General features: G+C 49.3%; 3 protein-coding genes and 2 pseudogenes across 3 annotated transcripts; all 5 read left to right on the forward strand.

Moving 5' to 3' along the window:
* Positions 1 to 10,668: 10,668 nt before the first annotated feature.
* On the forward strand, positions 10,669 to 11,936 carry LOC149343636 (uncharacterized; annotated as a pseudogene).
* Positions 11,937 to 12,665: 729 nt separating this feature from the next.
* Positions 12,666 to 13,590, forward strand: LOC149343637 (uncharacterized; annotated as a pseudogene).
* A 1,089-nt stretch (positions 13,591 to 14,679) lies between these two features.
* Positions 14,680 to 15,780, forward strand: LOC149343638 (uncharacterized). Its single transcript, XM_089547036.1, has 3 exons — positions 14,680 to 14,705; positions 14,778 to 14,926; positions 15,599 to 15,780. The coding sequence occupies exons 1-3, from the start codon at positions 14,695 to 14,697 to the stop codon at positions 15,778 to 15,780; spliced, it is 342 nt and encodes a 113-aa protein (XP_089403162.1). The 5' UTR covers positions 14,680 to 14,694.
* A 1,291-nt stretch (positions 15,781 to 17,071) lies between these two features.
* On the forward strand, positions 17,072 to 20,496 carry LOC149343639 (uncharacterized). Its single transcript, XM_089545983.1, has 2 exons — positions 17,072 to 17,180; positions 17,252 to 20,496. Exon 2 carries the CDS (start codon positions 17,674 to 17,676, stop codon positions 18,892 to 18,894), a length of 1,221 nt encoding a protein of 406 aa, XP_089402109.1. The 5' UTR covers positions 17,072 to 17,180; positions 17,252 to 17,673; the 3' UTR covers positions 18,895 to 20,496.
* Positions 20,497 to 25,500: 5,004 nt separating this feature from the next.
* On the forward strand, positions 25,501 to 33,046 carry LOC149343640 (uncharacterized). Its single transcript, XM_089547037.1, has 4 exons — positions 25,501 to 25,708; positions 30,703 to 30,722; positions 32,100 to 32,748; positions 32,976 to 33,046. The coding sequence occupies exons 1-4, from the start codon at positions 25,501 to 25,503 to the stop codon at positions 33,044 to 33,046; spliced, it is 948 nt and encodes a 315-aa protein (XP_089403163.1).
* The last annotated feature ends 38,660 nt before the right edge of the window (positions 33,047 to 71,706 follow it).

Raw genomic sequence — 71,706 nt, forward strand, 5'->3', positions numbered from 1 at the left:
TCAATTAGGCGATACGGTCGTGACGTAGAGTGCGCGAATTTCAAACGGGGCCAATGATACGTTGGCTAGTAACCATGCAACCAATTAAAGGGATCGTATAGTGATGCTCCAAGTAAGTGGGAATGAGCTTACTTAATTGCTATAATCACCCAATTGGCCTAATTAACCTTTCTAATCAGGCCAGATAAATAAATAAAACCGAGTAGAAAATTGGCCGAGTTCGGGAATCGAACCCCGGTCTCCGGAGTGCGAGACGAGCATGCTACCCACTCCGCCACGCCAGCTTTTTTTCTTCTGTTTTTCTTTATTGCCTTCAAAGGCGTGGGAATACAGTGCATTACAACATATGTGACTATTTACATGGCTATTTACATGGCTACAGCACTCCTCGCTTCCAGCGACCATTCCAACTTCTTCAGTTGGGATAGATTCTGGAAAAGGGATACAATTTCTTCGTGAAAACCTCGGTCTTTTAACACATCGTGAATTTTCAGGACACTCTCAACAAAATATTGATACACAGATCTGGCTCCAGGATCGCAGTGGCGATATGCCATGGCACTACGCCACACTGCATGCAAGCCAAGCAGAAAAATGGTGTCATATGGAGCTGCACTGTCTTCGACAGGCAGAAACCGAATGCCGTGCGGAGTGAGCGGCAAATCTTTCTTTATGGTTCGCTGCAACACGTCCAAAAAGAAGATTGCATTATTACAGTCGACAACAACATGGTCAGTTGTTTCCTCCTTCCTACACAGAAGACAATGGGTGCCCCACGGGACGTATATGTCTCTTTCATGTAACGAGCTTTTAACAGGTAAGTTACCGGTGTGCAGCTGAAAGAAGAAAGTTTTCGCTGCAGGCGTTACCCACATTCTTCTTACCCTCTTTAACACATTTTGTCCCGGTGAGGCCCCAAAGGCCGACCGATACAAGGGGGTGGGAAAAAGGACGTGTAATAAGTCTTTCTTAACTTGCCTTTTCTTCACAGTTGCCAAATATTCTCTGAAAAAACGGGTGACAAGGAATCGATAAGATGCGACAACCTCACGGAGGTAACGGGACACACTGTAGCGACCACCTCCGGCAGAGGAGATTACAAAGTCTGGGAGTGGATTTGACAACATAAACTGAACAAAACACTGGAGGAAAGGGTTTCTTCTTTCGCGGAGAAACATGAAGCGCAGGACCACTTGGCTTAAAAACAAGTGAGAGAGCGACAGATCTCCCTCGGTGACTCGCCGAAAAAGATTCGTTCGGGAGCTTCTCTCCCAACTGGACTGCCATATAAATGTCGCAAAGATGCGATGGAACTTCTGTATATTCACCCGTGTACAGTACAAAGCCTGCAAGATGTACATTATCTTTGCTGCTAGAAAAACATTGCATACCGTGGCACGCGCGAACACTGAAAGGCCGCGCCCACGCCATTTAGATGTCATCTCTCTCATTTCATCGGCCTTCTTGCTCCAGACCGAATCGCTTTCACGATAGCAATCAAGAGGCACCCCAAGATATGTGCTCGGTGTAGTGGACCAGTGAACATTTTCAAATACATCTGGCGTCATGTCCCATGCGCCATGCCACAAACCAAATGCACTTATCTATGCTTAACATGCTCTCACTCTGGGCACAATAATCCTGTGTTGTTTTCAGTACAGCACTAATGCTTTCCCTGTCCGATGCAAAAAAGGCAACTTCATCCGCGTAAGCAAGCACACGAACTTCACACGTGTGGAAGCCAAAACCGCGTATTTCTTCATTCTGCAAAATTTTCTGGCAGAGTGGTTCAAAGAACAGTGAGAACAACAGCGGCGACAATGGACAACCTTGGCGTACAGATGAGCATACATCTATACGGCGCGACAGTTCACCATTAATGACAAGATTTGTGGTGCTGTCTCTGTACGCCATTTTTACACCATCGCGTATAACTTTACCAACACCAACATAGTCCAACAAATCAAAGAGGATGTCATGTGGCACTCTGTCAAATGCCTTAGCGAGATCGATCTGCAGCATGGCTACCTGCAGGGATTCGCTATGCAAAGTTCTAAAACACTCCTGGCCACATGGATATTCGTGTGTATCGTCCTGTTTTTATACCACATGTTTGATGGGGGCCGATTAAATCCTGGATTACAGCCTGGAGTCGTCTCGCCAACACCTTCATCAGCACCTTGTAGTCTACGTTTGTTAGTGTGATTGGTCTGTATCCGGTGACCGTGCGAAGTTTGACTTCCTCTTTGCTTTTCGGAATCAAAACTGTGTGAGCGCGCGTAAAAGAGGGCGGCAGTAATCCGCACTCGAATCCACGAATACCCCATGCAAGGCCACAGCGACACCAGGTTTAAACTCTTTGTAAAAAGTGGCAGTCCATCTGTACCTGGCGATTTTCCAAGGTTCAGTTCGTCGATGGCTCTTTCGACTTCACCAACGGTGATATCTCTTTCGAGTGCCATTGTAGTATCAAGGTCCAGTCTAGGCATTACTGTGAAAAATCCTTCTTCAATCCCCGGTTAATCCAGTAATCTGTGGCCGAACAGTTCCGTGTAGTAATCTTCAAAGGTGTTCTTAATACCAGCTTGGTCGTGCGTCGTCTTCCCCTTGTAATCTATCTCTAATATCTCTTTAGCTCTAGCGTATGCTTTTTCGTCTGATAAGGCACGCTTAGTTGGAGCCTCACCCGCCAGTAGCTTTTCTCCTCGTGCACGTATTATTGCTCCTCTATACTTATTTTCGTCTAGTTTCTCAAGCTTTCTTTTTATCGCTAGTATTTACTGTCCGAACCCGCCGGGGAGTTGGGCTTCTATTCGAACCAGCGCTTCTAGCTCCTGTCTGAGGCTTTTCTCTTCCTTCTGCGCATTAATCTTCAACTCGCCCCCTCTTTCTATTGCTTTCATTTTAACCTTTTGTTCAAAGGTTTCCCATCGTTCAGTTATGGACCTTCCGTCTGATGTTAAAAGCGCGTGTAATTCTTTCTTCGTTCCCAAAACAAACGCGTCATCATTCAACAAATCCGCGTTGAGTTTCCACAAGCCCCATTCAACCTCCTTCCTTTTCATCCTACCTAGTGATACCATAACCAAACTGTGGTCACTAAAGAAACTGGCTCCACCACATAGCCCTCACAGTTAGGAGCAAGTGGTGACGATATGTAAAAACGATCAAATCTAGCATGGCTATATTCTTGATAATGAGTGAAATGTTGACGCTTGCCACCTCTTGCCAAATAGGCCCCATCCAGCAAGTCTACCTCATTTATAAGGTCTGTCAGATATACCGCACTTACATGTCTGCAGGTGTTGGCTGGCGTTCTGTCCTCCATTTCGCATACACAGTTGAAGTCGCCCATAAGAAGGTTTGGTTTGGTTTGGTTTGGTTTATTGGGGTTGAACGTCCCAAAGCGACTGAGGCTATGAGAGACGCCGTAGTGGAGGGCTCCGGAAATTTCGACCACCTGGGGTTCTTTAACGTGGAGATGCCTACTGCATTTAAACAAGTCAGCAACGTTTTCAAAAAAACCCAGTCTCTCTTTAGCTTTTGTCGGCGCATAGATGCACAAAGCCTACTGCATTTAAACAAGTCAGCAACGTTTTCAAAAAAACCCAGTCTCTCTTTAGCTTTTGTCGGCGCATAGATGCACAAAGCACGAACATCTAAATCTCCGTGTTTAAAGTCACACATGACAAAACGTCCCTCTAAACAACTGTGACACTTTCTACCACAAACCCAGCCGATTTCCTCAAAACAAATAGCAACCGGCCGATGTCCCAACAGCGTGGCTGACGCACGCATCATAAAGTCCACGGAACGGGCTCACCATGCAGTCAGTGCGGCCCTCGCTCTCCACTTTTGTCTCCTGTACCGCGAACACATCCAGCTCCCTTTCCACCATTAGCCTTTTTAGTTGGTACTGCCTCCTGAGGCCGCGCACGTTCAGTGTGGCTAGCCGGAGAGGCGCGAGCACAGGAGCCATTGTGAAAGCAGGGGTCACCCAAAGCAAGGCGATTACTCGCCTGCCCAACTCCTGCCCGGTTCCAGGGAAGGGTCGCCGTCGACGCGCGGCAGCGATGACGCACGGGAAGGGCGCACATACTTCCCTTTCTTCCCTGTTGCAACCTTCCATTCCTTCTCGAGCTGGTTGAGCCGCTGCTCCCCCATTGCACCCTCCGCCTTTTCCAGGCGCCTCTTTGTCGACGCTGGCTGGGCGTCCATGGCGTCTGCGGTGTCGGTGTCGTTTTTCCCGGAATCCTGTGCTTTGGCTCCTTGAATTCCGCTGCTCGACGGTTCGTTTCGTGGGGCAGCTGCAGCGCTCCCCGGCTGTTGACCTTTGCTCGCTGCTGGCTCTTTCACCGCAGCCGTGCTTGCATGAATTTTTCCTTCCTTGTTAGGCAAGACTTCGGCTGGCGCTTTATCCTCGCCGGTCGCTGTTTGCTCTGCACTGCCTTTTGCCCTGTCTTCCGAGGAAGCTGCCTTCTCAGCCTCCTCTTCGTCCATCAGGTGGCTGGTCTCCTCAGCCACCCTGGTTGCCCCGGCTACGACGGCGTACGCGCGTACGCAATCCATGCGTTCATGTCCAAACGCGCGACATTTGGTGCACCTCGGTGTCTGACACTCCCGGCGAATGTGGCCCTTGAGTTTGCACCGCAGACAAGTCGGCGCCCGCCCGGGCACGACGACGAGTGCGGCGCCGTCGGCCAGTTTGAAAAGGTCCGCGAGGGAATCCGGGGTGACGCCTTCCTTGAGGACAATGCGAGCAACACGGGTCGTCGATTCCGCAAGCTCGAACCCACTCGCTCGCCATTCGGATGTCAATCACCTCCCCAAACTCGCTCAGGACCTTTCGAAGGGTCTCATCCGGCACGTAGAAAGGAACCCAATGAATCTTCGCGGTTATCTCTCTACGCACCGGATCGATGACGGCGCAGTACCGTCCCTTTACCTCCACTCCACCGGCTTGCACCAGCGCGTCCTTGGCTTCTTGAGTGCGCAGCTTGAGCAGCCACACGTGTCCCATCTGGTATGGGCCGATCCCTGCCACAGCCTTCAAAACACTAATTTCTTCAAGCGGAGTTCGAAAGTCCTCAATCTTGTAAGGCCTGCCATCCACGTCGCAATGTAGCAACAAGGGACCCTGGGGCGTGCCCCGAATTCCTCTGTAAATAAAGTTTTCTCTCTCTCTCTCTCTCTCTCACTCCTTCAGACCGTCGTGCGAAGGCAGCGACGGTAGCACGAGACAGATACATTTCCTTTCCTCAAAAAGCAATTTACCGATGAGCAAGACGTATTTACGGGTGTCCACCGAGATATGCGAGACAGTTACTGCGTAATTTCCTTTCCTCAAATACAAAATACAAATTTTCTTCATTACGGTCCCTCTTTCTTCTGTCACTCACACTTCCTCCCTTCCTCTTCGGTGCGGTTCAGGTGTCCACCGAGATGGCAGAGAATTACTGCTCGACTTCCTTTCCTCAAAAAGCGTTGCGTTCAAAAGGCAAGGCATCGCGCCGAACGGGTGGTGGCGTTCCGTGGACGCCCTGGCAGCGCTACAACACTCTGTCGCCTTCCACTCCTAAAGACGAAGCTTAAGCGTAATTAATTAGCAGGTAATTAGTATTTAGTCATTAATCAGTAATTAACAATGGATCCATTACTCAGTAATTAGCCATTAATTATGTATGACGTCACCAGTGCCACAGAGGCAAAGTAGCGCGGAAAACGCTTTCGCCTCTACGCACTTTAGACAGTCAAAGTTGCCCTTCAATTTTTAATATCTGAATGTAATACCACATTCTCGGTGCAATTCTAAGTCATAACATAAAGGCTGCACAGGAGAAGAAAAGCTGCTCAGTGCATTTGTTGCGCATATCTCACCGCACCCTTCATCAACTCCAGATCAGCCTTCCACGTGCACGCACCGTCACCTTCGCAGCTCCATTTTTTTCTCGCACCACCGCGGACTGGGATGGCCTTCCCGCTGACATTGCAACAATAACCTGTCCCGCGAACTTCGCGCGCAGAGCTAACAACTTTTTGTCATCATAATGCATTATTACTTCGTGTCACCAAACGTTGTACCCACCTCTTATGTAATGCCCCTGAAAAGGTTAAGGAAAAAAATTGATTGATTGATTGAAGACAGCGTTTTTTTGCGTATTTGTAGGTAACATAAAACTTAGCGGAAAGTCCGCCATGGGCATCCTTTGCAATCACGCGCAAAATGTGCACTGCATACCTTGAGCGAGCTCGTCGATAGACTCTTTGCTTTTGGTCCCACTGGGTGCAGAACCTCGACTCGTCGGTGAATGCTACTTGACTTCAGTCGTCCACTGTCCACTGCAGATGCTCTTGCGCAAACCGCAGCCTTCCGCCTTGCTGGCGGCCGAAAGCAATGGTTTTTGGGCCGCACAGCTGTTCCTGAGGCCTGCTTCACGTATCCGTTTTCGCACAAGCTCGTCACTTGTGTTCAAGCCGACAATGCTCTTCACCTGGCGTATAGAAATGCAATAAAATAGAAATGCAAATAGAAATGCAATTTACCGGGCGTATAGAAATGCAATACAAGAAAGACTACCGCAGCAGCTTCCATAAACATGCGGCCATTTTGTTCATCACTTATTCGAGAAAAAAGAACACGTAGACAAGTGCTGCTTTCCTGTCCTTTTTGACACGGAAACACATCTCCTACCGGCGAAATCTGGCCGCCAAACACGGTGCTCTTGGTCCCACTTGCTGCTGAAGGTAGATTCGTCGGTGAACGCTGCATTCATCTATTGTTCAATCGTACACAAAATATGTCTAGTGGCAAATGTCCACTTGAGCGCCTTGTTTTTTCGAATCAAAAGTGGCCTCTTGCGAGACATCCTACTGCGGAACCGGACTGAACGAAGGCATTCTCTTATGGATATCTCAAGGCAAAGTTCCTGTTGTTTCTCCTTGGCTGTTATAAAACGGTCACAATAGACGGCGGCCACAATCAACCTCTCTTCTTCGGTCCTCTGTCTCTGCGCCCATCTCAAGCCGCGTCTCCAATCCTGGCCTCTTGGAGAGAAGCCCGAAAAATGCGCGCAACGCTTCCAAGCGAGCACGCAACCTCGGCAGCAACGCTCCTCCTTGTGCGACCTGCTTGAACAAGGGTCAATGTTTGAACCCATTTAAGAGAATTTATTATTTCGAAAAATTCTACAGTTCAAAGGAGATGTTCAGCAGGTTCTCAAGATTGGACTAGTTTCACAATATCATAATGTTGGTACATATGTGCACTATAACCTAAATATACACGAAATAACATCACAATGTGATCAATCCCATGGTTCGAGATAGCGAAAGCTGGCTTTGTGCAGCTTTATCACGTGCTTACCTACAAAGCTGGAAAAGAAATACAGCACTCGCCAACCTTCCAGTACAGAAGGATGGGCGCGGTCACTCTTATTTGCAACGACAATGAATCTCGTCGACCAGCGAAAGTGGAAGATTTCCTCCCCTAGTACAATAAGTTCCTCGTTCACACGACGGTCCGTTCGCCCGCGGCCCGCGCACTACGTGTTCATGCGTCAGCACATTGAGAGGCGCGCTGGATGGATGGATGGCTGGCGGCCGACAGCGCGCCTCTCAAAGTGCTGACGCATGAACACGTAGTGCGCGGGCCGCGGGCGAACGGACCGTCGTGTGAATCGGCCTTTAAGGAGCACCCCATGTTTGGAGAAACCTTGTCGCCTCGTCGATTCACGGCATCCTTATGTCGCTGTGGCATAGTTGATGCCAACTACACCTGCTTTTAAACTTCTACGGTAGTGTGACGTAGCCACTGCCACGCGTCACTTTTGACGATGTAACGCCGAGCAAATTTTTAACCGAAAGCTACGATAAAGATACCGTTTCTCGTAACGCCAGCGCAAAAAAAATAAATAAAACGAAATTATGTATGTAGCCGCGTCGGCGCATCGTCGGCCGATAAGAAGTGCACAAGCGTCCGTTTAAGATGTTGGATTTCCGACTGACCGACGTCGGGATTCGCTGCTTTCTGCCTGCCACCCCGCTCTTTGGGAAATGGAATGTGCCTAGCACTCTCGCTGTCGGCGTGCTTGGCAAGATTAGCGCCGCGTGTCGCAATTTTTTCGCCACCGTCATTATTAACTTGAACCATTCTTTACCGGTTGCAGCTGTACGTCTTCACTGCTGTGAATTTCATGCTTACGTCCACTATCGAGGACGCGATTGGAGCCCACACTGAAGTTTGCTGCGCGACGACAGCGTCGTGCTCCTCCTCAGATCAGGTGGCTGGCCGGAGGCCTGGCTCCTACATCGGAAAGTTCTGGTGTACAGGCGGTCGACTTTAGCCACTAGGGGAGCTAATTGTAATGGACAGGTATTAGATGACGGTCCATTAGGTCCATTAGATGCGGTTTCGACTTCCGGACGGCCTGTGAACACTCGTTCGTGCGCTTACTGCACGTTGCAAGCTGACAGTGCCGCCTCAAGCAATGTATCTCTCACGCACAGTGGTAGACAGACACATTCAGAACCTCGAGGCGAACGCTGAGTATATGGAGAATGAGACGTCAACGAGTAAAACACCGCCCTGTGCCTTCAGGTTTGATGCGGCACTCTCCAAAGCAGCTGCAGCACCGAACTTTACACCTCCCATGTGTTGGAGGGACTTGATTCCGGCTGAACCGGGGGTGACATCGTGTTTTTATGGCGTTATCGGTGGTGCTGCCCTCGCTGCACTGCAGATGAAGCTGTGAGCCTGTGGCAGAGGGGTAGGAGAAGCGATGAGATGGCAAGAGTGAGTTCTGGCTCGCATGCCGTAACTAAGTGGGGCCCGAGCGGTCGTCTTGAGTGGGTGGAATTTCTGGAGACAGACAGACGTGTGCGGTATCCAGGGGTCTACCTTGAAGCTGGAAGATGCCAGAGTAAAAGCCTCGTTTAATAGAATTCATAGTTCCCATGCGATCGGCAGCACACAAAAGAAGTACTCATTTGGTGCCTGTGACTGCAGATTTCTTTTATATTCATGACAATGCGCACATTCGCACTTTTCATCCAGATATGCGTTCTAGCCTCGGAACAATCTAGTATAATAATATGATCAATGACATTGTTTACATTTGCGGGGGCTCGCCTTGTTCAGGGGCATCACCGTGCATATTTACACTCCACAACAAGATGCAAGCGCTCGCCTACCTTCCTAGAAGGAAAAGATTGGGCTTGGTCACTCCCATTACCAACAAAACAAACTGTGTTTACCAGCGTAGGAGGAAAGATTGGTCCTCAAGTGCCTTTCGTCGTGGTTAGAGAGTAATATTGTTCTTACGTAGGCTGTGCAGTAAAGGAAACATGAATATCCGCGGGCGTCCCTGTAATGGCGCCATTCCCTTCAACCTCGATAACAGATACGCAGTAATACACGTTATCATTTCAACAAAAATGCCCCTGTCACGATTCTGCCACAGCATGCGGACATGAAGCATGCTGTTCTGAAGCTGTGCAGTAGAAGAAATATGGCTTTCCGTGGGCATCCCCGCAAGGGCGCCTATCCCGTCATCTTCCATAACAGATACGCAGCAATACACATTATGATTTCAACAAAAATGTCCCTGTCACGACTCTGCCACTGCAAGCGGACATGAAGCACGCTGTTCTTAAGCTGTGCAATACAGGAAACATGGCTTTCGGCGGTCGTCCCCGCAAGGGCGCCTATCCCGTCATCTTCCATAACAGGTACGCGGCAATAAACAGTATCATTGCAACAAAAATGTCCCTGTCACGACTCTGCCACTGCATGCGGACATGAAACAGGCTGTTCTTAAAGGGGTTGTGAAAAGAAAATGAAGCTGCCCGGTTGTAATTTTCATTGCTTCAATAAACATTGGAGATGCCAATTCCGAAATATTTCGGCGCAATATTGAGTCGGCATTTAATAAAGCCCCTTAGAAATAGTTGCCTTTTCGACCTCATAAAACGACCATGCGGCGCCATCGGCTGACATAAGCACTATTCAACTACGTCATTCTAAGACGCTTAAAAACTTAGATTTATCTGAGTTTCAATTATCCCAAAATAATAGGTTTGTAATAAAGTCAGAAAGTAAAAAAAAGGCGTGGCAATTATTTGCACACGCAGTTGTACTCAGTAAGATACAGCACGTGATCGTCAATAGGTCATTGGCCTGAGATCGGTTTCGGTTGCGCTTCTCCGTCCTGCGTGTGGTCTTTTCGTTTACATGCACCCCACAACGCCAGATTCAGTCAAGGGATCGAGTAGAGCAAGGTCAGCTAAACTCGACGCCTCTTCATATACATGAGCTAGATACGAATGAGTCAACTCTCAAGGCCCGTCCTGCGGGGTGCGCACCTAGTAAACCGGCTCCCGCTTCGGTCCTCCCCTCCAAAAAAAAAATGCTTTGGGAAACCTGTGTGTGAATGTTTATGCGTAATTTACGGAGGGGGCTGCTTTTCTACCCACCCCTTGGGTGGAGTTGAGAGGTAGAGTCTGGTCCGACCCGACTTCCGGCGTTTACATGAACCACAGTAACCGGTTTTCAACCCGACAATGCAATTCAACCCGGACCTCCGGTTGCGCGCAACAGCACGCCGCTCTTTCTTTGTCGTGGGAGCTCTACGCTGTGGTTTTCACCGTGTTCTCCGCGTTTGGGTGCACGCCATGCCAACCGTGTGCGTTGTGCGACAGTGCCGCACGACTTACCGGAGTGGAAATGTTAGATTCCACAAGCTGCCCGGTGACCCGCAGCGAAGAGCCGCGTGGCTTCGAGCAATTAGCCGCGATGGTCCAAGCGGTATGGTCAGTCAGACCGGGTTCGTGTGCTCCGGGCACTTTCTACCGGGCGACTATGAAACGAACCTGGACGTCCTCCGAAGCCTCGGTATGGACATGAAGAGGGCTCGCCTCAAGCGAGACGCCGTACCGACGCAAAACCTCTGTCCCAACGCACCGCCAAGAAAGCGGAGAACGTCCGAGGTAAGTACGCGTGATGAAAATGATCAGTTGTGTTACAGTTTATTGTCATTTCTTTCGGTTGCTAACAGCTTTGCATTTTTTAGGACATACCCGAACCGCAGGATATGGAAGTTGTCATGGCTGCAGAAGACGCGCAAATTTCGCCTCGAATGGTTGACAGCTCCACACAAACATCAAGGAATACCTGCACTATTGCCTGCCAGACCGACGGCGTTGATGTGCAAACACAATGTAAGATTTTCCTCTCAGCAGCGGTGTGTTCGTTTTCTTCCCACATTCCACAAGAATAAAGTGTTGCAATAATTTTGCCGTGTCTTAGGAAGGGGGAAAGGGAATTAAGGAGCACCACTTGGTTCATTATCCAGTGGTATCACTGAATGCTAGAGAAATTCTGGAGGAGGCATTCGTGTTGTGTCAGTTCCAATCTGGGGGTGCTGGGAAGGTGTGTATAAATCACTGTTTGGTCCTCCAAAGAAGGCTATCACGTATTTTACATGCAGGTAGTGATATTATAGCTGATATTGTTTGGTAGTAGCTGGTAATGAGGTGTCCATGACTATGCGATATCAACATTGCATAAACAAAGAGCACTTGGCACAGCATGAGTTTCTTTTTCTTTATTATTTTTCAGGTACACAGGTGAACCTCCACATTTCCCTGAGAAAGGATATGCATGTGCCTTTCAGTCCACCGGCGCATACTGCGAAGCTGGCACCACTACAAGTACTGCTCCAGTCTACACAGGACCACCCCTTTGTTCTCCTCTACCACGTTCTCCCTCCCAAACAGTCCCCTCACTACCAACTGATGGTCGAGCACCGTCTCCCATCCCATTCTCTCCACGACACTCATCCAGCCCAATACAATCTGATGCCTCAGACTGTGAAGAGGAGGATAACACTCGGCAGAGCTCGGAGTTTTTCCCATCACTGAATGAGACCTTCCTTGGGTAATAATTACGACTTTATGTGCACCCCTTTAGCATGTGCATTGCATGTCATTTCATTATGGCGGCATTGCTAAAAATCAGATCAGTCATTTAGGCGATGGAAGAGCACCATAATGATGTCCCCCCCTTTCTTGGGTAGGGGCAGGCAAGAGTATCGTATTGTCTGCACTCGCATAATTGCATTGCGGTGATGCACATGTCCTCTCAGCAGCTGGCCAACCTCACACTGTATGAATATTCATAAATCATATCTTGATCCATCGAAATGTTTTTACAATATTCAGTGGCACAAGGAGCTGCTGATGCAGCATCAATGAGACAAAAAATCTTAGAGCTTTGCAAATCTGAAATTACTTACAAGCAAAAAAATGCACAGCATGCAAAAATGTGCACTAGAACACTCAAGACATAGTGTCAGTGTGGGCTGCCGTTACATTTACTGCTCTTTATTCCTGTTAAATTCTAGCCTCCAGTTATCCCAGCAGCATAAGACATGACAATTTAACCGTTAAAACTCACTTTATATTGTTTCAGACTTGACTCCAGCACTAAAGAAGTCCCCCCTCAGGATGAAAGAAAATTCATAATATTTGAAAGTTGTCTCACCGAACTATTTCAAGTGTGCCGCAAGTGCTTTGCCGCTTGCAAAAGTGCGAGTCGTGTGTCTGGCACCTGGCTTGAAATACAGACACTTTGGGCAAACAACCACACCCTAACATGGACAAGCCAACCCATGATAAACGGCAAAGCAGCAGGCAATGTGCTGATGTCAGCAGCTATGTTGTTTGCTGGCACAAGCCCCACCTCAGTGCTCCGAATGTTCAGCTACGCAAAACGTGCAGGTGTTCACGCCACGAACATTTTATAACTACCAGCGAGGCTACCTACTTCCTGCAATCGACAAGGTAGGAGAAAGGTTGTGCATTGTCAAACGAAGAATCACTGAACCAATATCTCGGGGTCCACATACATAAAAGGTCCATGAAATGATTTTCTGACGACAGCTAGACTGACCTCAAAGTATCTTGAATTTCCATAAGACGCAGCAATCATTTTTAATCCGAAAAGAGGTTCTGAAAAAAAGTTCTCAAAATCGTTTCATGGCACCTGTTAAAGAAAGAAGCAAACGGGCAGTGCATTAGTGTTCTCCGTTTGATATCGTGTTTAAAAGCTGCACCTCTGTTGTACCAGATCTGGCAACAGCAACAGGAAGAGCTGTTTCAGCAGTTGGAGGGCTGCACTGTGGACCTGGCTGGCGATGGACGCTGCGATTCCCCAGGGTTTTCGGCAAAATTTTTGACTTAATCTGTACATGTCACCCAGCTCAACAAAATTCTTCATTTCGAGCAAGTGCAAGTTGGGGAGGTAGGTTAGAGCTTTTTAATAAAGTGGCTTTGTGATGTAACTTAGCTTTTTTTTCTCACAAGTGTGCAGATGTCAAATCGAGCACCTCCATGGAAAAGCATGCATTTATGAAGAGCCTCAAAATGGTGAAGGAGAAATCGGTGAAATCGGTGACAACTGACCGGCACGTCCAAGTCACGAAGTACATGCGGTCACGGGAGCCCACCATCCAGCACTACTTTGATTGTTGGCACATTTCAAAAGGTAGCACTGAATGGAAATATCTGATGCTCATTACCACACTTCACAGATAAGACTGCTTCCTCAATGACGAATGCGGTGAAATTTTAGACTAAATTTCACTGGATCAAGCAGGCTTACTACTAGGGGGCCGGACAGCAAAATTGTAACAAATAGTGAAGCAGTGGGAAAGGTTGCTGAAGTTGAAGCAGCATAAAAATGGGGGAATGTTTTATCTGTTCGCTTTTCTTTCTGGCTGTTTTTGATGTGAATGATGACGAGGGAAGGGACCGCCATGCCTGCAGACATTGCAGATAGGCACTGTGGTTCGAAACCAGATTCCCTGCGTTCTGCAGGTGAGGGGAGAGAAAGCGGGCGTTTCGGGGTGCAAGGTCAAAAGCCAGATTAGCATATTATGAAGGCTTAATTTTCATTAATAAACTATTACACCTCCTTTCCAGGCATCAAGAAGAAGCTGCCTGCGCATACAAAAAGAGCTGGATGTAGTCGGCTATAACTGTGGATCCAGCCAGCCAGCAATCACCTATATTGGTGTGCAGCCCTCAACGGTGGCAACGTCGAGCTCCTAACCGACATGTGGAGGAGAATGGAGCGGCATGCTGCAAATATACACACGGGACACCCGGGGCTCTACACACATTGTGCACATGAAGACCTTGGAGAGAGGCAATGGCTAGTTCCTGGTGAGTAATGTAACTATTTGAAAGCAAGATATGCATTCTGCAGAACCCTCAATTTACTTCCTGCATATTTATTTGCTTTCCAAGTTGGAATCATGTCCTTGTGATGAAGCATGGCTTGCAACATGTTGAAATTGTAAAGCTTTGTCGAAGAGCCAAGCTGCTGGTATCCAGCTAGTTGCCAACCTTTCCCAAGAAACTGTTTGTTGTTGTCAGTGAATATAAGAGTTGCTTACTCACAATTTTAAAAACATATCACAGTACTCATTAATGCCATTTGGAGAAGGCTTTTCTGGGAAATTGCTTTTTCAACGCAGGGACAACTGCACACAAGAAGTTTGTAGAAGTTGTGAAATCACCTCGTCTCCTCAAAGATATCAGGCAACTGGCCCCTTGCACACACACCTCCAGCTTGGAGGCCTTCCACAGCGTGCTCTAGGCTTCGCACCGAAGTCTGTATGCTTCTCACCTGATGGCATGCGTGCAAGGTAAATAGTGAATGAGATCAGGCGAAAATTTATACATGATGAGCTGCTTGAATCGCTTGTCTGGTTTTACAGAACACAACTGGCAATACTGCATTTTAATGAGAATGCTAGCAATGGACAGGCCGCCACAGCTCAAGGACTGTCCCGATGGAAAATAAAGCACCCAAAAGCAAGGAAAGGCACAGCCGTTGCTTGTCCCGTGAAAGCAGAGCCTACATATGGTGAGTAGTTTATTTAGCATTACAAAAACAATGTGTTGTAATCTCTTTAAGGTCAGAGATCTGAGGGATACAAAACACAACTTGGGCTATGAAAAAAAAAATCTGAAATAACTTTAGTATAACTTGTAATATCGGCAACAAATTATTTTGTTTCCTTTATCAGTCTATTGGCTCCAAACCAATGTGAAACTGATGTGAATAAGCACAGTGTGCCTCAGGTTATCCATTATATCTGGGCATGACCGTTCTAAGCCACATGGGTGTGTCAGCGCAATGCAATATTGCAGGTGGATGTAACCTAAGACCAGACAACCCCAATGACACCAAGCGTGAAAATAGCCATTGGCCATGCTACTATATGCGGTACATATCTACATTAGAATTTTACTACAATCTTTCACATGTGCACCAGCACCTCTCAATTTTTGTGTTTAGAAAATTGGTTTCACCAGGATTTTGGTGGCATATTCAACCCAGCTATCAAAATATTCAATTTCGTCTGCAAGTTCTATTGTGGATATTTCCATGGAAACTAAAGCTATAGGTGTGTATGGTCATCAACAAAGGCGTACTTGCTATACCTCTTTAGTATGCTCTGTTCTATGGCTGGTTATTGTCACAAATGTTTGCAATGATAATGCTCATATTATATGCACGCCTATTGTTTTCCAGATTATGTTGGCCTGCTTCTGAAGGAGACAATCCGCTACTGTGAAGAGTGGTCATCCTTCAAGGAAGCTTTTGCGGCAAACCTTTCGACTGCTGCACCCCCCATGAGTCACTCTTTCCCGAGGCCCTCTAAGGATGAACTCGTGGCAGCCCGAAGATTTAGGTTTGCCAACAGCATGGAGTGAGCACCACTGAGGAAGGTGATCCGCATTTATTGAACGAGGCCTGGTAGCCACGGCTGGTGAGCCGGCGGAGCGGGTGGTCGACGCTGCTGTCCAGGCCGGTCGCTGAATGTGTTTTCTGCGCGAGCCAGAGTGAAGTTCGCGGTGCTGTACATTGTTTTCCGCATCCAGTTCGCGTTAGTGGAATGCCCATTACGTTCTTTCTCTTGTGCCCTCCGCACAACTGCAGAGAAGGGGGTGAGTCGCACTCGCTACCCAGCGGGATAAGGGGGCGCCGGATAGCGGAGGATTACGGGAAAGGTCAAACTCCCTCCAGGGACGGAGACATTAGGTCGCATCCTGTTGTGCACATTCTTGCGGCGAGGCAGATACGCGTCACAGTGCGAGGCTTTTGTCCCATGTCTGCAGCAGCGTGCGTTGACAGCTTGCAGTGCGGTCAACAGCATATTGCCACACTAGCTGCAGGCATGAGGAGTGACGATGCGGAAGAGATGGGTTGAAGTGACTTTCCTTGAACTTGGGTTAACCGGACATCAACTGCCAGGTTGCGCTCCAAGCTTCAACTTCATCATCGCCACTGGCGATACCAGTGCTGCTACAGGTGCCCCCCCCCCCCCCCCCCCCCCCCCCCCCCATAGCACGCTGCGCGATAAGGGAAAAAAAATGAAGATAGTTATGTACGCAGCTCGTGGCGGTCCTGGAAATAGTAGAGCACAAAATGTCCAGGGAGAGGCAAAAGTTGGGGATCCAGGTGGGGATGCCGGCGTTGCGTTCAGGCCTCAGGAGGGCGGACAAGGGCAGTGGCCGAGCAATGGCCACGGGGCAGTAGGACGAAATCAGAATGGGGGTGTCCCCGTAGGCAGGGGTGAAGGACTCACTGCTCACGAAGAAAATGGTGCGCTGGGTGTTGACAAAGAATCACTGCTGAAAACCGTAGAGTCTGAGTGGCAGCAGATGCTCGGAGGCTGAAAGTAGACACTGTCGAGCGCGAAAGGTGCAGGTGAAAGTGGCAGCGTTGGGCTGGATGGTGGCACAGAGCATGTTGGTGTGCCTGAGTCCTCATCCCGCTGGCCTGTCTGGGAACCAGAGCCGTGCACCCAACGTGTGGCAAAGCAAGCCCGGACTCGCCGCCATGGCACGGCTTGCAACGAGTCATCCTGGCTCACCGGCGCAGACCCTTCTTCCTCCTCCTCCTCACCAGCGTCGGATCGAGCCAATCCGAGAGGTGGCCTGTGGCGTGACCTTATCGGTGCAGAGGAACGCAACGGTCACCGGCGGCTATAAGAGGAGAGCCGCACTGAGACGCGGTAGCAGACGGGCAGCAGACACGACATCGTGCCAGAGAGACGCTCTCCGCAGGGCCTCGTCCTAGCCCGTTGTGCTCACGGCCCTTGTACATTAATGTAAAAAGCCTTGTAAATATTGTACATAAACGTCAGTTCACTAACCGTCGCATCGACCGTTCCTCACTCAGGTCTGCTCAACAGAGGCAGCAGACAGACGCTCAAGCCCCAACAGTGGTGACTAGGCTGGGACGCACCAAGTCGTAACAGTGGTGGCAGCGGTGGGATGCCTAAGGCGCAACATTGGTGGCAGCTGCGGGATCGACCGGCGTCAGCTACCTCGACGCGGTGAGTGCCTGATGTTTTCCCCTCATGTCGCCAGACTGCTCTAGCACACGTGATTGTAGTCTAGAGTAGGGCTGTGTGTAGCACTGTAGGGAGCTTTGTTGTTTCAAGCCAAGTTGGAGTGCTTTGAAATGAAAGCTAGTGCAGAGGGAGTTAACAAGGCTTTGTTGTAAAGATTTGCTTGCGCGTTTCATACTAGTAGTGCTATAGTAGTGAACGGCAAGGGAATTGTAAGCAAAGGGCGAACAGCAAGAGGCTATTGTGTGCGATGGAGAGCCTTAAAGTGAAGGAACTCATCGAAATTTGCGAAGAGTTGGGCATTGATTTGGGTCCCACGAAACGAAAACATGTGATCCTTGAGATCATGCGGGCACAGGAGGTAACGGCTGAGGAAGCCAGCGAGGCCTGGGATGAGATCAAGGAACGCCGTGAGCGCGAGGACAAAGGACGCGTGGAACGCGAGGCCAAGGGACGCTTTGATCGCGGGGGCAAAGGAAGCTGTTGGCGCGAAGAGGCAGAAAAACGGAAGCAGCTTGAGATAAAACGGCGTGGTCACGTTAGGAAACTTATGGACCTAGAGCTTGAAGCGCATCGGATAAGTTGCGAGAGAATTGAAGTATTGTCCGTTCTGCATGAGTCCAACGGCCGGCAGCCGAGAGACAGGCCACGGCCCTTCGTGATCGCCGAAGATATGGCGAAGTATCTGGCGGAGTTCGAGCGCGTCTGCGAGAGAAAGCGCATTGAGCGGAATGGTTGGGCACAGGAGTTGGTAGCCCTTCTTTCCAGCAAAGCGTATGAAGTTATCAAGCGCCTGTTGGACGGCGGCTTGGCAGACTACGATGGGCTCAAAGACTTTTTACTGATGAGATATGACCTGTCACCGGCGGACCTTCGCCAAAGGTACCAGCGAGAGGAAAATAGTAACAAATCCTTTTACGATTTTTTCTACCAGCTAAAAGCCGACAGTTTAGAATGGCTGGAAAATACGGAAGGTTCGGACGATCGTGACACAGAGGTAGAGTGCATAGCTGTGGAGCAGCCCTGCCAGTGCGCTACAGAGGAAGGTACTCCGTACATGGCAGATGTGACTGTTGCTATAACAGTGGAAGATGCCCCGCAGTCGCGAACTGAGGAAACCTCTCTATCCTGGGATAAGGTAGCCACAGCATCGGACGATGTGGTTACAGAGGTCTCGCCTATTGTGATCGGAGCGGAGTTGAAGGAAATTGGATCTCCTAGCGTGTCAAAAGCAGGAGTTGTAGAGACTGGCAGAGAGGATGTTCGGCTGGACATTAATGAAAAGGCCCGTGCCAGTTCTATCGAAGTCAAAGAGGATGAAACACTGTGTTGTGCATCGCGTTCGGCAGAAACGCAGGCCAGTGCCAGTTCTAGCGAAGTCAAACAGGATGACACACTATGTTGTGCATCGCGTTCGGCAGAAACGCAGAAACGTGACACTTTCGGTCAACGGATTCGGACGCATATATAGAGTTTGCGGACGCTAAGTTGGACGCTAGTGTTTACGGCGATCAATGTAAAACAAGTCTCGTGCATTCGCAGCGCTGTGAGCTTAATCACACTCCGGAAAGCAGCCGCAGTAGCGGAAACGCCGCATCTGATTGCAAGGCAGACCGTCATCTGCAATCGGCTGGAACGCGCCAGGAGCGTGGCGAGAGCTGCGTGCTAGAGCACTGCACGGGCCTCAATCTGAGGCCCGAGCCCGGCCCGGGCCCGCTAAATTGTCGCTCTAGCGAGCCCGGCCCGGCCCGTGAATCCTCGAGGGAAGCCCAGCCCGGGCCCGGCCCGGCCCGTTTCACAGTTACGCTTGAGATATAATGCTCACTGTGAGCAAGTAGACTGCTACTAGACCGATAAGAAACTGGCCGACAAAGGTTCTGAAAACAGTTTGGCTTGCAGAAAGTTGGTTCTTTTTAACCCAGAAGGAAGTGATTAAGAGTAGTGCTCGCCAGGCCCGTCTTTTGGACAGTGATGTCGTGTTGGTGCGCAAAGATAAACTAGGAAGTTCCGAGAGCCAAATAAAAAGGGCTGCATACGCGCGTAATAAACTACTTTGCATTCCCCCATGATTTTAATCAGTTATATTTTGCCGCCCGGAAGTATAAACATTAAATCTGCCTAGCAAGCAGTGGGATGACAATTTTAATGAACGCGATCTCACAGGTTGAACTCATAGCCGAACTGGTCGCCTTTCAGCAGAAACGAAAAGCTAAAAGGCTTGAGTATTTCACGATATGTGTTTTGAAGACTATAAGCGTCGTAAACCAATATGTTCTTCCCGAATGCATTTCTAATAGTGTATAGGTATGTTTTGGGAAGACGAACGATCAATGGCTAATTATAAGACCGGTTGAATTTTACTCTTACTGCTGGAGCAGAAGATAACGCGTGAACCGCGTGATAACTTATAGGGCAAAACACTTGTCCTGACAACCAGGCTCAAGAAGCGAGGAGGGATAGATGTGGTTATGAGATGAGATTTACAAACTGTCGCGAGCTTTTGTGGCTGTTTCATTGACGAGACGTTCCGGTCAGCTGATCAAAATGAAAACCAAATGCGCTTTACTTTGTGAATTTTCTCACATGAGAAAAATATAGCTATAACATAAACCCTATGTTTTTGGGGCTTAAGGGCCCAAGGGGAGTCAGGCTGTGAGAGACACCGAAGCAGAGGGCTCCGGATCATTTCGACCACCTGGATTTCTTCAACGAGAAATGATACTGCAAAGTACGTGGCTGTCATGCTGGCCGCCTAGACAGAAATGCGGCCGCCGAGGCTAGGAGCAAGCCCTGGTTCCCCGGCTCAGTAATCAACCGCCTTGACCACTAAGCCACCGCGGCGTGGAAATAAGAAAATGAAGTCAAGTTGTAAAGCTTAGTTTTTTTTCTCTCAGCGCCTACTATAACCCATAGCTCATCCGTGTTGCTGCTCCAATGCCGCAGTTGTGTACTTCACTCTGCAATAGTGAATGAATAGTCGGACACCAGCCGTTTCTGTACGGACCCAAGCCCGACTCGGGTCCACCGCTTTAAGCCTGAGCCCGGCCCGGGCCCGCAACTTCAGGCCCGGCAAAACAAATCATGTCCCGGCCCGGCCCGCGGGCCGGGCCGGGCCGGGCCGGGCTCGGGCTTTCGGGCCGGCCCGAGCCCGTGCAGTGCACTACTGCGTGCCAGCACTCATCTCAGGAGAGAACGCTGGTTCGTGTGTGCCTGAAGACGCTAAGGTGCTGGGCGGCAGTGGACGTCAGAACGATCCAGACGATATGGGGGTTGTAGATGCCATTCTACCCAAGGAAGATGAGGACGTATGTGTACTCAGGGACGCTGAGGCGGAAGAGCGCAGGTTTGAGGAATTTAGTAAAGGCGCCAAAGACAGACGTGAGCCAGGTAGCGCACGTGAATCGGCTCTCAATCAGAGGGATATTATCAGAGAGCAGCAATCTAGGGACAGAAGCAGCATGAGCTTCTACAAGAGAAAATTAAAGGAAAGCTCAAAATAGAAAGCTGCAACCTGGAGGAAAGGAACCGCCAGTTAAGGAAAGTGAACTATCAGCACAAGGTGATGAACAAACAGGAGAAACGGTGGTGCTGCCGAAAGCAGAGGAAAGGAAAGCACAAGAAAGAGAGTTGCCACCGAAAGATGAAAGGCAGGCATAAGAAAGAGTGGTACCTCGGAAAAGAGAGAAAGGGCACGCGCGCAGAAACGCGTTACCGCCATCGGAAGCACCAGCGTCTCCGGCAAAATGTCTGCAGCAAAGTCCGTCACTTTGTCATCCCCGAAACTAGGGTTAGAATCGGAGCTAAAGAAATGTGCGAGGGCACAGGCTGTCATGCAAGCTATCATTTTCCGCTGCCGTCACGGAGAAACCACGGTCCCACAGAACACGGCACGCGCGCGCAGTGAACACGCGTGTGTGGCTCATGAAGCGAAAGATTGTACGGGGCCGTAGTGACGGAGGTAACAAGCTAACTGGCCAGAAGGAAGCGTCTAAGCGCTCCGCCAAGCATAGTTATCGCGATGGACAGGCGCGAATTGAGACGACGCCATTTAGTAGGCGTAAAATCAAAAGGCCGGGTAGATGCGGACCTTGCATCGAGCGAAAAGGACGCGTGCGCTTGAAATTGAAGATTCGTGAAGGGTCTCACTTGACACCACGAGCAAAGAAAAAGAAAGGACGGTCCAACCGGAAGCGTTGCGCAGTCGAAATTGAACGCCGCGACTGGCGTGAGAAGCGTAAGGAAAGGGACAAGTTGTCAGTGAGGGAAAATAACTTGTCTTGTTCTTCCCGTAGAAATTGGAAGGACAAGTACGGAGAGAGAGGAAAGCGCAGCTACAGCGAAAGAGGCAGGGACATTAGCTTGCACGGTAGTGAGTATTGTCTGACGTCCGTTAGAAGCGAGTTAAACCAATACCTCCTAGAAAAACTTCTTTCTAGGAGGTATTGGTTAAACGCTAACGTAGACGCACTAAGCCGTGCGTTCTGAGCAAGGCTGCCTTCGATCTCCTCGTGACTTATATTTTTTCACTTTCCGAAAAGCTGTCATGTTCGCTCTTAGATCGGGTCAAAATTGATGTCCTCGCTTGTGGCCTCAGCTGAGAGTTTTCTGAACCAAGTGATCTCAAGGGACCAAATTTATTTTGCATACATTTCATTCAGTGTGGTACGTTTATTTCACACTTGTTTGAGTTATGACTTTAGAGTTCTGGTATCCCACATGTGCCTTTTGTTGAAGAGGGAGCAAAAGGGGGACAGAAATATATATACAGTTGAACCCCTCAATAACGAAAGCCCTCAAGAACGAAATTCTCGCGGCAATGAAAAATTCTGGCGCCCCCGGCGAACTCCCATAGGGTTCAATGCATTTGTCCCCTCTCAACAGCGAAGGGTTTTTAAAAAGCAGTCCCGCATTAACGAAAGTTTGAGGTAGTGATCTGCAACATTTTTTCGGCACATCAGCCAGTCGGGAACATAGAATGGGCAAAACTGCAGCAGCACACTCATCCGACAAGTCGGACCCATTCATTTCACCTGCCAACAAGCACCGGCGCAGCCATTTTTGTTTTGTTTCGGTTGGTTCGGTAATGATGATAGCAAAGCAATTTCTTTTTTTGCCCGCTGAAAGCGGGTTTTTGCTAACCCGTCTGTTGGCGACTACGCACGCACGTGACGTATCACGTGACTACACCGCCGGCCAACCGGGGAAGAGCAAGAAACCCTTTTTTTTTTCTTTTCTCTAGTGCGCCGACCACGCTATCTCGCCGATCTCGCCGTCCGCCTTGTGCAAGCCGAATTCGCCCGCGACTTGCTTGTGTACAGTGTTTTTTGTTATTTTTCGACTGTCGGAAACATGCTACCTCCTGTAAAGAAGCGCAAGTTTTTGACGCTGCAGGAAAAGGCTGCTATCTTCGCCCAAGCTGAAAAAGGCAGAAAGAAGACGGTCATTGCGGAGGAGTTCAGTATCCCGTGCAGCTCACTTTCTACGATTCTGAAATCAAAGAATGGCATCATGGCGGCACTCCAGAACGGCGCGCGCGCTCTGAACAAGACTTTGGCAACGCCGGTCTACGAAGGCGTGGACAAAGCCGTATTTCAGTGGTTCCTGAACAAGAGAGCGAACAAGGTGCCTTTGTCTGGAAGCCTTCTGCAGCAAAAGGCGATTGACTTCGCGTGCATTCTGGGGCACGACAACTTTAAGGCGATCGCCGGATGGCTAAGTCGATTTAAAGCGCGGCACTGCATCGTCGCCAAAGTGTTGTCAGGGGAGTGTGCGCGCGTCGACGCTGAAGCAGCATCGTCCTGGATGCAGGAAAGTTACGCAAGTAAGCTCGCGTGATGTGCTTGATGCTTTCGATGTTATCCGGACTTTTCTCGGCGACCACGACGACGACGAAGCTATGCATAGCTTATCAAGCTGCGAAGCCAGAGTTGTCAAGCTCCTGCACAGCAATGTCAAGCAGAGCAAAATAAGCGACTTTTTTCATTAAATTTTGGTTCTGGAAGGTAATGGGTGTGCTGGTTTGTCCATTTTCGCGACAGCGAAATTCTCACGACAACGAAAAGGTTTTCCTTCCCCGGTGGTTTCGTTATTGCGGGGTTCGACTGTAGTAGAGTTTTTTTTTGTGGCATTGAAGTCTGGCGTTTTGACGGGTGGCAGAGGGTACTTGCTTGTGTTGGGTTTGTCTGTTGCCGGTTGGTTCTCGGCAATGTGCAGAATCATGAACGACCGATTCTGAGAGAAAAGCTCTTCAGAAGGAAAGAGCGAAGCTGGTCCAGACACCTGGGCGAGAGGGCGGAGGAACAGTGATCCTGTCCTGTCGAGCGGAACCTGTTCAAGGAAAGGAGCACGGAGCCACCTGCGGCTGAACGCCGGACGGGAACGTGGAGCGGCCTGGTGTTCGAGCGCGCCTCGCATCCGAGCCACGCGGAAGCAGCTCGTCTTCGTGGCGCATTGTCTGGCGGGGGGGTGCTGTTGTGCCCGAGTCCTCGTTCCGCTGGCCTGTCTGGGAACCAGAGCCGTGCACCCAACGTGTGGCAAAGCAAGCCCGGACTCGCCGCCATGGCACGGCTTGCAACGAGTCATCCTGGCTCACCGGCGCAGACCCTTCTTCCTCCTCCTCACTAGCGTCGGATCGAGCCAATCCGAGAGGTGGCCTGTGGCGTGACCTTATCGGTGCAGAGGAACGCAACGGTCACCGGCGGCTATAAGAGGAGAGCCGCACTGACACGCGGTAGCAGACGGGCAGCAGACACGACATCGTGCTAGAGAGACGCTCTCCGCAGGGCCTCGTCCTAGCCCGTTGTGCTCACGGCCCTTGTACATTAATGTAAAAAGCCTTGTAAATATTGTACATAAACGTCAGTTCACTAACCGTCGCATCGACCGTTCCTCACTCAGGTCTGCTCAACAGAGGCAGCAGACTGATACGCTCAAGCCCCAACAGTGGTGTCTAGGGTGGGACGCACCAAGTCGTAACAGTGGTGGCAGCGGTGGGATGCCAAAGGTACCAGCGAGAGGAAAAGAGTACGAAATCGTTTTACGATTTTCCTTACCAGCTAAAAGCCGACATTTTAGAATGGCTGGAAAATGCGGAAGGTTCGGACGATCGTGACACAGAGGTGGAGTGCATAGCTGTGGAGCAGCCCTGCCAGTGCGGCACAGAGGAAGGTAGTCCGTGCGTGGCAGATGTGACTGCTGCTATAACAGTGGAAGATGCCCCGCATTCGCGAACTGAGGAAACCTCTCTATCTTCGGATAAGGTAGCCAATGCACTGGACGACGCAGTTACAGAAGTCTCGCCCATTGAGAGTGGAGCAGAGTTGATGGAAATTGGATCTCCTAGCGTGTAAAAAGCAGGAGTTGTAGGGAATGGCAGAGAGGATGTTCGGCTGGACATTAATGAAAAGGCCCGTGCCAGTTCTAGCGAAGACAAAGAGGATGAAACACTGTGTTGTGCATCGCGTTCGGCAGAAACGCAGGCCAGTGCCAGTTCTAGCGAAGTCAAAGAGGATGAAACACTGTATTGTGCGTCGCGTTCGGCAGAAACGCAGGCCAGTGCCAGTTCTAGCGAAGTCAAAGAGGATGAAACACTGTGTTGTGCATCGCGTTCGGCAGAAACGCAGGCCAGTGCCAGTTCTAGCGAAGTCAGGATGAAACACTGTGTTTTGCATCGCGTTCGGCAGAAACGCAGGCCAGTGCCAGTTCTAGCGAAGTTAAACAGGATGAAACACTGTGTTCTGCATCACGTTCGGCAGAAACGGAGGCCAGTGCCAGTTCTAGCGAAGTCAAAGAGGATGACACACCGTGTCGTGCATCGCGTTCAGCAGAAACGCAGAAACCTGACACTTTCGGTCAGCGTATGCGGACGCATATAGAGTTTGCGGACGCTAAGTTGGACGCTAGTGTTTGCGGCGACCGATGCAAAACGAGTCTCGTGCTTTCGCAGCGCTGTGGGCTTAGTCACATTACAAAAAGCGGCTGCAGTAGCGTTAACGCCACTACTGAGTGCAAAGCAGTACGTCACCCGCAATCGGCTGGAACGCGTCAGGAGCATGGCGAGAGCTGCGTGCCAGCACTCATGTCGGGAGAGAACGCTGGTTCATCTGCGCCTGAAGACGCTAAGGTGCTGGATGGTAGTGGACTTCAGAACCATCCAGACGACATGGGGGTTGTAGACGTCATTCTACCCGATGAAAATGATAACGGATGTGCACTCAGGGATGCTCAGGAGGAAGAGCGCAGGTTTGAGGAATTTATTAAAGGCGCCGAAGACAGACGTGAGCCAGGTAGGTGGTGGTGGTGAAAAACATTTATGGGCAATTAAATATTTTACAGAAAGGTGATTGGGGTAGGACCCTATTGGCCCTTTCCCCTCACAGTACTAGGTGGAGCCCATATTCCGGGGCCCCATTGGCAAGCAACGCCGCCCGCGTGCGTTCAACCAAGGCCTTTTGGCTCTTTAGATCTTGACAGCCGAGCAGGGCCGCCTCCCTGTCCTCTCTGGTGGGGTTGGGGGGATAGATGGGTTAGATTGACACGCCCAAACCATGTGGAAGGTGTCAGACACCTCCCCACAGAACTGGCACGTGCCATCAAAGGATGTATTTAAATCTTTAAGCACCGCCGGGCACAGTACAGTGTTAGTGAGAATTTTGATGAGGAGGCGCTCGTCAGCGCGATCCAGACCCTTACAAGGGGCCGGGTAGCGCCGGTGCTCCTCCTTGTAGTAATCGGTGATTTGTTTGAATGTAATGGCCAGATTGTCTGATTGGGAGTACCCTTCCAAGGACAGGGAGATAGCCCGGGGAGAGAGTGCGCGGGCGGCCTGATCGGCCTGTTCGTTTCCCTGGAGTCCCTGGTGACCGGGGGCCCATCAGGTTGTGTGGAGTTGGATCTTCAGATCGACAGCTATATTCCAGTATGCGCCAGGCAAGCGGCGGAGCCCAGCCCAACTCGTAGTTCCGACAGGCCCCTCGCGAGTCGGTGATGATGTGTTTTGACTTGGGATTCGTGAGAGCGAGAGCAATGGCAATCTCCTCCGCGTGTGTTGCGCTGTAGGCTTTGAAAGTGAGCCAGCCCACCTGAATCGGCTGACGATCAGAGTGGTATTATCAGAGAAAAGCGACCTAGGCGACACAAGCAGCATGTGCTTCCACAGGACAAAATTAAAGGAAAGGTCAAGATAGAGAGCTGCAACTGCAAGGAAAGGAACCGCCAGTTAAAGAAAGTGTACTATCACCACAAGGTGATAGACAAACAGGAGAACCAGTGGTGCTGCCGAAAGGAGAGGAAAGGCAAGCGCAAGAAACAGAGTTGCCACCGAAAGATGGAAGGCAGGCATAAGAAAGAATGGTGCCTCTGAAAAGAGAGAAAGGGCACGTGCACAGAAACGCGTTCCCACCATCTGAAGCACCAGCGTCACCGGCCAAGTGGTTAGTTGGCAAAAAAAGGTAGTGAAGAGGGCAGTGCTGGGATGGTGGTTGTTCTGGCAGTTAGTGTGGATAGGTTACTTTGCTATATGAAATTGTACAGCCTGCTGCGACATAAAGGAAGGTTTGTTTTGGACCAACCAATTTTACTGCAATTCTCACGATCCTTTCCATTGCAATCCTCTTCTTAAGTGCTGCGCATGTTGAAGCTACATACCCAGCCGATAACACACAAATATGTCACAACTATGTGCATGATCTTCAACCCTATTTTCCAAGTTCACACATCCCAGAAGACACGTCTCATCTGCCTTTCTCGTTCACTCGAGAATATTTCTACCACCTGGGTAGTAAAACATCGTGCTCGTCTGCGCTTATGAAAAAAGAAAAAAAATAATACCACTGATGTTGCGTTTGCGCTAGCGTGCTGCGATGTATACTTACACTCTGTGACACTTCGTGCAAACACAACTTTGGCACTTTTACGCATTTTCCTAGAGCATGATGTAATTTCAGAAGTTACCGCTGAAGTTGAAGCCTTTATTGAGCACTGCCTCCCTCGATAGTAGTTTTGACTACAGCGCTTCGCATGTCCGAAAAGAGCAAAAACAGGCGGTCGCTTGTTCAAGCTGTGTCGCGCCCTTTGAGCATGGTTCTTACCTTGTGTTCTCTACGTGTAGCCCATGGTCTAGAAGCATGTGCAGTGCTACAGTGAGCACCACCTCGTCGAGGGACAGAGTGTGAAAATGCGGGTGCTGCGCACCTATTCGAATGCTTCGGTTAGCGATTGCACTCTCTCGCAAACTGCTCAAGGTAAGCTACAAGACTCGGACATACCAGTGCGCATTCCCGACACGACCGGGTTCGGGAGGCTCACGGTCGGGGCTTCCGCAAGCAGAGGTTGTGTCGCGGGCTACAACTGCTGGTTGCCGGGCGCACGCTCCGTCTCCGCAGTCGCTGTCACCGCCGCCGCTGTCGTCCTCCGAAGACAGCTGATCTCGAACTGGACGACTTTCCGCACCTCTCTACCCATAGTAGACCCCCTCCAGTCGGGATACGACGCATGGTCCAAATCGCTCACGTCGGCCTTAAGCAAGATGAAGCGGGGCACTGCACCCGGGCGCGACAAGGTTACGGTCAAGCTCTCGGCCAACCTTCCCGACGCAGCCTACGCGACGCTCCTCAAATACATCAATAGCATTTGGGACGCAGAGACTCCTCTCCCTCTCGATTGGAAATCGGCCCTCGTGACCATCATTCCGAAGGCCGGCAAACCTATTGATGTTGAGAACCTTCGCCCCATCTCCCTCACGTCTTGTGTCGGCAAGCTGATGGAGACGAGGTGGGGACAGACTCTCCGATTATCTCGAAACACAGCACATTTTCGCGGACACTATGTTCGGTTTTCATCCTCACAAGTCAGCACAGGATATACTTCTGCAGCTCCACCACGACATTTTAGATCCTGTAGAATGTCCCCACAACGACAAGGTGGTCCTAGCCTTGGATCTTAAAGGCGCATTCGACAACGTCAAACATGAGGTAATCCTGGACCACCTCAGTAACACCAACTGTGGCCACAAAATATTCCATTACATAAGACAATTTCTTACAGACCGTCAAGTCTATATACGCATACAAGATGCGGAACACGGGCCATACACCATCGGCTCGAGGGGAACACCTCAAGGCGCGGTCCTGTCTCCCCTGCTCTTCAATTTGGCAATGCTTCGTCTTCCCTCCAAATTGTCTTCTCTACCCGGGATACAAAACGCTCTTCATGCGGATGACATTACAATCTGGGCCACGCAAGGTAACCTGGGCCACATGGAGTCCTGCCTGCAACCAGCGGCGACCTTAGTCGACGACTACGCGACCGACCTACTGCGGACTCCAGTGCGCCCCAGCTAAATCAGAATTTGTGCACTTACGTCCCTCTCCTCGGGACACAACACCGCTTCGCATCAGTCTCCCCTCGGGTCCGATAAGGGAGGCGAAGGAGATCCGCGTCCTTGGCCTCTTCATACACCACGAACGCAGAGTCGACACCACCCTAGCCAAACTTCGCACGGTGGGAGAGCAGGTAGGCCGCATGGTCCGCCGGGTCTCCAACAAGCGGGGCGGATTACGAAGCAAGGATGCACTGCGGCTTGCCCATGCTTTCGTAACGAGTAGAATCCTCTACTCAACTCCCTACTTGCACCTGCGCAAACACGATGATGACCAACTGGATGTCATCCTGCGGAAAGTCATCAAGCGGGCTCTCGATCTCCCGGTCACCACTTCCAACCAGAGGCTTCTGGCCTTGGGCGTGATGAACACATTTCGGGAGCTTCGAGAAGCCCACTTAGTCAACCAATACACGCGTCTTGCACAGACCACGTCCGGTCGCCGCCTCTTGGACCGGCTACACATCAAACATAACTACCACATTGAGGAAAGGGAGAGAGTGCCAGAACCCTGGAGACGCCCTCCGGGTCCGACCCCTTCCCCGCAACATGTCCAGAGAAGACCATAGCGGTCGTCGCCAGGCGCACGCGGAAGCGTTGGCGCGATACTATGGTAACCAAGAACACGTGTATTACGTAGACGTTGCCGGCCCACACTACGGGAGGTGGTACACGGCCGCAGTCGTACACAACACAAACACAGTTAACGGGCTCACTTTCAAAGCCTACAACGCAACACACGCGGAGGAGATTGCCATTGCTCTGGCTCTCACGAATCCCAAGTGAAAACACATCATCACCGACTCGCGAGGGGCCTGTCGGAACTACGAGTTCGGCTGGTCTCCCCCGCTTGCCTGGCGCATACTGGAATATAGCTGTCGATGCGAAGATCCAACTCCACGCAACCTGATTTGGGCCCCCGGTCACCAGGGACTCCAGGGAAACGAACAGGCCGATCAGGCTGCCCGCGCACTCTCTCCCCGGGCTATCTCCCTGTCCTTGGAAGGGTACTCCCAATCAGACAATCTGGCCCTTACATTCAAACAAATCACCGATTACTACAAGGAGGAGCACCGGCGCTACCCGGCCCCTTGTAAGGGTCTGGATCGCGCTGACGAGCGCCTCCTCATCAAAATTCTCACTAACACTGTGCTGTGCCCGGCGGTGCTTAAACATTTCAATACATCATTTGATGGCGCGTGCCAGTTCTGTGGGGAGGTAGCTGACACCTTCCACATGGTTTGGGCGTGTCAATCAAACCCATCTATCCCCCCCAACCCCAACCCCACCAGAAAGGACTGGGAGGCGGCCCTGCTCGGCTGTCAAGACCTAAAGAGCCAAAAGGCTTTGGTTCAACGGACGCGGGCAGCGCTGCTTGCCAATGGGGCACCGGAATAGGGGCTCCACCCAGTATTGTACGGGGAAAGGGCCAATAGGGTCCTACCCCAATCACCTTTCTGTAAAGAACTTAATTTCCCATAAATGTTTTTCACCACCACCACCACCCTCAGAGGTGTGTCGCCGTACGGCTCAAAGCCCAACAGGCGACTCTCTTCCAGCAAGCGACGCTGCAGCTCGGGAAGATCGGCCATTTGTAAATTACCTAGCTTGTGTGCGTGACGTCATTTTGACGTCACTTTTTAGTCCATATTGGCGCGTGCTCATGGGAGCACGCCGACGATGAAGACGAAGTGTGCGTGTGCCGGTGGACAAAGACGAAGTGTGTGTGTGGTTCGGACAGCCATCTTGTGAGCTCTCTGCTGTGCGCTGAACTTCGCTGAAACTGTGATCTGTGCCGGTCCTGTCTTCGTTACATTTTTGGTGGAGGTGCTGGGCACTTTCCAACATCTACGTGCCCCGAAGGCTCTCTATGAACACGGATTTGACTCCGATTCATCGCAGTACGAGCCGCCGAATCCAAGGTCAGTCACCAGAGTACGGTCCGTTATCCCCTAGGACCAGGGCTCCAGCCGCGACGCGCAGGACTGACGTGACACCTATGGCTACACTGTTAGCAAAAAAACACCCAAAAGGGAGTAAATGGCTTGTCCTCTAACGCACACCCAAAAGGAGGTTTTTTTTACTCCATATGTGTGGTGTTTTTTATTTACTCCCTTATATAAGGGAATTATTTAGGAGTATACAGGGAGTTATTTTGGAGTGAAAAGGGGGTACATGTTTTACTACCCACAGAGATGGAGCCCAAAAATGGCGTCGATTTGTTTATCCTCATTCAGGCTCATTCTTACAGCAGTGACAGCGGCGGAAACGGGCTGTAGCTCTGCGGGCCGCCAGCAATCCAACTTGGGAAACTGCGCTGCCCTTATGTGACCCCGCGTCACGCATTCTTTCCGCCGTCTGCTAGCCCAGCGGCGGCGTACGCGGCAGGAGTCGTCTGCTTGTCGTCTCCTTTTGCTGTACGAGCTCGTTTCGTTGGAGATGTTCGTAGAAAGAGGGATGTAACATTATAATCAGTAGTTCAAAACTGAAAAGGAGACGCTGGGTAGTTTTCACGGTCATGCACCACGCTATATTTGACTCAGAACCAGAGCAGAAAAGATGAAAATACACCTGATGGTAGTTTGGAATGGCAGTGTTTGCTTTCATATTCACTTCATTAATGCTTGATTTTAAACATGGCTGAGGAAAAAATGTGGCCTCATGAGCTCAATCAAGAGCTCAGCGTTGACACTATGTTCCATCACATTTCCATGTTCATGCAACACATAATGTGCTGCAACACACTGCGCGAACCACACCGAAAAAATCCTGTGAGAATTAGGCCTAAGCGGGGAGTGTAACGGGGTGGAGACACAAACAAAGGAAAGTCAAGTATCGTTAGAGCACTGGAGGCTTCACAGGAGCAATTCAATTATTTAACGTACTGTAGCGGAAAACGGCGACAAGTTGATATCTTGTACCGCGGCAGGCGCCCGTGAAGGAGCAGAAGTCAGCAGAGATCCAGCGACGATGGTAACCAAGCGGCCGTCACTCACCGCCATTATCAGACGACTGACCAGAAGCAGACGAGACGCTAGGTGGCGGGGCGGATTGCACAAAATGGTGTTTTTTTACTCCATTTCGGCACTGGTGGAGTATTTGGCGCAATTAACTCCCTTTCTAGACTGGAGTAAATTCTGGTAAATCCTCCTTTTTACTCCATTATTCCCTCATGGGAGTAAAATGGTGGACAGTTCACCTTTTTACTCCATACGCATGGAGTAAATGTTTTCACAAATGGAATAAAAAGGGTGGCCGCCACCCTTTTTACTCCCTTTTGGGAGTATTTTTGTTTACAGTGTAGCAACGGAGACGCGGCAGCTATGGCTGACAACGGGAACTCAGCTGCTCATTTCCTGGTCCTCCAGCCGCGAACGCCGCCGACCTTCCATGGCGAAGTGTTTGAGGACGCGGAGGACTGGCTTGACCAGTTCGAGCGCGTTGCCAGGTACAACGGCTGGGATGCGGAGCGGAAGCTGCACAATGTTTACTTCGCTCTTGACGACTCGGCGCGGACGTGGTACGAGAACCACGAGACAACGTTTCGTTCTTGGGAATGGTTCCGTAGCCAGTTGCTGGCGACCTACGTCAACACCGCTCGTCGGGAACGAGCTGAGTCGGCGCTGCAGTCAAGGAACCAGCGACCCAATGAGAGCGTCGCAATGTATTATGAGGACATGACACGACTGTTCAGAAGGGCGGATCCAAACATGGCCGAGGACAAGAAAGTGCGCCACCTGATGCGCGGGATAAAAGAAGAACTGTTTGCTGGGCTTGTGCGAAACCCGCTTAACACCACTTCGGAGTTTCTATCAGAGGCCACTACCGTCGAAAAGACCCTGCAACAACGCGCCCGCTATTACAATCGCGCCGTGAACACCGTATCAACTGCCGACTTTGCGCCAGCCTCCAGCGACTCCGTTGACACCCTTCGGGAGCTGGTTCGATGTATCGTCAAAGAAGAGCTGCACAAAATGCGCCTCTCTGCCCAGTCGCAGCCGCAGTGTCCGTCGTTAGCACAAATTATCCGAGAGGAAGTGCAGCAGGTGGTTCCTGAACCTGTTGCCCCTGCTGCCCTCACATCGACGCCCCCGCGCCAGACGTACGCGTCGGTACTCCGACAGAACTGTGACCTCGCCCCTTGGAGCACAAGCCCATCTGCATCTGCTTTCCAGCCGCGGCCCCCGCCTGTCCCTGTGTTGCCCGAAGCCAGGCTGCGGAAGACGGACGTGTGGCGGGCACCTGACCAGCGGCCCCTTTGCTACCACTGCGGTGAGGCTGGCCATATCTTGCGGTGGTGCCCTTATCGTCGAGCTGGAATTCGCGGATTTCATCCGCGAGTTCCCTGTCCGCCCAATGGCGAACGGCCCCGCGAAATTGAGGAGCACCTGTCAACCCGCCGGGATCACACTCACACTGATTTCCCTCGCCCTGACTACCGCCCACCAACCTCTACCCGCTATCGTTCGCTGAGTCCCCGTCCTTCGACAAGCCGTTTCAGCCGCTCACCGAGTCCTCGCCGGGGAAACTAGACCCAGCGGCCTGCGGAGGTAAGGCCGCTGACGAGCGAACAGCCGAACATCCTCCATCGCGTTCCCGACCAGACGACGGCTATCAAACGAGGACACGTGACGATCACAAAGGATGTGCAGCTTCGGACTTACCGGTCGATATCGACGATTTAGCAGTTACGGCATTGGTTGATACGGGAGCGGACTATTCGGTTATGAGCAACGAGCCAGCAAAAGAACTGAGGAAAGTTTTAACCGCGTGGACTGGGCCTCAGATTCGCACAGCCGGTGGGCACCTAATTACCCCTGTTGGCCGGTGTACGGGGAGAGTTACAATCGACGGATTTGTTTACGTTTGTGACTTTGTTGTCCTACCTCACTGTTCGCGCGATGTCATTCTCGGCCTGGACTTTTTACAAGCTAACGGCGCCGTTATCAATTTACAAGAGCCGCGCGTGACGTTTTCGCCGACGCAAGCAATTGAAATAGCCGACCCAGACGACTCCAGGATACCCGCCCTGCGTATTGCTGCTGATGACGTGACGATGCCTCCGCGGTGCAGCATGATGGTCCCCGTGCACAGTGACTCGCCCGGTGATCGAGACGTTATGGCAGAGAGAAATGTCAGCCTTCTACTCGAGAAAGGAATCTGCGCTGCAAGAGGGCTTGTTCGCTTACGGGATCGCTCTGCGACACTCTTGATCACCAACTTCGGAACAGAGTTCCAGCCTATTGCGAAAGGAACGGCTGTCGCATACGTTACCGACTTCGTTGAGCCCGCAGAAATATGTGCTCTGGAGCTACCGTCGCCGGACGGACGCGATGCAGCAGCCGTTCTGTCTACCGTGGACATTAATCCCGGCTTGTCGGGGAGTCAGAAGCAGCGCTTGTTAGAGCTCCTTCACGATTTCGCAGAGTGCTTCGCCACGACATCAAAGGTAGGGCGCACCCCGGTAGCCAAACACCGCATCATCGTCAACGAGGATACTAGCCCCATATCCCAACACCCGTACAGAGTGTCGCCGATGGAACGGGAGGCTATACGATCCCAAGTGCAAGAAATGCTTGCAGACGACGTAGTCCAGCCGTCGACGAGCCCCTGGGCTTCGCCTGTGGTATTGGTGAAGAAAAAAGATAACACCTTGCGATTCTGTGTCGATTATCGGAAGTTGAATCGTGTCACGAAACATGACGTTTACCCCCTTCCACGTATCGACGATGCCTTGGATCGACTGCGTGACGCTAAATATTTTTCTTAACTCGACCTTAAGAATGGCTACTGGCAGATCGAAGTGGACGAAAGGGACAGAGAGAAGACAGCGTTCGTGACACCTGACGGCCTTTATGAATTCAAAGTGCTACCCTTTGGACTCTGTTCTGCACCAGCAACCTTCCAACGCATGATGGACACCGTTCTTTCTGGGCTGAAATGGCAGACATGCCTAGTGTACCTTGATGATGTTGTCATTTTTGCTCCTAGCTTCGAGGAACACCTCAACCGGCTGCGAATGGTGTTACAGGCGCTCCGTTCGGCACAGTTGACGATAAAGCCACAAAAGTGTCACTTTGGTTTCGAAGAGCACAGTTTTCTTGGTCACGTGATAAGCGCTGACGGAGTCCGTCCTGACCCGCAGAAGACTGCCGCTGTGGCACAGTTCCCGCGCCCAACCGACAAAAAGTCCGTTCGTAGGTTTCTGGGCCTCTGTGCCTATTACAGACGTTTCGTTGAAAACTTTTCCACAATTGCCGAGCCCCTTACAATGCTTACTAGAGACAATGTATCTTTTGTGTGGCGTGATGATCAGGAATCTGCCTTCAACGAGCTACGCAGCCGCCTACAAACTGTCCCAATAAATACTCGCCCATTTTGATGAACGAGCTGCCATTGAAATTCATACTGACGCCAGCAATGTTGGTCTCGGCGCTATTCTCGTTCAGTGGCAGGATGGCAACGAGAAAGTCATAGCGTACGCCAGCCGCTCCCTCTCGAAAGCAGAGGCAAACTACTCTACCACAGAGAAGGAATGCCTTGCGGTAGTGTGGGCGATTAGCAAGTTCCGACCATATCTCTATGGTTGCCCGTTTCGAGCTGTCAGTGACCATCATTCGTTATGCTGGCTAGCCAACCTCAAAGACCCTTCGGGACGGCTTGCGAGATGGAGCCTTCGCCTCCAGGAATACGACATCACGGTAGTGTACAAGTCCGGCCGTAAGCACAATGACGCCGATTGTTTGTCACGTGCACCTGTTGACGTTGCTCCGGCCGAAACGGAGGACGACTTCCCGTTTTTTTCTCTCGTCACGTCGTCCGATATGGCCCGGCGTCAACGGGCTGACTCAGAGTTGCGTCCGCTCATCGAGCATCTGGAGGGCCTTAACGTCGCTGTTCTGCGGTTTTTCGTTCGAGGTTTGGGTTCCTACAGTCTCCGAGATGGCGTCCTTTACAAGAGGAACTTCGCCCATAACACGGAAACCTTTCTTCTGGTTGTGCCATCCGAACTCCGTCCAGAAATCTTGCACGCCTGCCACGACGAGCCATCGGCTGGCCATTTGTGTGTTACGCGGACGTATGCCCGCTTTCGTGCGAAGTATTACTGGCCAAAGTTGCTCTCATCAGTCCAGCAATATGTGAGGACCTGCCGTGACTGCCAGCGACGAAAGACACCACCAGTTAAACCCGCGGGGCTTCTCCAGCCCATCCCACCGCCTACAACACCTTTCCAAGAAGTGGGCATGGACTTGCTGGGCCCATTCCCATTGTCTTCCTCTGGGAACAAATGGATTGTTGTGGTGACGGACTACTTAACGCTGTACGCCGAGACAAAGGCGCTCCCCCACGCTAGTGCTGCAGAAGTGGCTCAGTTTTTTATGACATCAATCGTCTTGCGTCACGGTGCGCCATCAGTCGTCATCACGGACCGTGGAACCGCCTTTACGGCGGCATTAATGCAATCTCTCTTCGAACTCACCCACACCAGTCACCGGAAGACAACAGCCTATCATCCCCAAACAAACGGCTTGACTGAACGCCTCAACCGGACGCTTGCAGATATGCTTGCTATGTATGTCGACGTTGAGCATCGCACGTGGGACGAAGTTCTTCATTATGCAACCTTCGCCTACAATACGGCAGAACAGGAGACTACCCGTCTTACACCTTTCCAGCTGGTCTACGGACGGTGTGTCACTACCATGCTGGATGCTATGCTACCCGCTGCTCACAACGACGGAGACATCGGCCCCTACGCTGACGCTGACACATTCGTCCAGCGGGCTGAAGAAGCCCGCCAACTCGCAAGGTGCCGGATTCGACATCAACAACAACTCGACGCTGGTCGCTACAACCTCCGACACCGATGCGTTCGGTACGAGCCCGGCGACTCTGTATGGGTATGGACACCTGTGCGCCGCCGCGGACTCTCCGAAAAGCTCCTCCGATGCTACTTCGGTCCGTACGAGGTGGTTTGTCGTATAAGTGATGTCACATACGAAGTTGTTCCGCGGGACACGACCTTCTTACCACGTCGGCGCCATCCGACCGAGACTGTCCACGTGGTTCGCATGAAGCCCTACCATGACAGGCTGCAACCCGCCGCTTTACCAGCTTAATAGCTCTCTGTATCCTCTGCCGTCCGCCGTCTATACCGAACATTACCTTTGCTGTCCGCGTTCGATTCCGGCGTCGGGCCACCGCCTTGATGGAGGGGGTAATGGCGCGTGCTCATGGGAGCACGCCGACGATGAAGACGAAGTGTGCGTGTGCCGGTGGACAAAGACGAAGTGTGTGTGTGGTTCGGACAGCCATCTTGTGAGCTCCCTGCTGTGCGCTGAACTTCGCTGAAACTGTGATCTGTGCCGGTCCTGTCTTTGTTAGAATATGATGCTCTCACCTCGGTCAACTATGGGTCAACAGGCTGCGCTAAGCCGCCATGTTGTGTCAACGACAGAAGCCTCTGATTGGCTTCTTAAAATGACGTTTCTGTAGAGTTGAGGAGGGTGTGCGTTGGGAAACCGAAATCTATATTTTTACGCTATTTAATCAACCCGGACGATGAAACGAATCAAGACATACTATGGAATGAAGGGTCAGAATCCCAAATACACACGTCGTTCAAAATTTTCAGGAAACATTTCACGACCCCTTTAAGCTGTGCAGCAGAGGAAACATATCTTTCCGCGGGCGTCCCCGAAAGGGCGCCATTCCACTCATCTTCCATAACAGATACGTAGCAATACACAGATTCATTTGAACAACAATGCCCTGTCACGACTCTGCCACTGCATGCGGACATGAAATATGCTGTTCTTAAGCTGTGCAGCAGAGGAAAATGGCTTACCGCGGGTGTCCCCATAAGTGCGCCATTCTCCTCATCTTCAATAACACACACACAGAAATACAAAGTGTCATTCAACAAAAATGTCCATGCCACGACTCTGCCACTGCATGCGGACATGAAACATGCTGTTCTTAAGCTTTGCAGTCGAGGAAACATGGCTTTCCGCAGTGGTCCCCGCAAGGGCGCCTATCCCGTCATCTTCCATAACAGATACGCGGATATACACAATGTCATTTCAACAAAAATATCCCTGTCACGACTCTGCCACTGCATGCGGACATGAAACATGCTGTTCTTAAGCTGTGCAGTCGAGGAAACATGGCTTTCCGCAGTGGTCCCCGCAAGGGCGCCTATCCCGTCATCTTCCATAACAGATACGCGGATATACACAATGTCATTTCAACAAAAATATCCCTGTCACGACTCTGCCACTGCATGCGGACATGAAACATGCTGTTCTTAAGCTGTGCAGTCGAGGAAACATGGCTTTCCGCAGTGGTCCCCGCAAGGGCGCCTATCCCGTCATCTTCCATAACAGATACGCGGATATACACAATGTCATTTCAACAAAAATATCCCTGTCACGACTCTGCCACTGCATGCGGACATGAAACATGCTGTTCTTAAGCTGTGCAGTCGAGGAAACATGGCTTTCCGCAGTGGTCCCCGCAAGGGCGCCTATCCCGTCATCTTCCATAACAGATACGCGGATATACACAATGTCATTTCAACAAAAATATCCCTGTCTCTACTCTGCCACTGCATGCGGACATGAAACATGCTGTTCTTAAGCTGTGCAGTCGAGGAAACATGGCTTTCCGCAGTGGTCCCCGCAAGGGCGCCTATCCCGTCATCTTCCATAACAGATACGCGGATATACACAATGTCATTTCAACAAAAATATCCCTGTCACGACTCTGCCACTGCATGCGGACATGAAACATGCTGTTCCTGAGCTGTGCAATAGAGGAAACACGGCTTTCCGCGGGCGTTCCCGAAAGGGCGCCTCTCCCGTCATCTTCCATAACAGATACGCTGCAATACACAGTGTCATTTCAACAAAAATGTCCCTGTCACGACTCTGCCACTGCATGCGGTCATGAAACCTGCTGTTCTTAAGCTGTGCAGTCGAGGAAACATGGCTTTCCGCAGTGGTCCCCGCAAGGGCGCCTATCCCGTCATCTTCCATAACAGATACGCGGATATACACAATGTCATTTCAACAAAAATATCCCTGTCACGACTCTACATGAAACATGCTGTTCTTGAGCTGTGCAATAGAGGAAACACGGCTTTCCGCGGTCGTCCCCGCAAGGGCGCCATTCCACTCATCTTCTATAACAGATACGCAGCAATACACAGTCATTTCAACAACAATGTCCTGTCACTACTCTCCCACTGCATGCGGACATGAAACATGTTGTTCTTAAGCTGTGCAGCAGAGGAAAAATATCTTTCCGCGGGCGTCCCCGCAAGGGCGCCATTCCACTCATCTTCCATAACAGATACGCAGCAATACAGAGCGTCATTTGAACAATGATGTCCCTGTCACGACTCTACCACTGCATGCGGACATGAAATATGCTGTTCTTAAGCTGTGCATTAGAGGAAACATGGCTTTCCGCGGTCGTCCCCGCAAGGGCGCCTATACCGTCATCTTCTATAACAGATACGCAGCAATACACAGTGTCATTTCAAGAATAATTTCCCTGTCACGACGCTGCCATTGCATCCGGACATGAACAGGCTGTTCTTAAGCTGTGCAATAGAGAACACATGGCTTTCCGCGGTTGTCCCCTTAAGCGCGCCATGCCCCTCAGCTTCCATAACACACAGGCAGAAATACACAGTATCATTTCAAGAAGTCTCCCTGTCACGACTGGGTCACTGCATGCAGACATGAAACGTGCTGGTCTTAAGCTGTGCAGTCGAGGAAACATGGCTTTCCACGAGTGTCTCCACAAGGGCGCCATTGCCATGAGCTTTCGTAACAGACACGCAATACACAGTATCATTTCAAGAAAAGTCTCCCTATCGCGACAGAGTCACTGCATGCAGACGTGAAACATGCTGTTCTTAAGCTGTGCAGTCGAGGAAACATGGCTTTCCACGGGAGTCCCCACAATGGCGCCATTCCCATGAGCTTTCAAAACAGACACGCAGCAATACACAGTATCATTTCAAGAAAAGTCTCCCTGTCACGACTGGGTCACTGCATGCAGACGTGAAACATGCTGGTCTTAAGCTGTGCAGTCGAGGAAACATGGCTTTCCACGGGAGTCCCCACAAGGGCGCCATGCCCATGAGCTTTCGAAACAGACACGCAGCAATACACAGTATCATTTCAAGAAAAGTCTCCCTGTCACGACTGGGTCACTGCATGCAGACATGAAACATGCTGGTCTTAAGCTGTGCAGTCGAGGAAACATGGCTTTCCACGCGTGTCTCCACAAGGGCGCCATTGCCATGAGCTTTCGTAACAGACACGCAATACACAGTATCATTTCAAGAAAAGTCTCCCTATCGCGACAGTCACTGCATGCAGACGTGAAACATGCTGTTCTTAAGCTGTGCAGTCGAGGAAACATGGCTTTCCACGGGAGTCCCCACAAGGGCGCCATGCCCATGAGCTTTCGAAACAGACACGCAGCAATACACAGTATCATTTCAAGAAAAGTCTCCCTGTCACGACTGGGTCACTGCATGCAGACGTGAAACATGCTGGTCTTAAGCTGTGCAGTCGAGGAAACATGGCTTTCCACGGGAGTCCCCACAAGGGCGCCATGCCCATGAGCTTTCGAAACAGACACGCAGCAATACACAGTATCATTTCAAGAAAAGTCTCCCTGTCACGACTGGGTCACTGCATGCAGACATGAAACATGCTGGTCTTAAGCTGTGCAGTCGAGGAAACATGGCTTTCCACGGGTGTCTCCACAAGGGCGCCATTGCCATGAGCTTTCGTAAGAGACACGCAATACACAGTATCATTTCAAGAAAAGTCTCCCTATCGCGACAGAGTCACTGCATGCAGACGTGAAACATGCTGTTCTTAAGCTGTGCAGTCGAGGAAACATGGCTTTCCACGGGTGTCCCCACAAGGGCGCCATGCCCATGAGCTTTCGAAACAGACACGCAGCAATACACAGTATCATTTCAAGAAAAGTCTCCCTGTCACGACTGGGTCACTGCATGCAGACGTGAAACATGCTGGTCTTAAGCTGTGCAGTCGAGGAAACATGGCTTTCCACGGGAGTCCCCACAAGGGCGCCATTGCCATGAGCTTTCGAAACAGACACCCAGCAATACACAGTATCATTTCAAGAAAAGTCTCCCTGTCACGACTGGGTCACTGCATGCAGACGTGAAACATGCTGGTCTTAAGCTGTGCAGTCGAGGAAACATGGCTTTCCACGGGAGTCCCCACAAGGGCGCCATGCCCATGAGCTTTCGAAACAGACACGCAGCAATACACAGTATCATTTCAAGAAAAGTCTCCCTATCGCGACAGAGTCACTGCATGCAGACGTGAAACATGCTGTTCTTAAGCTGTGCAGTCGAGTAAACATGGCTTTCCACGGGAGTCCCCACAAGGGCGCCATGCCCATGAGCTTTCGAAACAGACACGCAGCAATACACAGTATCATTTCAAGAAAAGTCTCCCTGTCACGACTGGGTCACTGCATGCAGACGTGAAACATGCTGGTCTTAAGCTGTGCAGTCGAGGAAACATGGCTTTCCACGGGAGTCCCCACAAGGGCGCCATAGCCATGAGCTTTCGAAACAGACACGCAGCAATACACAGTATTATTTCAAGAAAAGTCTCCCTGTCACGACTGGGTCACTGCATGCAGACATGAAACATGCTGGTCTTAAGCTGTGCAGTCGAGGAAACATGGCTTTCCACGGGTGTCTCCACAAGGGCGCCATTGCCATGAGCTTTCGTAACAGACACGCAATACACAGTATCATTTCAAGAAAAGTCTCCCTATCGCGACTCTGCCACTGCATGCGGACATGAAACCTGCTGTTCTTAAGCTGTGCAGTCGAGGAAACATGGCTTTCCGCAGTGGTCCCCGCAAGGGCGCCTATCCCGTCATCTTCCATAACAGATACGCGGATATACACAATGTCATTTCAACAAAAATATCCCTGTCACGACTCTGCCACTGCATGCGGACATGAAACATGCTGTTCTTGAGCTGTGCAATAGAGGAAACACGGCTTTCCGCGGTCGTCCCCGCAAGGGCGCCATTCCACTCATCTTCTATAACAGATACGCAGCAATACACAGTCATTTCAACAACAATGTCCTGTCACTACTCTCCCACTGCATGCGGACATGAAACATGTTGTTCTTAAGCTGTGCAGCAGAGGAAAAATATCTTTCCGCGGGCGTCCCCGCAAGGGCGCCATTCCACTCATCTTCCATAACAGATACGCAGCAATACAGAGCGTCATTTGAACAATGATGTCCCTGTCACGACGCTGCCATTGCATCTGGACATGAACAGGCTGTTCTTAAGCTGTGCAATAGAGAACACATGGCTTTCCGCGGTTGTCCCCTTAAGCGCGCCATGCCCCTCAGCTTCCATAACACATAGGCAGAAATACACAGTGTCATTCAACGAAAATGTCTCTGCCACGACTCTGCCACTGTATGCGGACATGAAGCATGCTGTTCTTAAGCTGTGCAGTCGAGGAAACATGGCTTTCCAGGGGTGTCCCCACAAAGGCGCCATGCCCATGAGCTTTCGTAACAGACACGCAGCAATACACAGTATCATTTCAAGAAAAGTCTCCCTGTCACGACTGGGTCACTGCATGCAGACATGAAACATGCTTGTCTTAAGCTGTGCAGTCGAGGAAACATGGCTTTCCACGGGTGTCCCCACAAGGACCCCATTCCCATAAGCTTTCGTAACAGACACGCAGAAATACACAGTATCATTTCAAGAAGTCTCCCTGTCACGACTGGGTCACTGCATGCAGACGTGAAACGTGCTGGTCTTAAGCTGTGCAGTCGAGGAAACATGGCTTTCCACGAGTGTCTCCACAAGGGCGCCATTGCCATGAGCTTTCGTAACAGACACGCAATACACAGTATCATTTCAAGAAAAGTCTCCCTATCGCGACAGAGTCACTGCATGCAGACGTGAAACATGCTGTTCTTAAGCTGTGCAGTCGAGGAAACATGGCTTTCCACGGGAGTCCCCACAATGGCGGCATGCCCATGAGCTTTCAAAACAGACACGCAGCAATACACAGTATCATTTCAAGAAAAGTCTCCCTGTCACGACTGGGTCACTGCATGCAGACGTGAAACATGCTGGTCTTAAGCTGTGCAGTCGAGGAAACATGGCTTTCCACGGGAGTCCCCACAAGGGCGCCATGCCCATGAGCTTTCGAAACAGACACGCAGCAATACACAGTATCATTTCAAGAAAAGTCTCCCTGTCACGACTGGGTCACTGCATGCAGACATGAAACATGCTGGTCTTAAGCTGTGCAGTCGAGGAAACATGGCTTTCCACGCGTGTCTCCACAAGGGCGCCATTGCCATGAGCTTTCGTAACAGACACGCAATACACAGTATCATTTCAAGAAAAGTCTCCCTATCGCGACAGTCACTGCATGCAGACGTGAAACATGCTGTTCTTAAGCTGTGCAGTCGAGGAAACATGGCTTTCCACGGGAGTCCCCACAAGGGCGCCATGCCCATGAGCTTTCGAAACAGACACGCAGCAATACACAGTATCATTTCAAGAAAAGTCTCCCTGTCACGACTGGGTCACTGCATGCAGACATGAAACATGCTGGTCTTAAGCTGTGCAGTCGAGGAAACATGGCTTTCCACGGGAGTCCCCACAAGGGCGCCATGCCCATGAGCTTTCGAAACAGACACGCAGCAATACACAGTATCATTTCAAGAAAAGTCTCCCTGTCACGACTGGGTCACTGCATGCAGACGTGAAACATGCTGTTCTTAAGCTGTGCAGTCGAGGAAACATGGCTTTCCACGGGTGTCCCCACAAGGGCGCCATGCCGATGAGCTTTCGAAACAGACACGCAGCAATACACAGTATCATTTCAAGAAAAGTCTCCCTGTCACGACTGGGTCACTGCATGCAGACGTGAAACATGCTGGTCTTAAGCTGTGCAGTCGAGGAAACATGGCTTTCCACGGGAGTCCCCACAAGGGCGCCATTGCCATGAGCTTTCGAAACAGACACCCAGCAATACACAGTATCATTTCAAGAAAAGTCTCCCTGTCACGACTGGGTCACTGCATGCAGACGTGAAACATGCTGGTCTTAAGCTGTGCAGTCGAGGAAACATGGCTTTCCACGGGAGTCCCCACAAGGGCGCCATGCCCATGAGCTTTCGAAACAGACACGCAGCAATACACAGTATCATTTCAAGAAAAGTCTCCCTGTCACGACTGGGTCACTGCATGCAGACATGAAACATGCTGGTCTTAAGCTGTGCAGTCGAGGAAACATGGCTTTCCACGGGTGTCTCCACAAGGGCGCGATTGCCATGAGCTTTCGTAACAGACACGCAATACACAGTATCATTTCAAGAAAAGTCTCCCTATCGCGACAGAGTCACTGCATGCAGACGTGAAACATGCTGTTCTTAAGCTGTGCAGTCGAGTAAACATGGCTTTCCACGGGAGTCCCCACAAGGGCGCCATACCCATGAGCTTTCGAAACAGACACGCAGCAATACACAGTATCATTTCAAGAAAAGTCTCCCTGTCACGACTGGGTCACTGCATGCAGACGTGAAACATGCTGGTCTTAATCTGTGCCGTCGAGGAAACATGGCTTTCCACGGGAGTCCCCACAAGGGCGCCATAGCCATGAGCTTTCGAAACAGACACGCAGCAATACACAGTATCATTTCAAGAAAAGTCTCCCTGTCACGACTGGGTCACTGCATGCAGACATGAAACATGCTGGTCTTAAGCTGTGCAGTCGAGGAAACATCGCTTTCCACGGGTGTCTCCACAAGGGCGCCATTGCCATGAGCTTTCGTAACAGACACGCAATACACAGTATCATTTCAAGAAAAGTCTCCCTATCGCGACAGAGTCACTGCATGCAGACGTGAAACATGCTGTTCTTAAGCTGTGCAGTCGAGGAAACATGGCTTTCCACGGGAGTCCCCACAAGGGCGCCATTGCCATGAGCTTTCGAAACAGACACGCAGCAATACACAGTATCATTTCAAGAAAAGTCTCCCTGTCACGACTGGGTCACTGCATGCAGACGTGAAACATGCTGGTCTTAAGCTGTGCAGTCGAGGAAACATGGCTTTCCACGGGAGTCCTCACAAGGGCGCCATGCCCATGAGCTTTCGAAACAGACACGCAGCAATACACAGTATCATTTCAAGAAACGTCTCCCTGTCACGACTGGGTCACTGCATGCAGACGTGAAACATGCTGGTCTTAAGCTGTGCAGTCGAGGAAACATGGCTTTCCACGGGTGTCTCCACAAGGGCGCCATTGCCATGAGCTTTCGTAACAGACACGCAATACACAGTATCATTTCAAGAAAAGTCTCCCTATCGCGACAGAGTCACTGCATGCAGACGTGAAACATGCTGTTCTTAAGCTGTGCAGTCGAGGAAACATGGCTTTCCACGGGTGTCCCCACAAGGGTGCCATCCCATGAGCTTCCCTTAACAGATACTCAGCAATAGACTGATTTCAACAAAAGTGCCCCTGTCACGACTCTGCCAGTATATGCGGACACAAAGACAACAGTGGCTCGGTTCCACTGCGTAAGTCTCTCGCCACTAGCAGGCGACGAGGATCGAGATAAGGCCAACTTGTCTTAGTTAGTGCCGTCATATTTCACGGTTTTTCTACCGTGTGCAGTTCCTTTTCCATAGCATCCTCTGGACTCACGAGGCCGCTTTATTGATGCCGATACTTCTTTCATCGGCTTTCTGGTGCTGCTTTCTTCAGTGGTTCTATGCGCTGTCGGCAGTTTGGATTCAGCTTCCTTGGGCGTCGATTTAGGCGACAGTATGTCTTCCTTGTTTACTGGCGCTTCCCATCTCTTCCTGGTCTATGAGCAGCTCGCTTCGGTCATCTTATGGAGGGCCAGCGCCCATAGTAACGCAAGCATATGTGCGGACACATTCTTCCCGGTCATGGCCGAAGGCACGACACGAGCTGCATCGCGGCGTGCGGCAGTCCGGTCGCATATGGGCCGTCGTCCTGCATCACAGACATATTAGCGGGCGACCCGGCAGTACCACTAGAACAAGCCCTCCTCGAAACTGGAGCATATATGGCTCAAATCACCAAGCGATAACTCCAGCTGGAATATTATCGTCAGCAGCAGTTTTTTTTAACCTGCTTCTTAAAATCTCTCGCTGTTCCACGTCTTCCCTGTAGCTTTCCTCACCTCGCCGAAATCGTGGAATGACCTTCGCACCTATTCGCACGGAACGTAGAACGAGACCCAGTGCACGTTGAAGACTAGCTCACGCCTAGGTCGATGACTTCGTAGTACCCGCCTTTCACTCTCACTTAGAGCCTTCAAGTACCACACGCAAAGATGCCATACTGACGGGGTTGCGCAAAAGTGTTGTATGCATTTGCGTTGCCCGGGAGCCGTGCCTGCCGTTGTTCGAAGTGGCTCGGCTGGATCGGAGCTCTTCAGTCGCGGGAGATATAATAATAATAGTAATGATTATATAAAGAGTTTATTTTTCTTTTGGTTCAAGGAAACGAGCAGCTGGACGGGGAGGCTGCCTCGTATTTGGCAGAAAATGACAGCATAAGGCAATACACCCAATTGAACAATAATGTATGAGCTGTATGAGCTCTAGACAGTGCATTCTTCGCTTGATTCTTGTGACGTGATGGACAGGCTCGGCGAAATCTTTATTTTCGTGTTCTACATCATATTGTCATGGGTAGGTCTAGCTTCTAGGTCTGAGCCTAACTCTAAGCTCACCGCACAAGGTGACGACTGGGGAGTGTGCCTCTGGGGTGGATGCAATTTTTGTTTCTGCAGCTGTAAGCGCTGTCAAGGGCCACGGTTGTAGACATTCAACAGTTGCATGGTTGCGCTCACAGCTTCCCCACTGCTTTTTCGTAAGGTCGAGGGTAGAATCCATGAACGGTGGCGGTCAGGGACATGGTCAACCCGCGGCCGAAGGGCACCCGATCAGGATACCAGGTGCGGGGCTACGGGACCTTCTTGTGTCTATAAGGGTGAAACGCAAGTGACAGAATAGGAGCCCTTAATCTATAGATGGAGGATTGATTCTCAATCCCCCCCCCCCCCCCCCCCCCCCCCTAAAAAAAAGAAACGAACGGAGCCGGAATCTGTACCGCACCGAAGGAATAAAAGTTTTGACTCCGAAATCTCCTGAACATTTCTTCCTTTTTCTGATAGCGCAGGCTGTTGAGCAAAATGCTCCAGTGGCCGCACAATAAGTGTTCGTGATGCAAAATTGGCTATAGACGAGCATAGGCGAGGAATATGAAGGAAAAACTTATCTCTGGAGATCTGCTTGTACGGGAGAAACCAATGATGCAGAGTGATTTATTACTCGCACAACAGAAACTTGCGTACCTTGACATTACAGTAACACCTCACAGAAGCCTGAACAGCGTTTAGGGAGTAATTTCTCAGCGGCTGCTAATGGCAGAGGATGACAACGAGCTCATCGAGAATTTGCGAGGCCAAGGCGTAACATACCTTCGCCGCATTGCTATAAGGTGCAAAGGAGAAGAAATAAAAACACCTCACATCGTTATAACATTCGGCAGCACTCGATTGCCTGAGTCTATCCGCGCTGCATTTATCAGGTGCCCAGTGCGCCCATACATCCATAATTATAGATTTTTCAAATGCCAACACTATGGACATGGCAGCAAAAATGCAGAGGCGAGGAAACCTGTGCCAAATGTGCGGAAGCCGAACATGACACAGACAGCTGCCAAAATCTGAGGGAGGGAAAATACCAATAACGGGCCCCACAAAACCGGGACCATAGGTTTTTTAAAATTAATCCCCAAAAATGATTAGATATGCGTTCCTAATTCACTGGAACTGTCAATGCATGTTAAAGTAGAGTGACGTAAAAGATGATGTGGCTTGATATTCACCGATTGTTTTGTTTCTCCAGGAGACAAACTTGGGATCAAAACATGAAGATATTTTAAGTATATATCAAGTCTTTCTCAACGTCCGAGAGAAAGCGAATAGGCTCTCTGGATGTACCGCCGTAGTCGTCTAAAGTAGTGTGGCCACTCGCAAAATCTAGCTTCAGTCTACATTTGAAGGTTTTGCAGTCACTATTGTTGCAGCCGCCGCGGTGGCTCAGTGGTTATGGTGCTCGGCTGCTGATCCGAAAGACGCGGGTTCTATCCCGTCCGCGGCGGTTGAATTTCTTTGGAGGAGAAATTCTAGAGGCCCGTGTACTGTGCGATGTCAGTGCACGTTAAAGAACCCCAGATGGTCGAAATTTCCTAAGCCCTCCACTACGGCGTCTCTCATAGCCTTAGTCGCTTTGGGACGTTAAACCCTATAAACCAACCAACCAGCCACTATTGTACATTCTAAAAATTACAATATGTTCGGTATATCTTCAACCACACCTAACATTGAAGCTTTTGCAGTCACTATTGTATATTTTAAAACAATTACAATATGTTCCGTATATCTTGAACCACACCTGACACTAATACTCTAGGACTTAGAAGAACTTTTAAAACAATTACCAGAGCCATATCTCTTAGACGGGAGTGTTAGTGCTTACTCCAATTTGTGGGCAAGCGAACAAACAGGTATTACAGGGCGTATTTTAGGAGATTTTATTCTGTGCTATAATATATGCCTATTCAACACAGGCAGGCACGCATACTGCTCTCCGAGCTCAGGAAAATGTAGCTGCATAGTTTTGTCTCTTGCATAACGTTACATTTTTACTGATTTTAAATGGGATGCCATGGACAGCCCGTATGGCAGCGATCATCTACCGTTCTTATCAACATAGTATCTTCTCCGGATATCATTCTAACAAAACCACGTCGTGTTAACCACATACAATATGAAATCAACTGATGTGACTCCATATTTTGACTCTTTTCGTTTTCGTGTCCATTTTTTACATTCGTTTCAGCACCTGCGCAATGTTGCGCAGTGATTTGTGCAGTAACTTTGGCACACATATCGCTGGACACCTGAATGTAAGGGAAGGGAGGAAGGTGGGAGTGAAAGAAGAGAGAGAGAAAGAGGTGCGGCAGTGAAGGTGTCTGGAACAATTTCGGCCACCTGGGGATCTTTAACGTCCACTGACATCGCACAGCACACGGGCGACTTCTGCGTTCTGCCTCCATCGAAACGTGGCCGCCGCAGTCGGGTTGGAAACCGGATACGCCGGCTCGGTAGAGGAACGCCTTAACCACTGAGCCACCACGGCGGGTTGATACTCAAGGCTGTGTTAACTATTTGCAGTAGGACATTATCTGACGTGACTCCTTTCGATTTTTTCTGTTGTTTTGTTTTTTTCGTGCTTTTTCCAGTACCTGAGTGATTAGCAATAATCAAGGCTATGTTAACCACATGCGTTGCGACGTCTGAGCGTACTGCTTTCGATTTTTTATCTCATTTTGTTTTTCGATATTGCTATTTTATGCTTTTTGCGCCTGTTCGAATACCTGAGCAATGTCTCGCAGGAGTTTGTGATATTTCTCCTGTGATATATTTTATACCAACAAAGCATTGTGGGCATGTTGGTAATTCACAGTCAAACAACAGGACCAGCATACAAAGACGAAAGACAAAATAAAGCTAGCCAGAGTCTTCTTGTCTTGTCCTTCATCTTTTTACTTTGGTTCCGTTGAGTGATATATTCATTGTTTTGTAAAGTATTGCCTATAAAGAGGTATAACATTTGAAATTTTGTGTGTGTCTCCTGTGTGTTCTGTTATCCTTTCACAGTTTCTTAAAGAAAATGCATTGCACCAAGTAGCCAGCCTGAAAACACAGTTATCGTAAATGGACAGCACTGCTTATCTCAGTTTTGTGCTCGCTGCTTGTGGTGTTCTAGGATTGCAAGTCGTACTGCAGCACCAGTTGTGGTTTGAGCATCTGTAACTCACAGAGCTATGACAACAAAGCTTTTAGTTTTGGCGCCAACCGCTATCACGTCTGGCTACAGATTTGGCTGCCGCTGCCCCCGACTGCACAGCGTTGCCGGCCATCACCATGTTGTGGCTGTTGGAGGAACATTTGGCGCCGCCTAACACACATGAGGGAAACTTCTCGATGAGCACTGAAAATGCTGGTGTGGCACCGGATGTTTCGAGTGTGCTGGAAAATATTGATGCAGATAGAGTTCAATGAGTATCGAAAGTGCCCGTGTGACAGGGGTATAAAAATCCGTTCGCTGCCGAAACAACTGTTACCCCATATTTACATAGTGCCCACCGAGAACACTGTTTAAAAGCAAAACGGAATCTACCAGGCCACTGCTCTCGTTTTGAAGAGATGTGCCAGAACAAAGACTTCCCTACGGGGGGAGGGGGGAGGGAGGAAGGAAGGGGGGGTGCTTGTCTGGATGAGGGTACCCCGATGCCAGCTCCGCATCGAGGCACCCTAGTCTGGAAGCGCTTGCTCTGCCTTCCTTGCGCTTGGTACGAGAAGCAGACCACACCGCACGGTGACTCGACAAGCTGACGCACTTCGCTGCCGCTTTGATAAGGCGTCGGCGAGCTGGATTTCTTATCAGATTTGGCCAGATGCTCGCTGTTAACGGGTGCCAGAGCATTGCTTCGCGCGTCAAGCAGAAGGACATAGAGGAAGAAATTTATAAAGAGCGGCCACTCGACGAAATCTGGCTCCAGGAAATACGTAATGGATTAGTTCGTATACCGCCGCTTTGGTGGCGCCATCAGCGCTAGCGCGTGTGCGCATGCTCGCGCGCGGGCGACGCGGGCGACCGGCGACGGAGCAGGCGAGGCAGAACGAAACATGACGGTCGTGTGAGCGGCTGCGCTTGTGAGCGCGCGACGTCTTCGTGAGCGCGGACTGCGTTGTTTTGCGTTTGTCATGGTCTTCGACTTGAACTCGTGCGGTTTCTGACGATAGCAAGTAGATTAATGCTTTTTTTTGCCCATTTACTGTGCATTTCAAGCAGTATAGGCTGGCCACGCCGGCCGGTGCCTTGAATTCCGCAGTTTGTGAAGAGGCGCGTACGCTTCATTGCCTGCCGGCTGTTATGGCGCGGTTCGTGTCACTCTTGCTCTTTCTGACCGTGGCAAGGTGAGAAACGTTTAGTTTTTTCCAAACTGCGTTTCAAGCAATGTATCCGAGCACGCCGGCGGGCACAGTATGGCGCAGTTCTGAAAGGCACGCCTTACCTGCTTGCGCCATGACGCGAGCCATGGCGCTCATGCCCTGTGTTCTTTGCCTTGCGGTTAGTTTCGCTTGGTTTTGCGTTGAGTTTCACGGATACGCGAAATTTTTATGACCCCAGCGATGCAAATATTTTTTCGAGTGATATTTGTTGATATGAAATATGTGGTCCACATGAAAAAAAAAATGGGCAAGCGTGTCGAAAACGGGCATTCTCGAGTTTTTATTACGGGCATGTAGTTTCAAGAGTGCCGGGAAAAAAGGCAACACATGAAAGGCTCAAAAACTAGAAACTTGTGCGTCGAAGACTCCGTCATCTGCTCCAGTGAAAACGGGCACTGCACCCGCATAGTGGCAACGATTTCTGCTTGTCAAAATGGCCGGGGAAAAACAAACTCGTGCGACTTTCTAATAGCTCGAAAGCCTGGAGCTGCTGTGCCGAAAATTGTCTCCTACGCCTTTGAAGACATGTAAATTGCCGAATTGCATTCGGCTCGTAACCGAGAGGCTTTAATGGGGGTTGACCTGGACGGCACGGAGAGCAAGCCTAGATCACGGCACCCAGAGGAAGCCGGGACCGAGCTTGTGCCTCTTTCACTCGCCGGTGCACGAGACTTTCGAAGTGCAGCGGCCCAGGGGCTGCTGGTAGAAACGCGGCAATATTGAAGAAGGCCAATAAAAAGCATGTACTTCTCTACAATCCATCCAAGTCATTCTTTCCTTTCTCATGAATGCCACGCATTTCATCACTCTGCGGAACATAATCCTCTCAGTTTAAGTGCCAGGCGAACTTGTAGCTGTTCTCTTTTGCACAGTTTTTGTGGCTGGCAGCGGTTCTCTTTTGTGACGTGTTAAGTTTTCCTGCAAAAATACCGGTGATTGATTATCATCAAGCCTTTTCATTTTCTTGATCCACATGCCCCTGACCGCCTGCTTTGTGAAGCAGCGGACAATGATGCCTGGCACCTTATGTTTGGCGAGAAGTCGATGGACAGTCTCAATGTCAGAATCAATTAGATGAAACACCTGAAGTTTACGAGCTACCTCATACACCAAAGCTCTCAAATCTCAGATATACCATACATCTAGAAATTAAGATGCCTGCTTCACTGTCCAAGCTGGTGTATGTCTTCTTGCAATTGAACTTGAACTACCGGATCAAAGTCTTTTTCATACTTAGCAGCGCAAAAAACAAGGAAAACAGGGAACGAGGAGACAGAACACAAGCGCAGACTCAAGGAGAACTCTAGTTTGGGCTATAGTTGGTTCATGATTCAGGAGGAAAACGGCGCAAAGAGGCAAACACGAGGCTGGTCCTGTCGCGTTTGTCTCTTTTGTCCACGTTTTTTTTGCGCCGGTTTCCTCCTTAAGCGCAGACTATCGGTTGAAATTTTATTCGCGGAAAGGAAGCTTTAAAGGCGTAAGAAAACAAAAGAGGAAACACAAACACCGATTTCCACGCGTGCAAAGGAAACCAATGAAATTTCATTCCTGTGTGATATAGGAACACAATAACAACAGGAAAACATGAAATCTCTTCAGGCCAGCCCCGTGTACTGTCCGCTCCTACTGAAGAAACTGCCAGAAATCAACCTCCCTACCTACAGGCTCACCGACGGTGATGAGGCGCACGCGTCTGCTTCTTTCTTAAGTAAGCTTCTATCAGCTCCCGGCATACCTTATCACTGTGCCTTAACAAGATACTTGTCCTATCTAGGTGAGAAAAGCAGCGTTGCAACCCCTGCAATGCAATGCGAGGTTGGAGTTCACAGTGTCTTTCAATGATCTGCGGTGTTCCGCTAGACGCTCATTGATACGGCGGCCAATCTCGCCGATGTAATTCTTCCCACATGAAAGCGGAACGCGATACACAACCCCTGCGTCACAATCGGTGGGCTATCGTGCATTCTACTCTCTCTTGCTGAGATTTTTAATCTCATTGTCTTGACGGCTGAACTTTTGGTGAAATTTATCGATTTTTGCTGAGAGATAGCTAAGGGATCGTTCCAAACCCTCAGCTTTTTCTGTGAGGAGCATTAGCCTTTCTATTTTAGTTCACATACACGAGAGGAAGTTTAATCTCCACTTCAGCGTCATTATCTTCTTTCTGGTGTCAGTGCATGTGGCACTTCTGCACCCTGGACAGGCCGACGATTTCTTTGCAACTTCATTCTCTGATTTTAATTACTTCGCATTTACACCATAATATTTCCCAAAGTGATAGGCGTTCTCGCACCTGCAACATTTCGCAGATGATAATAGCTCATCATTATGAATGGCTTGCTTATATGCAAAAGAAGGATCAGACATTTTTCAAGTACGGACTGTTTATAAACACAAAGGGGCCGATCATTCAGAAAAGCGCGGAGTATAGATGCGGGCGAGGAGCATGTTCGAGGGTTTGAGGCGCTGTTGAAAAGTTCACAAAAAGGTGGTACTTTCAGAATCAAGGAACTTAAGCGCACAGATTCCGTGGCGCTTTCCATCAGAGTAGCCACTACCGAGCTCTAATTTGTCGTTCCTCGATATGGTGACTGGCGAAAGCAATGACAGTGGCGTCGACTTCTGTGTAACACTTGCTGGCACCATCTCTTCTTCTGCACGTGGTGAGCGCTGGTTGCGCGAGAAGCGACAAAGTCAGCTGGGCTCGCTATCGAAGAAAATCGAATAAAACTGGCTGTTGAGGTACGTTCCTCTAGGCTCACGTGCATATTACTATCTATGAGCCGTCGCAGAATACATACAGCTGCAATGGAAAAAGATCAGCACAAGTGACTCATGACCGAAACGGTAAAATTGTGAGAGCCGGCGCTATTGTAGCCGTATGCGCAGATAGCGAGAATGCTAGGCTGATTCCAAAGTGGGGGGTGGTTACTGAAAGCAGCCCGTTCAAAAGCTTGCAATTTACGTGATAGCTTATGTGCTGCTTATTGGTAGAGTCTTGCGACAATGTTGGTGCGCTCATGGCTCCATTTCTTTCTAGCCGCGTTTGGAGCAGCGGCATTTGCTGTCGAAATTCTCCCTCAAAACCCACATTTTGCTGGCCGGTAGACTGTCAAAGGCTGTCAGTGCTAGTGAAGATACATGGCACCACACACGAGCGTGCGCATTCCAGACACTAGTTTACTTTTGGTAACAAATAAACGCAGCATAGTTTGAACTCGCAATTTTCTCTTTAATGACAAATTTCCTGCGGCACGCGAAATGAAGAAAGCTGAAGTCGCTTGTCAACTGTAGTCACCACTTCGCACACTTATTGCCTGCCTTCCCAGACACCCTTAGAGCGTGCGGGGTAGCGTTCTCGGTGACAAAGGAGGTGCCCTCGACTCAGCGTGGCAAGCTCAGCCAGAGGCCAGCTACGAAGTGACAAGAGGGGTGGTCGTTTGGTGCCCAGTTGCCATCGTTCGCGGGGCGGAACCAAAGCTTCCTAAGCAAAACAAAAAGTTTATACAGCAAAGAAACGTACCGAGTATTTCACAATCACTCAAAGTTATTTACAATACAATGCGACTCATGCAAAGTAACATCCAAGAGAGATTACAATGCAGTGAAGACATTGCAGCTAAAGCCCATTTACACAAGAGAGAGGTAAACAAACAAAATACAATTGGTTCACCAGGCACTGCGACACTCCGGCGACCAGAGGATCACGACAGAGCCGTCCCTCAGGCTGACGCACACTTCCTCGCTGGTCCGTGGTTCGGCAAGTGGTGTCTCGGGAGTTGAGCGGCCTTTTAAGAGAATTTATTATTTCCTAACCATCTGAAGTACAAATAACATGTTCATCGGTTTCTGAAGATCGGTCTAGTTTCAATAGAGATCATAATATTCGTACAAATGTGCACTACAACCTAGATATACATGAAATTACATAACAATGTGGTCAATGTCGTGGTTTGTGCAGCTGCATCACGTGCTTATGTAGAAAGCAAGCAGACAATACAATACTTACCTACCTTCAGAGTACAGAAGGATGGGCAAGACACTCTTCTATTTCTGATGACGATGAATCTTGTTGACCAGCCCTGGAAGGTTTCCTCTCCTGGTACGATAAATGTCTTGTTCAAATGTTTAAGAAGTAATGTTCTGAGATGGTGCAACAAGGAAAAAATGGCTTTCTGTGGGTGTCCCAGCAAGAAGTCACTCTTTTATTTCTCATGACAATGAATCTCTTTGACCAGCGCAGGAGGAAGATGTCCTCCCCTGGTACGATAAATTCCTTGTTCAGATACCTAGGAAATAATGCTATAGGACGGTGCAACAAGGGAAAAATGGCTTTCTGCGGGCGTCCCCGCAAGAAGTCACTCTTTTATTTCTCATGACAATGAATCTTGTTGAACAGTACAGGAGGAAGGTTTCCCCTCCTGGTACTATAGATATCTTGTTCAAATGCTTAAGAAGTAATGTTCTAGAACTGGGCAACACGAGAAAAATAGCTTTCTGTGGGTGTCCCCGCAAGAAGCCACTCTTTTATTTCTCACGAAATGAATATTGTTGAACAGCGCAGGTGGAAGGTTTCCTCTGCTGGTGCGATAAATGTCTTGTTCAAATGCTTAAGAAGTAATGTTCTGAGACGGGGCAACATGGGAAAAATGGATTTCTGCGGGCGTCCCCGCAAGAAGTCAAACTTTTATTTCTCATGACAATGAATCTTGTTGACCAGCGCAGGATGAAGGTTTCCTCCCCTGGTACGATAAATTCCTTGTTCAAATACTAAAGAAGTAATGAAGTAACACTTGTTGCTGGGCTAGTTGGTGCATAATTCTTAGTACAAAAGTTAGCGCAAAACACGACACTCACAAGAAAGGTGGACAGTACAACGCGCTACTGACAACTGATCCTTTATTGGAAAGAAACACGTAATATATAGGCACACCGTCACACCACCTATCAGCTGCAGCAAACGTCAGAATGATGTAAAGGGTCATAAAAGCGATAAAAGACACAGACTGAAAAACACGACATAGCTAAAAACGATAAAAAGCGGCGAAAGAACATTAAAAGCATGACACGTGGTGTATAAGGCCAAAGAAACATGAGTGAATGGAATCCAAGAGGATGATAACAAAACGATATTGTATAAAAAACGTAACAAATGCAGTAAAAGAAAACACGTGAAACAAGAAAAACCTGATAAAAAAGCCTGTGCGCTGAACACTTGATATTACATTGAGGGGAAAAAAAAAACACCTGTACACATGCTCTTACTCAGGAAAACCTTTCTAAAAAGCATTCTTCAGTTTTATACAAGAAGATAGATGCATCGCTAGCAGTATTCGCGCCCTTTTTTCTGATGAGAAAAGCTTCTTTTAATTCACGGGACACTCGATCATGGCCTCTACCTAAAACACCGGTTTTTTCAAGAATGGGCCGGCAGGAGTTTTGTTCACAGTCCTTGCAATGAAGAGGCAGATTCGAACCTGTTCCTGTCCCCATCGAACGTTCATGCTCCCTCAACCTTTCATTCAGGCACCGCCCCGTTTGTCCAACGTACACTTTTCCACATGTGAGTGGGATCTGATATACAACCCTTTCACTGCATTCCACGTACCTACGTGTATGTCTGGTTCCACAGGATTTTCCTCTTTTTTTCCGAGTTGACACGAGGACACACCGAGGCTAGCTTACAGGGAGCGGAGAATACTACTGGAACCTTAAACTTAGTTGCAACTTTTTTTAGATTATGGGCAACGCGGTGAGAATAGGGAACCACTTCTGGCTTAATTCTTTCTTCAACAAGCTTAGGTCGCTTTCGTTCCACACCTTTTATGCTATGAAGAAGGGACTCCACCACACTTGTCAGGACAGACTGTGGGAAGCCTGCATCCTGAAGCCTTGCCATCTGGAACTGGAAGCTTGTTTCCATGGTATGGCAACAGGACTTCGCAATGGCGGCCCTTAAACCTTACATGGCAATGGCTCGCTTCACAGTCTTAGAGTGCGCCGATTTATAAGACAGGAATCCCTTCTGGGCACGAGGGTGGTACATCCAGCACATCCTCTCATTGCTTATGGAAAGTTCCAGGTCTAAAAACTGTAATTTATCACTTTCCGGTTGCTTCTGTGTAAATTCCAATCCTTCTCCGTTCTCACTAAAAATCTTTAAAATCTCGTTAACTGTGCCTAAGTAGGGCTGTGTGTCCTCTTTACTTAGAAGGATTAAAAAATCATCGACGTACCTGAAAACCTTCAATACCTTATCTTTATCTAACTGCTATACACCACGTGTCATACTTTTAATGTTCTTTCGCCGCTTTTTATCGTTTTTAGCTATGTCGTGTTTTTCAGTCTTTGTGTCGTTTATCGCTTTTATGACCCTTTACATCATTCTGACGTTTGCTGCAGCTGATAGGTGGTGTGACGGTGTGCCTATATATTACGTGTTTCTTTCCAATAAAGGATCAGTTGTCAGTATCGCGTTGTCCTGTCCACCTTCCTTGTGAGTGTTGTGTTTTGCGCTAACTTTTGTGCTAAGAATATAGAAGTAATGTTCTAGAACGGTGCAACACGAGAAAAATAGCTTTCTGCGGGCGCCCCCGGAAGAAGCCACTCTTTTATTTCTCATGACAATGAATCTTGTTGAACAGCACAGGAGGAAGGTTTCTTCTGCTGGTAAGATAAATGTCTTGTTCAAATGCTTAAGAAGTAATGTTCTGAGACGGTGCAACAAGGGAAAATAGCTTTCTTTGGGTGTCGTCGCAAGAAGCCACTCTTTTATTTCTCATGACAATGAATCTTGTTGAACAGCGCAGGAGGAAGGTTTCCTCTGCTGGTATGATAAATGTCTTGTTCAAATGCTTAAGAAGTGATGTTCTGAGACGGTGCAACAAGGGAAAAATGGACTTCTGCGGGCGTCCCCGCAAGAAGTCACTCTTTTATTTCTGATGACAATGAGTCTTGTCGACCACCGCAGGATGAAGGTTCCTCCCCTGGTACGATAAATTCCCTTTTCAAACACTAAAGAAGTAATGTTCTAGAACGGTGCAACAAGGGAAATATAGCTTTCTGTGGGTGTCCCCGCAAGAAGCCCCTCTTTCATTTCTCATGACAATGAATCTTGTTGAACAGCGCAGGAGGAAGGCTTCCTCTGCTGGTACGATAAATTCCGTGTTCAAATTCTTAAGAAGTAATGTTCGGAGACGGTACAAATAGGGAAAAATAACTTTCTGCGGGCGTCCGCTCAAGACAGCCAGTCCTCTCCATTTACCAATGTACATTATTAGCTAAACAAAGGCATCACGGTGGCGACTGTGCCATTGTACACGAATTTCGAACATGCGTGACACTAGTCTTCAAAAGTTTCGTGCGACTGGGCATTCATAAGTGGCATGATTTAAGGTTTGTGTTCGACCGCATTGCGGGCATGAGGCGGAGGGCGTCACGCCCCACGTCGCAAGGCGGTCGGCTGTGGGCAACGCTTCCCATTTTCTAAGCCAGGTGAAAATATGTACATCTACAGGGAGGGAGGCAGCAACATTCTGTTTCCGCTTTCTTTTCCGTGCTTTCCTGCCCTGGTCTTAATTAAGAGTGAGAAAAGCGACATGTTCACACGTTTCACTCGCGGACAATTCTTTCAATTGACATTCCGGCACGGTGGTTTTTAGAAAATGTAGCGATCTCACCAGATATGAATAAAATGCTGGTGGCTTCTCAGCCGCAGGGCCCTTCCAATCTGATAGGTCAAAGAAACGGCGTGATGTCCCCATTTGATATACGCAGAGAGCCCTCTGCCTCGGTACGTTGTGTTGGAGATAAGATCCCACATGGCCCTTAAGGCCAACACGCGACACATGATCTCGAGGTCTGGGATGCTGAAACCACCCATGTTTGTAGGAAGACGAACGAAAACGCTTCCCACGCTCTGCGTATGATCGTCCCAAAAGAAAGAGCCACAATTGGTGGCTTACGTTTAGAGGACGCGGTGTGGAGAGCGAAAAATTTTAGCGACATAGCAGAGGGATGCTGCAATACTGGTTCTAATAGGGTATGCTCGTTTAGAAAAAGGTAGGTGAAAAGTTCCGGCGACATCGATTCGCTGTTCAGCCTTGCTTTTTATTTCATTCCAGGTGACACGGGCTACTTAACTTGAGGCTAGCAGTGTGACACCTAGGACTTTACTCTGTCTACCCATTGGACGCCATCAGGCGCACCATCAGGGAATAGCGGGCGCGCTTATCAGAGCTTGAACGGCGGCTCGGGCAGGCAGACAGCAGTCAATGCCTTTTATTTATAATCGCGCTGCGCGTCTGTTCGTTCTTAGCAGAGAGGCAGGCGCAGACATACAGTATCTTCTTCTTCTCCACATGAAAATGGCCCATACCCACGCGGGGGGATTGGCCAAGGTACGGTGGTGAAAGCCAAGGAGGTATATGGGCGGAAAAAAAAACTAACGAGACTAGTAGAATGATTGAAATTAGAAAATATGTATGGATTGTTAAAATTCTTCAATAAATAAAGAAATTAGATACACCAAGAATGAAATAAAATACGCTTTTTGGACATGCAGTGGAATTTTGTATGGATTTAACCGGGTAAGCGACCAGTTGCAATGATGTAATCATGAAGGTAGCCGCAAATAGTGCTAACGAAAATCCCGTGGCGCTCGCACCAAAGGAGAGCAGACCTGGTAGAAACAAAGGGAGTCCTAACCTCGAAAGAGGGACCTCCAAATACTGTTTTCTCTAAAATGGGAACCGCCGGCAAGAGAGAAGAAAATGGTCAATTGTTTCAACTTCTCCGCATGTGTTACCAAGGTTTGCCGTAGCGAACCCGCATCTGCATAAGTACAAGTTGAGGTGAGGGATTCTGCATCGCAAAAGCGTCATGGACCAACTGTGCAACTTCCTTCTCGCGCCGAGCGCGCATCCCTACTTGTCTGGCGCGGATACTGGGTTCCAGAAACTTCCAGATCCTTCTTGCGTTGCACCGCCGCCGGCGCACGAATGAAGGAGAGAGGGCTTCACTTAGCACATTCAAAGCGACGGCCTCTCCGACAGCATTAAGTAGAAACTACTCAAAAATTCTTGAACAATCGACAACGATGAGCGCTGACGTGATTCCCTTGGCGCCGCTCCGACGTAGAGACGGCAGCAACAAAAACAAGCTTAAGCGCTCTCAGGGGTTTCTTTCTCCGCTGTTCTAGCGGCCCGCGCTTGCGAGATTGTTTTTTTAGAATATGCGTCGAATTTTTTTACTACTGTCAATAAATTACGAGACGCTCTTCCACGCTAGTGGATTACTGACGACAGTGCCATTGCCACCAGCCCAGACGACACTGAGTGCCCGTGCGGGCAGTGAGGCATAGAGGGTGCTCGCGAAACCAGTGAGGCCTTGGAGTCGCGTCTATTCATCTTGCACAGCCTCCCAAAGTAGATATAGGGACAATCCGTGTAGTTTCCATCGTTCCTACTCTTACTTCACAAGGGCTGTCGCATTTTCAATAATATTAAAGTCCTCTCCTTTTGGGGGTCACGGAAGCTCCTGAATGCAGACCTCAAGCTTCTGCCGCATTTTTCTTAAAAAAAAACCTTTAAATCATAAAGCTTGGATAGCTTTTCGCGTAGCACGAAAAAAAGAACAGCAGAAGTAAGTTATGATGGTGCAATAAATGACAGCTAACTCTATTGTGCGTAAGCATCGTGGTCTATTACTTTCTTATATATGAACGAAAGCAATCCTGTGGCAAAAATAAGCCTTGGGACGTGAAATTCGATTAACAAATAAACATGATAATGGCGACGCTTTTGAAGGATCCGCCAGAAAAGAACGTTGCGATTGGGTGAAAGTAAACAAAAAAGTTAAATGACGGCAATCACAAGTTCGTTAGCCCCAAAAACAATCTGTAGCACGCCAGTAGCATCCAAACCCCAAATCAGAATATTATTTAAAAAAAAAGATTTCAATCCACTCATATCAATTCATAGCATCGATTGACTAATTGTGAGCAAAAAGTTACCTAGTTCTTTTGTGCGAGGTGCATATGGGTTACAAGTAATTATACCCGCTTGTGTGGATGGGGCTTCAGTCATGCTGAAAAATGAAGCATCCATCTGGAAACCAGCTATCCAGGATCAAAGAAATTGAGTTTCGTTCGAGTATGTCGGCATAGGCTGATGCTGTCAGGGCTCCGTCTATCCGGATTAGCAGCTCAAGCCTTTGGTGTGTTATAACACCCCACACATTGACAGACCGCCGGCCGCTAGCAGCGACATGTTGCGTACATTGGGGTTCAGACCTGTAAAAAAAAAGGAAATGTATTGCTTTTTATGGAGCAGCTCAACAGTAGTTCCTTTCGGCCATTCGCGTAATACAATTGAAATGAAAGTAAATTCCTTAGGTGCATGTTTTAAAATTTACCGGGCGTATAGAAATGCAATGAAAGAAAGACGACCGCAGCAGCTTCCATGAACATGCGACCGTTTTTTTTCTTCTCTGATTTGAGAAGAAAGAACACACAGACAAGTGCTGCTTTCCTGTAATTTTATTGCGAAAGCAATACTACTTTCACTTTCAGCTCCTCGGGTGGCGAGGCCGCGGTAGCTACCATTGACCTTTAGCTTGACCTCTGCTGTGACGTCATACCATCTGCCGCAAAAACCAGGGGCCCAACTTGTGCCGTCGCGAGGCGAGGCCGCGCTTGGTAGCTGGTGCCTAACTCCTGCGCCCGCCGCGCGCGGTGCGCCTAGCGGTGTGACGTCACAGCTGCAAGAGCAGGGCTCCAACTTGTGCCGTCGCGAGGCGAGGCCGCGCTTGGTACAAGGTAGATGTACTATGGTAGAGTAGGCTGCATAGAAGCCCATACGTTCAAAACATGGCGGCTTATGGTGCGCAGCCAGCGCCATCTTCGAAATACGTGGACAACTAAAAAGTGACGTCATAATTAAAAAGAAACGCGACGTCGAAGTCACATGTTTTAGTGGCGTCATATTCGTGACGTCAGCGCCACGTGCTGCTTGGCGGGAAAAATAAACTGCTGAACGCCGCGACGCTTCAGCGCGACACCCGACACGAGAACGAAGAAAGAAGACACGAGTGCCGACCGCCCGAGCTGAGACGTGTTTGTTCTGAGCTCCGTGTTTCATTCTCGTTTCCCTTGTTCACGGACATCTTCTGGAGGCTACGAACTGCCTTCTGTGCCACCGGAGATCAAGGACACCCCTCTGGACAGATTTCCGGCAAGGTGCGCGACGTCTCAAGTACGAAAACATAACCGACAACCCCAGGCGCAAGCTAGGCTTAGCTCGGCGCTGCTGAGCGAGGCCGCGCTGCGCGCCTGTGGCATGGATTCGGCGTCATTGGTGGCGGCCACGCGGCCGCCTGCTGCCTCCACGTCAGTGCATGACTCGGCGGCTACAGACTTGCCCGCTGGAGCGTCTTCCGATTCTGCGACTTCTGACATGGACTGCACCAACGCCCCCGTGTCTCTCGCATTGCCACAAGGAACTGTTCCCGTGGCTGCAGTTTCGTCTCCCCTTGCAAGGTCAACTGTACCGGTTGAGCCCGTGACACCTCGTCAGCTACCGCAAGGAACTGCGCCTGTAGAACCAGTTGCGTCTTCCTTACCGAGGCCATCCGTACAGATTGAAGCGACTGAGCCCCTGCCACCTCAACTGACATCACCGGTGGGTAGCGCCTCAGGTGCGCTTCTACCGACCCCAAAACTGTTCCGCGTCACCATCAAGCCTACATTGCGGTTTGACATTACTGCCATCCCTCCCCGTTATGTTCAGACCACTATTGATCACGTTCTCGGCTCGTCTAACTATTGTGGATTCGTCGTGCATCGTCCTTCCAACACTATCACAGTGAACCTACCAACCTTAGCGGCTGCTGAGAAAATGTGCAGTGTGACACAGATCCCCCTGAACTCAAGCAAACATGTCTCCGTACAAGTATATTATGCATCCGGCCCCGACACCCTCCGATGCATCGTCTACCACATAGACAGCACTAGCCCTCCTCAGGAAGTGAGAACAAATATCCGTTGTTCTACACACACAGTACTCCATGCCCGGCCTATGGGGCGCCGGGGCACGTACCACGTCACCCTTCAAGGCCCATCCAATCTACCAGACTACATGACCTATTACGGCGCCATTGTCAAGCCACAGCCCTTCCGTCTACGCCGTATCTTTTGCTACCACTGTCATAAAGAAGGGCATATGTAGACTACCTGCCCCAATCCTGCAGCAGTGGCCGATATGGACCAGACACCAGGCCTTTGTGCCCTGTGCAAATTACCAGGTCACGACATTCGTTCTCCTAATTGTCCAAAGAAGAAGGCAAAGAAGTCGAACAAGCCGTCCGAGAGCACTGGGATCAGCACAAGCAATCGCTTCGCTGCTCTAGCGTGTGCTGAAGACGACTTCCCCGCACTTCCTACACATGACTCCCCGACTCTCAACGTGCCTGCTCAGCAACTTTCCTACGCACAAGCTGTTCACTGTCGAGGAAGGAAGCCCACATCAACACGTAAAGCCACGGACACCACAGATGAAGACACCGCTCTCGACAATGCCATCGCAGAGGCTCGTCGCCACTTAGAGGATCTCACTAAGCGTCGAGAACAGCGGCGCTTACAGCCATCTCGAAGAAACATAGCGAACGAGCTACCTCCTCACGAATCATTTCCAAACATCACTGAGCCACATAACGGCGCCGAGGTCCCATCAAATGTGCACTCCCCGGCAGTGGAGAAAATAATGGCACTCATGCAGCAGTTGACCACCCTGATCGTTGAAGCTCTTCGGCCTCGCCATGGCTAGTGCATCATCTCTGGTGGTGCAATGGAACTGCCGTGGCTTTGCCAATAAGTAATCTGAAGTGAACATCCGCCTGCGTGACGGCAAACTCAAGGCCTGGGCCTTCCTTCTTCAAGAGCACAATTCCCTTCCTCGCCTCTCTGGTTTCTGCGCGTTCCATTCTCCTTCCATCCCTGATCGCCGCTGCATCGCTTCCTCCCTCCATCCCAGTAAATCTGCAATTTATGTTCATCGTTCTGTTCCCCATACACCGATCGAGCTTTCACGGTGGTGCAACACTCGCCAGGAGGTCGTTGGCCTTTTCGTAAAACCTGCACACACACCACTGATACTTGTATCTTTCTATGGTCGTCCGGGAACAGTGTCTCCCAACCTAGGTTGGATTCGTTTCCTCCGTAATAACTACTCAGACACCCCTATTTTAGTTGGCGGAGATTTCAACGGCGCTCACACTTCGTGGGGCTACCCTTTGGATTCCTCCCGGGCGCTCACATTCATGGCACCTTTCTAGATCATTCAACTACTAAATCAACCGCAAACTTCAACGCGCCCTCGGGGTGGTCCGTATTCGCCTGGTTTGTCTTGGTGGTTAGGGCCCGGCTACCCTCGTTGGAATGTTGAACCAGACACTTGGGGCAGTGATCACAGTCCTATTTTAATCTCCATCACAACTTCGCGTCTCCGGAAAATACGCCCCAGCGTGCGGTTTACATCATGGGATTCCGTACGCGCAGATAATAGGTTGTCTACGCTGAACCCATCTACTGTTCTGTCTACCCTCTCAGCTGTTTTGTCTACTCACACATTCGCCACTACTGTAAATGAGGATGATCCGAACCCGGACATGCATCTCCTTAATCTCTGGGCTCTTCGTCGCAGAGCGGATCATTATGCTTCTCATAATCCCGATGACCCTTCAGCTCTTACAGCTCTTCATCGGGCTACTGCACGTGCGCGGCGCTACTCAAAGCGACTTAGCAGACAACGCTGGGCTGCATGGTGTGCCCCCCTCTACTCTACACAGGGTAATAGACATCTTTGGCGGGTATTTCACGCCATGGAAAGCACTTCTCAAGTAGCTGATTATACCGAAATCATTCGCTTAGCTCTGAATGTGGATGAAACTTTATTTTCACAACAAGCAGCCCGTCAGTTTTTCCCACATCATGACTGCCTCCCTACCCCTTCTCTCATATTATCGATTTCTGAGCCCCCTGATGAGGTTACTTCAGATTTTACCATGGCAGAATTGCTGGCCTCCATAGAGCGCCTCAAAACAAGCACTGCTCCCGGGCATGACGGTGTACCTAACTCGTTGTTTCGCAACTTGGAAGGACCTGCTCTACATTCCCTCCTTGATACATTCAATGAGGTGTGGCATTCTGGAGTTATTCCTGCAGAGTGTAAACATTCCATTGTTGTCCCAATCCCCAAATCAGGTCAGCCGCCGGTTTCTCTTTCGGCCCTCCGCCCTATTTCACTTACGCCTACTATCTGCAAGCTTTATGAACACATTCTAGCAGCTCGCTTGTCGTGGTGGCTGGAATAAAATCATTGTTATCCAGAATCTCAAATTGGGTTCCGCCTTCACATTGGAACAGAAGACGGTCTGGCTGTTTTGGCTGCGGCCGTACTAAACCATTCTCCCCATAGTCATCTTGTTCGTACGGTGATCGCTACTGACATTACAAAGGCATATGACAACGTCCTACACTCTTCTATTCTTGGCACCCTTCAATTCACTCATTTTTAACAAACAGAACCTTCAGTGTACGTGTCCATGGGAAGCCTTTTGGTCACTTTACCTCCAACCGCGGTGTACCCCAGGGCTCCGTCCTCGCCCCCACATTATTTAATGTAACTTTTATACCTCTTGTCCGAGCCCTAGAGAAAATTCCTTCTGTACGCATCCTTGCGTACGCCGACGACATAACCTTGTGGTCCTGTCATCCAGATGCGTCTGTGCAACAGTCTGCGCTCCAGCAAGTGCTGGATGCCATAACATCACGACTACCCCCTTTGGGTCTGACCCTCTCGTGTAATAAATCTTGTTTCATTCGCATTGGAAACAGAAGTGGCTTACGGAAAGCAGCACCTTTTAACTTCACGGTAGATAATTCTCCAATTCCTCATGTAGAAAGTATGCGTGTTCTAGGTCTTCTACTTCATACATCTGGGACTGGGACTCCGTGGCTAAACGCGACCCGTAAATCGGCTGACGCTACTCTCGGTCTGATTCGACGCATAGCTATGCGCTCTGGCGGAGCGCGTTTTGATACTGCCCGTCAGCTCGTGCGCTTCATCCTTCAGCCGCGGATAGTGTACCAGGCGCAATTTCATCGCCTCATCCGCCGACAGTGGGACTCCCTTGAATCAATCAATCGGGAGGCTATGCGTGCCATAACTTATCTTCCTCGTATCACACCCATACCCATTCTGCAGGAGTACGCTCAACTTAATATATTGAGTGAGCTTATCGACCAGCGTGAGGCAAACAGAGCACGCAAGATGTCGCTTCAGCTTCATCGTTTATCGACTCTTCCTCCATGGTCATACTGCCAGCTCACAGACAATCGCCCCTCTGCTTCGACGCCGATATCAGCCGCCCATCTTCCTTCAGGGTGCATAATATACACCGATGCATCACACACAGCAGTGCAGGGAGTTACTGCGGTTTACAGTCCCTCCCATCCTCATCTCAACTCCCGCGCTACATATAGCGCGGATACTTGCTCCCTCCTTGCCTTGGAGCTTCAGGCGATACACAATGCCATTGCTTCCCTTCCACTCGTACCTACTTTCAATATTGTACACAGTTACACCGACTCCCTTACCGCCCTTAAGCAGCTTAAGGCTGTCCGGCGCACATTCCAAGTTACACAATCCATACACCAACTTTGCACAAAATACCCCTGTCCCGTGCGTATACATCGGATTCGCGGGCATGCCCAGGATCCGCATAAATTCATGTGGATGCAATGACACACCTTGAGACATCCGATATCCCGCCACCTTCCCGTCTTCCCTCAGATCCGTTCCTGTCCCATGTTTCCGAGAAACAGTCTTTGCGTCAGCGAACACGCGCTCTAATTCCTCCGTGTTCGTACCCTCTCCTCCGGAGTCTCACTCGGGAGGAGGAGGTATCTGTGCGCCGGATTCGGGCAGGAGCGGCTCTGACTCCTTCTGTGCGTCATCGGTGGCGTGACAAACGTTACGAAGTGACAGACAAGTGTCCCCATTGTGGTGCTGCGCCCGACCAGTGTGATGAAAAACACTTGCTGTGGACTTGCCCGGCTACAGCTTCCGTGAGACGACGTTTCCTAAGAAAGGTTGGCCTGCGATTGGACGTTGCAGACGACTATAGCAAGTGGACTCAAGATAATCGCTTTATTGCGAACTTTTGCCGCTTTTTAAGCGAAGCTTGTTTGTACTGCTTTTTACAACTTTCTTTCCTTTTTCATTATGCCTAATGGCAAACAGCTCGAATAAAAAAAAAAGAGTGCCGACCACCAACGCTATTTTTAGGTAGTCAGTTCTCGTTGTGCCTTTTTCCTTCGTCCTCGCCTCAGGTGTTGCGCTCAATGTCAGGGTTGTAATGTGGCAACATGCGCAGTTATTTATGTTACTGCCACATTAGTTTTAGGTGTAATGACTCCTTGCTTGGGTGCTGTTTCTGAGCACCCAAGTTTAGAAGCAATAGGCTGTGGTAGAATTGTGTTGAGTTGTGCTCACACAGAAAAGGACAGTGATGCAATCTTTTTAATAAAAGTGATGATTTAACGAGTTGAAAGCCGCAGTACACAAGAATCTGATTAGTGACACAAAAACACAGTGCTGATGTAATCCGTGAGGAAATTGTTTAAAATATAAAAATAAGGTAGTTTGCCTGGTGTGCATAAATGCCATAAATGCACTGCAAGCAGCACTGCACTTTCCCAGGAAAATTAGGGCTTCCTTTAAAACATGCAAAGGACAGACATCTTCATCAATACAATCAAACGCAATGCACATAAATGAAACACAATCGAGGAGCACTCATACACAATGGGGAATCAAGAAAAAGTTAAGAATATTCAATTCACCTTTCTTTTTAAAAAAAATGAGCTTGTAGTCGCACGAAGCGTTCCAGCTGGCACTAGCTCCTGGATATTACTGAGGAAGATTCCGATATGAAACGACTGACCTCATTAAAGCCTGGCGTGTGCCTGGACCCTGGCCTGCGTGGCAGTTTTCTTGAACGCAAAAATGTGTCCCGTGTGATTTGCACGTAGCTATGCCACCAACTTGCATTGTGATGGGAGGTTATAGCACCTGCAACGGTGCATTTTTTTGCTTCACGTTTACATGCATTTCGCATGCGGCTTGTTTACGCCAGGAAAATTCACTCCATGCACGCCAGGCTCAACACACTAATAGAAACAGTATCTGTCTGAACACTGTACATCTTGCATAGCGACCAGACCGTAACCAGTGACATATAAGGCACTTTTTCCTGATATATGATCACTAGACAGTATCATGTCGACATGTCTACAAAACTGAAGGTGTACAAAATCCTTTTCAGTCGCAGTTTTCAGTGCTCAGCAACATGTAAGCACTGTAGACATTCAAAGCAGGATTCACTTGATGTTTGCAAAAGATAAGGTTACAGATTTCTTATTAATGTCTTTGTTTTATGGGGTTTAAAGTCCTAAATCGACTCACGCTATGAGAGAAACTCTCCATTATTAAAGCGCTGCCTAACATTCTGAGGGATATAAAGCACACTCACTTAAACCCACTGCCAAGTGCATATTGATCCCAGTGCTTCTACACCACAAACGCCATTGATGCTCATGCATGATTTACCCTAGAACAGTCAACAAACAAGCACAACCATTGTCCTATTGGAGGCGCTAGGAAATCAGCAGAACTCCCTATGCAGCATGTACTTCTGTACAAACAACCATCTAACCATCCGAACGGCACATCCGATACCTCTCATCATACGGACCATTATATAGGAGGAAACTTTCTGTCTTCCATGGGCAATCAGTGACAATGCTACAGCAGTGACAAAAGTAATATTGTAGCATCGCAGCACGATTTATGAGTATGTAACAAATAAGACCAGCCTGAACAATGCAAAACAGTAGCAAAGGCCTACTGCCACTAGATTATCACTGCCAGAAGGTATGTGCACTACAAACTGATACTCAACATGACTCACACAATATGACAGTTGCAGAACAGATGTTGATGGCAAGGCATGGATGAAAACATTTTTCATGAAGCAGTGGTACATACAGAGCGGTAGGAAAGTAAAATATTTTTACATAAAGATACGGAAAATTGGTAGATCACTAAAACACCACACCACAAAAAGCCGCAAGGCCACTCATGCATTCCCAAATTTCAGATTACATAATCACTGCAAACAAAATTGCCGAGCACCTCAGCACGCGTCACACACATACAGTCGATACTTCACTTGTGTCGCAGATAAGTCACAGTAATGAAAGCGTGTATATGGCACTACAGGTGTTGAAGCTGCACACAAGATATAACAGACCATAGTGCAGAGCTCCAGAAATTGAGCAAATTGGGCGCATAACATGTACTGATAAAGGGGATCCAAGCGTCCTAAAGTAAGCAGGATCCACTGCAACAACTTATTTCAACTGCCTTAAATGTACAGATGCAGACATCAGTTAATGAAGCCCGCTATTGTGGCCCGACTGCAATCTTGCCCGCCGTAGTAAACATTGTAAAGCACTGTGTGTTCATGAGATGAGAAACAATACCAGCAATCATTTAGTATGCCATGCCTGTAAACCTATACCATGCAAAACAGATATGGCTTCAATGTCATTGCAGGCTCCGTTTTGCTTCTGTTCGCATCTGCACATGCCTTAACCATCTTGCAAACAAGAGGTTACCCCACATACCTCTTTGCTTGCCTCTTGGAACCATTGTCGCAAAATGCGCCGCATCCTGATGCCGGCAAAATAATGTCAGGAATTAGGCTATTACAGTGCTACATATGTACACACACCACCAGCCAGAACAAGGAATGACGAGAATAACTTTGCAATTGTTTGCTGATAATACCTTATGAAGACAAACAAAGACCTTTGCGTTCATGCTTACTATTTTGACGGCATGGAAAACATTTCCCTCAATTACTTAATAGGTCATGACCATCTATTTCGCAAGCACTGTTTGAACAGAGCACTTATTTATTTCAATGTAAAAAGGAGCTTTCAACATGTGGAAAATGTCAAGGTCACAACAAGGAATGGAGTGCCCTGATGGCATGGAAAGCATTCCTGAAACAGTTATAGGTCAGCAGCATCTATTTCACGAACGCTATTCGAACAGAGCGCTTATTTCTATGAAAACAGGAGCTATCGACATGTGGGAAATGTGAAGGTTAAAGGAACGTTCGTGCATACGACCCTAACGGCATGGGAAACATTCCTGCAAGAGATTATTATTAGGTCAGGAGCATCTACTTCACATGCACTATTAAGACAGATTGTTTATTTCTATGAAAAGAGGAGCTAGCAACATGTTAGAAATGTGGAGGTTACAAGAAAGCCTTCATGCATACGACCCTGATGGCATGGAAAACATATTCCTCAATCACTTAATAGGTCAGGAGCAGCTATTTCACAAGTGCTTTTCGAACAGAGCGCTCGTTGCTATGAAAAGAGGAGCTATCAACTTGTGGGATATGTGGAGGTTATAACAAACAACCTTCCTGCATACGATCGTGATGGCGTGTAAAACATATTATGGAAACATATATATTGTGACGAAACATAGGGCGAGATCTCAAGCAAACAGCGTTCCGCAGTCAGCCAGCGCGATACACACTTCGACGTCCTTGTCTTTCATGCGCCACCTGAGAACACCGGAGACGCGAGGTGTCGATATGGAGAAAGTGCTATTTATGTGTGAACAGCGCAGATTGCAGTTGCATAATGGTTGCTGAATACTAGCGCAGCTAGCTTAACAGACATGTTGAAAAATTTAGGTTGAAATTTTTATCACAAACACTGGACTCGAATAGCACTTGAAGGCTGCTGGGAATGTTTTTCGCAACATTCCTTTAAGCATGAACTTTCTGTTATGTGGTGCGGTACGCTACATTGAAATCATAGTTAAAAATACATATTCCTCAAGCACTTCAACAATTGAGGAGCATCAAAGAGTTAAAAAAAAGGCTTGCCATTGGCATCTATTAGTGGTTTCTTGGGGCTTACAAGGCCCTGGAAAGTGGAAGTGTTCCTACTCCCTTGGTCACACACAAGGGCTATTGGCGCAATGTCAGCTTGTAAACGGGAATCGAAGCATTGGGAGACGGAACTGTAAAGGGGATCAGTAACTGTAGCCCTAGGGGCAAAAAAAAACACGTGGCTGTTTCCATCGAGTATGCACTGTTTTATCATGGAGCCGAGGGCCTTGCAGTGTTCACACCTTTATCTTTACTATTGAAACCTGTCTGCTGACAGGTTGTATGACAGCTCTTTCATGATGTGTATTTCATAAAGTATGCGCAGCAGAACCTGCAAGCCGCTCTAGCAGCTCAAAAACTTCCACATAAAATCCAACTCTCAGGGGAATACGCTGAAGCCAGAGGACAGTAAGGGAGCAAACAAATGGATGCTGGACGATACTTCCACTGTGTTATTTCATTGAAAGGAACGTTCTAATGTGAAATTAACGAAAAGTTACTCATTTCTTTCCACACATGCCTGTCTATAGCGTCATGTCACAGTGCAATTAACAAGGCTCACAGGTATTAAGTAAACGTCATGCGGAGTGCAGTGAGCACATTGAATTTGAAGGAATGTTTTCATTAAAGATATTTGCAAAAAGTCATAGCGGGGTTGGAATTGAAAGCTTTCCAAGAGCACCTTCA

Source organism: Amblyomma mixtum, chromosome 5 (assembly GCF_055824585.1).
Source record: "Amblyomma mixtum isolate Tamu chromosome 5, ASM5582458v1, whole genome shotgun sequence".
NCBI lineage: Eukaryota > Metazoa > Arthropoda > Arachnida > Ixodida > Ixodidae > Amblyomma > Amblyomma mixtum.

Coding starts and splice junctions, on each gene's coding strand:
- LOC149343638 (XM_089547036.1), top strand. Junction 14,927..15,598: donor GAAAGCAGAGCCTACATATG/GTGAGTAGTTTA, acceptor ATTGTTTTCCAG/ATTATGTTGGCCTGCTTCTG.
- LOC149343640 (XM_089547037.1), top strand. CDS start 25,501: ATGTCGGGAGAGAACGCTGGTTCATCTGCGCCTGAAGACGCTAAGGTG. Junction 30,723..32,099: donor TACGAGCCGCCGAATCCAAG/GTCAGTCACCAG, acceptor TTTTGTTTACAG/TGTAGCAACGGAGACGCGGC. Junction 32,749..32,975: donor CCTTCGGGAGCTGGTTCGAT/GTATCGTCAAAG, acceptor TCTGCTTTCCAG/CCGCGGCCCCCGCCTGTCCC.
- LOC149343639 (XM_089545983.1), top strand. CDS start 17,674: ATGGAGAGCCTTAAAGTGAAGGAACTCATCGAAATTTGCGAAGAGTTG.